The sequence below is a fragment of the Ictidomys tridecemlineatus genome, unplaced genomic scaffold, assembly GCF_052094955.1.
Source record: "Ictidomys tridecemlineatus isolate mIctTri1 unplaced genomic scaffold, mIctTri1.hap1 Scaffold_63, whole genome shotgun sequence".
NCBI lineage: Eukaryota > Metazoa > Chordata > Mammalia > Rodentia > Sciuridae > Ictidomys > Ictidomys tridecemlineatus.
The window spans coordinates 568,663-640,751 of record NW_027524348.1 but is presented as its reverse complement, the minus strand read 5'-3'; the positions used below and the strand labels follow the sequence as shown (position 1 = coordinate 640,751).

General features: G+C 42.0%; 1 long non-coding RNA gene across 1 annotated transcript; it reads left to right on the top strand.

Annotated features, from left to right (window-relative positions):
• The first annotated feature begins 15,951 nt into the window (after positions 1-15,951).
• LOC144374247 (uncharacterized) lies at positions 15,952-48,222 on the top strand. The gene is made up of 2 exons (XR_013433695.1): positions 15,952-16,307; positions 45,313-48,222. It is a non-coding gene; the product is annotated as an uncharacterized LOC144374247 (long non-coding RNA).
• The last annotated feature ends 23,867 nt before the right edge of the window (positions 48,223-72,089 follow it).

The following is a 72,089-nucleotide window of genomic DNA, read 5'->3' as shown; positions in this document are numbered from 1 at the left end:
ATTGGATTTCATGTTGTTAACTACATCATTAAGCATCTTCACAATGTTCCCACTAACTTTTACGGAATCATATGTCTTTCTCCAAAAAATAGAAATGTGACCTTTGTGACGTTATCAAGTGTTTTATCTATGCAAGTCTTTCCTTATCTCTCTTTTGAGTTCTGTCACTCTGTTCCCAGTTGCCATCTTTGAGTTTACAATTCACTGTGTGAAGATTACTCTTGATGCTAAATCCCTGACTTTTTTTTTTTCCAAAATGATACGTATGTGTTGGGCATGATGCCCTATGCCTATAATACATAAATTGTGTTAGTTTTTAGTAGGCTGCTGGTTAAGGGGATGAATCAGGGGGTTTATCCAGGCCTGGGGAGTGCAAGGAAGATGTTCACACACCATGCTGGATGCAGGGACTAGGGCTATAGTAGTAGATTTGCCAGAGTGTCATGTGAGCATGCATCACTAAGGCAGAGGCAGAAGATGGATGTGCATGGAATGGACTTGGTTCCTTTTTTTCTTTTGGTTTAGGGAATCTTATGGTGAAAGAGGAGGAGGAGATCACCAGTGATGTTGAACCAAGAAGGCAAAGAGATGTGAAGGCGTGTGGACCCCCAGACCTGGGGGCTCTGCATTCTTGGTCCCAGGTGGGGGGCACACTGGGTGTGTGTGGCCAGAAGAAGCCTGAACCCTCTTTAATTACAAAAATGTCAACACAATCACACTCTCTTGCTCACACAGACTTGTACACATGCATAGCAAAAAAAAAAAAAAAGAAAACCACACATACACACCCTTCAACGCATACATATGTTCATCTTCAATGCGTGCATAACACATACAAGAAGCATAGGCACACAAAGGTGCCACTCAATCACTACTTTATCCTGGAGAAGAAAACATAATTTCAACTCCCAAATCAATGCCCTTCACCACACACTTCACCACACACATATCCCATCAGCAGCATGCACAGGACACACTGGCTTCTCAGCAGTGCAGGAAACACATACACAGTGTGCTTCTTTCTGAACATAAACATATGTTTTCATCCATGGAGAATCTGAGGTGCTGGTGACCCATGCAGGGCAGCTCTCAGTGACTGGCCAGAGCATGCAGCATCACAGGTTCAGGAGCTGAGGAGGGCTGCGGGGAGAAAGCAGAGGGAAACCAGACCTGAAGCATGACAAGAAATCCATTCATGAACAGCTGTGAAGAGTATTTGTCTATTCATTTTGCTGTAAGTGATGCCTTCATTTGCTTGTTTGTGAATTATCCTTTTGCTCCAGGGGAATCCCAGCTCACCCAAACACGAGTTTGTTATCTTCAAACTTCTTCTCTAGGGACTTGAATAAGGTCTGATATATACCTGTTCCCTTAGTGAGTAACTGCAGAGTCCTTAAGTGCCTACACAGCCTGCCTTGGGCTCTGAGGGATGTGAAGTTCCTGGCTTCTGACATGATGAGCTGCTTAAAACCATTCACGAGCAGGTAGGATCTTCTTCCCCTTCATAAGCAGAAGGTGAGATTGCTGTTCTTTGACCTGGGAAGTGGTTTGAAATAAGAAAGAACCATGCTTCCAAACCAATTTGACTTTAAAGCTGTGAACAAGGCAGAGGTAGGGGGATGAAGAGGGGGACTATAGGAAGAGAGGGACAGAGAGGAGAGATGAAGGGGAGGAGACAGCTTCACAGAGGAATTGAAGAACAAAGACTGGATACCCTCAGGGTCAAGTACCTATGGAATGATACAGCCCAGAGGACAGAGGGAAGTTGGGACAGTGTGTGGCTCACTAATCATGTGGTTTGTGTAAATCCTTTCCTGTTTCTGGGCCTCAGTTGTGCATAAACTCAGGGACTGGTCCAGGGCAGAGTTTTTCAAGGGTCCATTCTGGACACTGTTATAGTTTATGTATGAGGTGTTCCCCCAAAGGACATGTGTGAAGCAATGCAAGAATTGTCAGAGGAAAGTGATTGCATTATGAGTTGTGGACTAATTAATCCACTGATATGGATTAACTGGGCCTTAACTCTGGGCAGCTATGGTGTGGCTGGAGGAAGTGGGTTAATGCGAGTGTGCCTTTGGCAATCATATTTTGTCCCTGGTGCATGGAGGGACATGCATGTCCCTTTTTGCCATGTCCAGAGTGGCTTTCCTCCATCACATCTTTCCACCATGACATTCTGCCTCTCCTAAGTCCTAGAGCAATGGAGTTGGCTAACCATAGACTGAACTTCTGAAAACATGAGACAAAATAACTTTTGCTCCTCTAAGTTGTTCTTGCCCTATATTTTGGTCACAACAACAAAGATTTGACTAAAACAGGAATGTTTCATGGAGTTGTCAAACAGCATTTATTTTATTAACTATCAGAACAAAAGAACTGGCAACAAGGTCATGATCAGGTTAACTAGAGAGGAGGCCTAAGGCTGAGAATGTAGGTGATGTGCCCTGGGAGGAAGCAGAACCACAAACTGTGGGAAGAGGTGGATGCCCATGTGTGAAAAATACTGGCCTAAGTGACCTTCATGGAGCCTTGTGCTCTGTGGCTTTAAAGCACAAAGATCCTAATCATCAGGCTGTGGACAAGTTATCTCAAGGGGGGCCTTTAGGAGTTCTCTGCACCCCTCACCCACCCTGCTTTTGGAAGAGGAAGCAGATGTTACAAGGTCACCTCATGCTGTCCTCCAACTTCTGGAAGCCAAGAAGCATCCTGAGAGGTTGGGAACCATCCTGAAGGCCTTAGACTCTTCATAAGGTAGAATCTGAACCTTTGCCCTGATTGTTCCCTCCTGGGCCACTCTTCCCTGTGCTGTAATTTGGTCATCCTTGTCTTCAGCTCCCCACGCCTTTATCTTTGCTCTCTGCATGCTCCAATGGCACATACCCTTTCGAATCTTGAACTCAGTGTACAGGCTTGTCTCCCAGGCTGGAAGCATATTGTTTACTTGATAACATGCTGAGGGCCCAGTGAATGCTGTGAGAGGAGAGGCAGTGTGGGAAGTTCACTGCTGATTCATAGCAAGGCTCTGGGTTTTCCTGGATAAACAAACAAGCTCCCACAGCCTAGTCTCCTGCCTCTGCCTCCCTAACATGCTATCTGATTCTTGTCAAAGCCACCCAGGACTGTTTCCTTTCTTCAGGGAAAATGTGGTGCCTTCATAGTAGAACCCTAGCTGGTGTTCGCCTATTTTAAAAACAGCAGCGGGAGCTGAGCCTCAGTCAACCAAATCCTGTGCCTAATGTTCCCAGAGATTTCATCAAGGGCTCCAAAAGGGTGTTCTGGCCCATTAGACTCCATGGGGCCAGGAGGGCAGCTTCTTTCCCTCAGGACACCTGCAGATTTACTTATAGTGTTTGCATTCAACAAGTGACTTGGCAAAGACAAAATCTTAGCTGGTTGTTGTTGCACACACCTATAATTCCAGTGGCTCAGGAGGCTGAGGCAGGAGGATAGCAAGTACAAATCCACCCTAGGCAAAGGCAAGGTGCTGAGAAACTCAATGAGAAGCTGTCTCTAAATAAAATATGAAACAGGGCTAGGCATGTGGTTCAATGGTTGAGTTTCCCTGATTTCAGGCCCTACTACAAAAGGAGAAAAAAGGCTTTACTGCCCAGGTACCCAGGAGGTTGCCCTGCTCACAATTCTCCATGGAGACCACAGATGCACATATGTTCCCTTGCATTTCCTAGGCAGAGCATCTGCTCTGAATCCACAATGCAGGACCCAGAGCCTGTGTAATGGTCGCGGGTTGTGGGGAGCACCTCCCATGGAATTCCCTCTACCCATGGGAGAGTGCGGGAGAAAGGGATTTCTGTTCTATCCAGCAAGGGAATCCCTGACAGCCTTGGAGATGAGGCCAAAGATGGGATGGGCAGACGGGACCCTTGGAAGACATAGGCCTGTGGTATCCAATGTGCACAAAACTCTCAGTCCTGTGAGTCAGCGGTTGGGAACCCAGGAAAAAGGTCCATGAGTTCCTGAGAGATGGAAGCAGCTTCTTGTCTTGGAGTATCGGTCCCAATAGCATAATTTCACCCAGCTCTCTGAAGCTCTTTAACTCTGTCCCATGCCAACCTCCATCTCTCTCCCCCTGCTCTTTGGTGTTCTCTTCCCTCCCACCCTCAGTCTCTTTTTCTGTCCCTTTCAGCCTGTCTTCCTTTGCACACTTCTCTCTGTCTCTGTCACTCTCTTTTCATGTGTCTTGTTTCTGTACATTTCTGGGCCCCACATACTGCCACAAACAGGGATCAGTTGTGTTAGGAGCTGGAGCAGAAGCTGCTTGGAATTGTTGAAGTTGGGTAAAGTTGGCTTTGACCTTGGTTGCTCCTGGTTGTCTTTGACCATGATCTTTCCCTGTGAGTCCCTTGCTCCTTTCCACTGGGCCCCTTTTGCAAAACCAAATAGTCTTCCACCTGGGCTCTGACTCTTGTCTCTCTGCACATGGTGGAAGGAGCCTGCAATTTCAGGAAACTTAAGTACATGCTTAGGACCCCTGCATATGGGGAGTGACCTGTTTGACCTTGGGGATGTTTCTACCTCTCTAACCTCATAGCTCCCATCAGAAAACTATATCTACTCACTATGCCCAGATCAAAAGAGTAAAGGAAAATTAATTTGAAAAACATTCTTTGTACATCAAAATAGGAACATAAGCCCAGTCACCTTCAGGGCCAGACCAGGAACATGAATGAGCATGGGATGAGATGGCACACAGGGCAGCAGGCAGGTGGGGACTGTGGCAAACTGGAGAGCACACAGATCTGCTACTCTGCTCCAGCTGATTGCCACCATGCACAGGTATGTGGACTAAACATGGTCAAACTTCAGAATTTCTAAAATTGGATCAAAGATCTGTGTTAAAATTTGTTCATGATGATAGTTTCACTTTGTGGACTGGTATGGCCTGGTTTCCACCAGCCTTCCACTTCTGCCTGTGAAGATATGGCACAATGGCCTCTCTGATCACCCACCTCTCCATGAAAAGGTCACAGGCTGAAGACTCACCTTCACAGAGGATCCCTTTGGGTTAGTAACCTCTTTCACATTGAAAAGATTAACTTCACATTGGGATAGATTTATGTGGTGAAGGACATAATCAGGAGTTGTGGTAGATAGTAACAGGGTGGCAGGTAAATGAGGGGTGCTTTCAGATGGGAAAGGTGATTGGTCTCCACTGGTGAAGTTACTGAGACAAGTCTGCATGTTGAGCTGAGTTAAGGAGGCCTCACTCTCCCATCTCGGAACTGAAGAGTGAGAGCTTGGCATCCATGTTGTGACCGTGAGGATGCAGGCAAGAGATGAAGACAAGAGCAGAATGCTGAAAGACCCTGAATCTACAGTGATATCACACTGATGCCACCCCATCCCTAGGAACTCAGGGCTTCAGGAGTCTTGTTCATAAAGGACAAAAAGATATCTTGTAAATCCTAACACCGTTTGTTGGATGTTCTATAACTGCAGCCAAGCACATCCCAATGTTACAATATTTTCTCTTCAGAATGAGCTTTGATGAAGTCTTGCTCAGGAAGAAATCAACAAAAATGCTATTTATCCACACTTACAGGCTGGTCGTTTTCTAGGCTCTTAGATTTTGAGATGAATTGAACTCAATCCCTGCTTTCACAAAAGCAGCAAACAGGGAGGAAACAACATGCAAAATGGTAAAGGCATGCACATCTGCCATTGTTCATGGTGGCTCCACATGGGAGACATTGTGCTTGAGGATCTGCTGGATTCTGGGTGACCAACAATGATGACACATCCTATGCCTTGATGGATGGGGTGGATCTGGCCATAACCAATCCCAGGTCCATGTTGGTTCTGACTGAAAATAATTAAGAAAATTCTAGAAACCTCTGCATATGGACACTTGAGCCAATCAGGCCAAATTAGATTCCTATGTGTCCCATGCCTTGGTTCCCCTGGCTGGGAACATAATGGCCTCAATGGTGTGTGTGGCAGGAAGGTCACAAACAAATCTTTGCCCTCCCTGTAGCCCTTGAACTCTGAATACTCAGACTTGGGTATCTTCTCATTGTTGAAAGCTTTGCCCAGCCTGATGTGTGTCCCAGTTACAATTATGCATAGTGTGACTTTTGTAAAAACAATCTTTTATAACCAAACATCTTTGTTAAATTTGGGGAAAGTATGTAGACACCAATGGATACACGAAGGAACTTAATTTCTGAAGGAGATAGTGGGTTCTTTTTAGAAAATATTCCAAGGCCTCTGTGGAAGTGAATGTACTTCAATTTATTTATTTATTGTTAGAATTTGGTAAGAATATTGAAGAGGGAAGCAGCCTCCTTCACTAACTTCCAGGTCACAACAGTGCGGCCTGGATATCTACAAGCCCAGCTCTCTAGATTTGCATCCTCTGCATCCCTGAAATTTTATCTCTGGTGATTAACATGTCCTTATGCCCCACCTTTGGCAACTCCCCTTCTACTCTCTGTGTATATGAGTTGGACCATCTTACAGACATCATGTGTGTGGAGTCCCGCAGTGTTTGTTGTGGAACTGGCCCACTTCTTTTGGTCATCTGTGACTCCCTTGTGTTGTCCTGGACTGAAGGTATTATTTCTTTATTTGAAGCTTCATGTGTGATCAGCCATAATCTGTAAACCTATACATCTTTTGATAGACATCTAGAATTGTTTCCACATCTCAACTCCTGTGACTAATGCTAGAATGAAGGTGGAAGTGCTAATACCTTTTTCAAAACTCAATTTCAGTTTTTTTTAAATAAATACACAGAAATGGTGTGGCCAGTTCCTGAGAGTTCTAGTTCAATTTTTTTGAGGAACTGCCATACTAGTTTCCATAGCAGCCACACCATGTTTCACTCCCACCAATAGAGGGGTTCCAATCCCCCTAGTCTCCACTAGCACTTGATGTCTTTTGTGGGTTTTTGATAAGAAAACACAGAGCTGTAGCATGTAGTGTGATGTCTAATTGAGGTTCTGATTTTCATTTCCCTGAGCACCTCATAACAGTCATCTGTCACACACCAAATCAACTGAAACAAGGATGAAGATCACATGGTTATCAAATTCAACACCTTCATAACAAATATACACAATAAACTAGAAAGAGCCAGAAGTTAACTCAACCCCATAAAGGCCATATATGAAAACCTCATAATATAATCCTCAGTGGCGGTGGGAGCAGTTTATGTATGATCAGGAACAAGGCAAGAATGCCCAAGCTCACCACTTCTGTTCAGCAGAGTACTAGAAGCCCTAACCAGAGTAGCTAGGAATGAAAAAGAAAGAAAATACACCCCAATCAGAAAATAAGTAAAAAATGTCTCTATTTGCATATAGTGATCTTATGGATATAAAACCATAACAATTCCATAAAAAAATTTAGTGAGAAATAATATGCCTGCATGCCAAAAGATGAAACAAGATGCTTATCTTATGCCACATGCAAATCACTTTAAAGTGAGTGGAAGGCTTAAATGTGAGATCTATGGCTGTAAACTTCCTAGAAAAAAAAAAAAACAGGAGAAAACAACCCTTCATTGTCTAGTCATTCTCATTAGTCTCAGCAATGATTTCTTTTTTGTTTCTTTTTTGTTTTGTTTTTTGTTACAACATTTATAGCACAGACAACAAAACAAGAATAGATATTGGGCTGGGGATGTGGCTCAAGCGGTAGCACGCTCGCCTGGCATGGGTGCGGCCTGGGTTCGATCCTCAGCACCACATACCAACAAAGATGTTGTGTCCGCCGAGAACTAAAAAATAAATATTAAAAATTATTCTCTCTCCTCTCTCACTCTCTCACTCTCTCTTTAAAAAAAAGAATAGATATTGGACAACATCTTCCCATACTGCAGAAAGGGACAAACAAAGTCAGGGCAGAAAACAACCTGCAGTAGGGAGGAAATGCTTTCACATTGTGGATTTCAAAAATATATAAGAATGTCCTAGGGTTTAATAGCCAAAAAAGTTACCAATCCAATGAAATCATGGCTAAGGACTGGAAGAGACATTTCTGCAAAGGGACCTGTCTTTATTAACCTAAGCAACCTCCCTGGGAAAGGTATGGGTGTGAGCAGAGAAATGGTGTCCAGTGACTTTCCCCAGGAACCCGAGGTCTGATTCCCAGCTGGTTTGGACCTTGGTTACAATGATCAATTTAAGAATTACCACAATGACAATAAATATGTTACTTAAATTGAAATTCTTGGCCAAAAGGTAAGCATGCACTTCAAATTTTGGTATATGTTCTAAAACTTCTCTGACAATTTTGCATTGCAATTATCAGAGCATGAAAATTCCATTTTCCAACCCTGTCAATATCAGATTTTTCTCATTCTCTTTATTCTTTTATTAGGTAGGAACATACACATACTTTATATATTTTTTGGACAGCTATATTAACATGAAATGTCATCTCAAGTTTATAGTATGTCATATTTTATAAATGACCTACATTTGTCTTTTCCCATTTTTAATAGGCTGTTTGTTACTTTTTCTTGAATTATAGGAGCTCAGTGTATGATTAACCTCTGGTGAGTTAGCTGTGCAGACACCCACATGAACATCACCAAAATACTGTTTTCAAGCAACTGTCAACAGTTTTGCCTCATGTATAGAGCTCTTTGCCAGCTTGGAAATTCTGGTTCTTCTTATAAGTTTCCAGAGTGAAATCAAGTATTTCAGATAAGATATTCTGGTGAATATGGTTGATATTGTTGACAAGTCAGAGAAGATAATTTCAATATTTCACAATCATGATTTATTTTTACATGGACAACATTTGGCCCACCCAATTCAGGATTAGGTTCTATAAATCTCTTGAATTAACGAATAGAGTCAATCCATGAAGTCCGACTGACAGGAAATGCAAAAAATCAGGAATATGCATAATCTAGATTCATCTATCTATCTATCTATCTATCTATCTATCTATCTATCTATCTGGGCTATTTGTTTCTTGTTGAGCTCCTGGGGACTGTCCTGGTGGAGGGATTGACTTGCACTTTATCTGAGCCCTGGCAGCCATGCAGGTTGGCAAAGAAGATTTGGGCCAGTCCTGAGCTCCTGTAGGGGATCTCCTGGTGGCGGGATAAATCCAGAGCTATCCTGTGCAATGGGCTCCCATGCATGTCAGCAAGGCAGATCTTGGAGGAGCAAGAGCTCCTGCGGGGTTCTGCAGGTGGTGGGATAACCCTGGGTTTACCCTGAACTCTTGCTCCTGCACAGGTCGTTGAGGAGGACCTGGGCTGTGTATGAGCTCCAGAACATGTCTTCCTGTTGGCAGAGGCGATCCTGGGTGGATGCTAAGCTCCAGGCAGTGTATCCTGTTGGCAGGATGAACTTGGGCCTAACCTGTGCTGAGGCTCCCTTGCAAATCTGCATGGTCAATCTGGGCAGAGACTGAGCTCCTGCTGGGGTCTGCAGGTAGTGTGAAAGACCAGGGCTTACCCTGTGCTCCTGCTCCCGTTCAGGTCATAGAAGCTGATGTGGGCCAGTACTGAGCCCCAGCTGGTGTCTGTCTGTGGCCAGAGGAGATCCTGGGCCATGCCTGAGTTCTGGAGAGAGTTCCAGTGGGCAAAGGCATTCCTGAGCTCCAGCATGGTTGGCTGGTGGGTGCAGGTTGTCCAGACCAAACCTGAGCTCTGGTGGAGGTCTCACAGAGGTTTTATGGACCCGGGCTACCCTGTCCCCTGGCTCTTGGGCATGTTGGCAATGTAGATCTAGGCAAAACCTTAGATCCAGCAGGGGTCAGTTGGTGGAGGAATGGACCCTGTGTTACCCTGGGCACCATCTCCTGTGCAGGTCGGCAAGGCGGACCTGTGTGAGACCTATGGCTACAAATTTCCTAGAAAAAAACAGGAGAAAAAAACCCTTCATTGCCCAGTCATTCTCATTAGTCTTGGCAATGATTTCTTTCTTTTTTCTTTTTTACTTCCTTCCTTCCTTCCTTCCTTCCTTCCATCCTGTCTCTCTCTCTCTCTCTTTCTCTCTCTCTCTCTCTCTCTCTCTCTCTCTCTCTCTCTCTCTCTCTCATTCTTTCTTTCTATCTTTCTTGATACAACATCTATAGCACAGACAACAAAAGCAAGAATAGATAATGGACAACATCTGCCCATACTACAGAAGGGGACAAAAATCAGCGCAGGAGACAACCTGTAGATGTGAGGAAACACTTGAGTCTGAATTTCCAAAATATATAAGAATGTCCTAGAGTTTAATGGGAAAAATGTTACCAATCCAGTGAAACTATGGCCCAAGAGCTGAGAGAGACATCTCTGGAAGGAGGGCTGTTTATGATTGTAAGCAACCCCCAGGAAAGGCATGGGTGTGAGCAATGCAATGGTGCCCAATGACTTTCCCCAGGGACCTGAGGTCTGATCCCTAGCCAATGGGGACCTTGATTACAATGATCAATTTCATGGTAAAATTTAAAAATTTGCCATAATAACTATACATAAGTTATTTGAGTTGGAATTCTTGGGTTAAAGGAAAGTGTGCACTTCAAATTTTGATATATATTTTAAACTTCTCTGCAGAAGGGTTATGACAATTTTTCATTGCAATTATCAGAGCATGACAATTCCATTTTCCAACACTGTCAACATTAGGTTTTCTCATTCTCTTTATTCTTTTTATGTGATATGCACACACACAAATGTACTTTATCTATTCTTTGGATTACTATATTGACATGAAATGCCATCTCAAGTGTATGGTATGTGATATTTTATAAACAGCCTACATTTGTCTTTTCCCATTTTTATTAAGGTGTTTGTTTCTTTTTCTTGAATTTTACGAGCTTCGTATATGATTAACCTCTAGTGAGTTGTTCGGAAACCCAAAGGAACATCATCAAAATACTGTTTTCTACCAACTGGGAACAATTTTGCCTCATGTAGAGAGCCCTTTGCCAGCTTGGGAATTCTGGTTCTATTTCCAAATTTCAGATGTGAAATCAAATTTTTCAGATGGGGTATTCTGGTGAATATGATTGATATTGGTGAAAGTCAGGGAAGAAATCTTCAATATTTTACAATTATGTTTAATTTTTGCATGGATAACATTTGGGTCACCCAAATCAGGCTTAGGTAATATAAGTAAGTCTCTTGCATTGAAGAATAGAGTCAATCCATGATGTCCTACTGAAAGTAAATGTGAATAAAATCAAAAATATGAATGAACTAGTTTTCTTTCTTTTTCCTTCCTTCCTTTATTTATTTATTGTTTTGGCTATTTATTTATTCATCAGCTCCTGGGGGCTTTCCCCTGGTGGGATTGATCCATACCTAATTAGGGTTCTGGCAGCCATGCAGATCCATGAGGAGGATCTGGCCTTACCTGAGCTCCATTTGGAGTCTGCTGATGGGTGCATACAGTCCTGGGCCCTGCCTGAGTTCTGGAAGTGTCTGCCAGTGGACTGAGATAGTCCTGGGATGAGCCTCAAATCTGGTGAGTGTCTGCTGGCCTCAGGCCTACCCTAGGTAAGGACACCCATGTGGTTGCAATAGGCTGATCTGGACAGAGCCTGAGCTCCAGAAGACGTCATCCAGTGGTGGGATGTTCCTAGGCTTACCCTGAGCATGAGCTCAGGAGAGTTTGGCCAGGCAGATCAGATCTAGGCATAAGCTCCTGCAGTGGTTGGCTGGTGGGGGAATGGACCTGTGGCCATTCTGTGTCCAGGCTTCCACTGCAGGTCATCCTCACAGATCTGGGGTGATCCTGAGCTCCCAAAGATGTCTGGCAATGAGTGGAGGAAGTCCTGGGCTGAGCCTAAGAACCACCGATGTCAGGTGGTGGCAGGTAGAACCAGGGCTTTCCCTGGGGCCTGGCTCCTGGGCAGAGCTTGAGGTCCAGGTGAGGTGTGCAGGTGGTGGGATGGAACCAGTCCTACACTTGCCAAGGTTTCCGTGCAGGTTGGAGAGGCAATCCTGAGCCAAGCCTAAGCTCCACCTGCTATCTGGCAGTGGAGAAATGAACTCAGGCCTACTACTGGACTCCTACAGGTGTACTAGGATAATGTGGGCTGAGCCCAAGCTCCAGCAGGAGTCAGCAAATGAGCAGAGGCAGTCCTGGCCCCGGCCTGAGTCTGGTGTGCATCTGACCATAGATAGAGTTGGTATTGGGCTGAGTCTAAGCTCCAGCAGGGATCACACACTGGTGGGATGGCACTGTGTCTATCCATGTGTAGGCTCCCAAGTAGGTGGACTAGGCTGATCGGAGAAGAACCAGAGTCCAGAATGTGTCTGCCTGTGGGGTGAGGCTGTAGAACTTGTGGCCTGAGCTCTACCAGGGGCCTACTTGTGGCAGTTGATCCCAGGCCTAGCTTGGACCAGGCTCCCACACCTGTCAGCACTGCTGATCTGGGTGGGGTTGAACTTGGGTGACTGATTGTCAGTGGGTAGAGTCATTCATGAGCAGAGCCTGAACTTTGGTGCCAGTCTCATGATGACTGGATCGACTTGGGCTACCCTGGGCTCTGGCTTTGTCTCCTGCCAGGACACTGAGTTGGATCTGGTTAGAGCTGGAGCTCTGGTGGGATTCTGCAGGTGGTGGGATGGAACTGGGCCTCCCCTTGCACAGGATCCTGCGCAGGTCAACAAGGCCAATCTTGGGCATGTTTGAGCTCTGCCTGTGGGCAGAGACGGTCCTGTGTCTGGCCTTAGGGCTGCTTGGGGCCTGCTTGTGGCATTGGTCCAAGGCCTAACTTGGGGCAGGTTTGCTTGCCTGTCAGAGAGAGATCTGGACTGGGGCTGAACTTTGGTGACTGTCTGACAGTGGACAGTCATTTCTGGGAGGAGCCTGAGCTCAGGTACCAGTCTGAAGGTGACTTGATGGACTTGGGCTACCCTAGGCTCTGCCTCTGTCTCCTACCATGTTGTCGAGTTGGATCTGGGCAGAGCTGGAGCTCTGGTGGTGGTCTGCAGCTGTCAGGATGGAGCTCAGCCTCCCCTTGCCTGGGCTCTTGTGCAGGTCAGCAAGGAAAATATGGGCTATTTATGAGCAGCAGGGGACTGCATGAGGGTGGTGGTGGTCCTGGGCCAAGCCTGAGCTCCAGCAGGGCTCAGACAGTAGAGGAATGGAACATTCCTAACCTTTCCCTGGCTCTGGTGCAGATGCTCCAGCTAGACCTGGGCTGGGAATGAGCTCTGGAGAGTGTCTTGCCTGTGGGCAGAGTCGGTCCTGGGCCAAGCCTGAGCAGAGGTGAAGGTCTGGTGGTGGCCACATGTTCCCAGTGTTACCCCGTGCCAGGGCTCCTGTGCACATCTGCAAGGGTTAACTGGTTGGATGCTGAGATACAGCAGGGTGTCAGCTGTTGGCAGGAGGGAACAGGATCTACCCTGTCAGGACTTCTCAGTGGATCAGCAAGGTGGATTGGGGCACAGATGAGCTCTGGCAGAGGTGGGCCTTTGGGCAGAGACTGTCTTGTTTCTGGCCTGAGCTCTGCTCACAGCCTGCTTGTGGCAGTTGGGTCCAGGCCTACCTTGGGCCAGGTTCCTGCACCTGTCAGCAAGGCTGATCTGGGTGGCTGCCAAAATGTCTTTTGGTAGGGTAGGCCTTTGGGCAGAGACTGCTAGTCTCATGGTTACTGGATTGCCTTGGGCTACCCTGGGCTAGGACTTCATCTCCTGCCATATCATGGAGTTGGATTTGGGTAGAGCTGGAGGTCTGGTGGGGTTTTGCATGTGGCGAGATGACATTGGGCCTATCTTTGCCTCTGCCTTCAAGCAGGTCAGCGGGGCCAATCTTGGCCGAATTTGAGCTCCACTTGTTGATCAGAGGTGGTCCCGTGTCTGGCCTGAGCTCTTCTTGGGGCCTGCTTATTTTAGCTGGTACCAGGTCTACCTTGGACTAGGCTCCCGTGCCTGTCAGTGAGGCTGATCTTGGTTGGGGCTGAAGTTCTGCAGCTGTCTGTCAGTGGGCAGAGTAGGTCCTGGGCAGAGCCTGAATTCCAATGCAAGCCTCTTGATGACTGGAAGGACAGGGCAACCCTGGACTCGGGTTTTGTCCTTCCAGGTCTTTGAGTTGGATCTGGGCAGAGCTGGAGATCTGGTGGGGTACTGCAGGTGGCGGGTTGCAACAGGGCCTCCCCTTGCCTGGGCTCCTGTGCAAGGGGAGGCTGATCTGGGACTTGTATATACTCTGGCAGGGTTCTGCCTGTGGCAGAGTCAGTCCCAAGCCGAGTCTGAGCTCTGGTGGTGGTGTGGCGTTGGACATATGCTCCCAGGGCTACCCTATTCCTGGGCTTCTGTGCCCATCTACAAGGCTAATCTGGTGGGTGCCTGAGATACAGCAGGTGTCTGCTGGTGGTGGGATGGACCAGGGCCTATTCTGGGCTTCAGCTACCACTCAGGTCGTCGAGGTTGAAATGGGCCAGGATTGGCCACCAGCGAGGGTTTGTTGGTGGGCAGTCTGTCCTGGTCCAAACCTGAGCTCTGGAGGTAGCTGCTGGAGGGTGGAGGCAGTCCTGAGCAGAACCTGAACTTTGGTGCCAGTCTCAAGATGAGTGGATGGACTAGGGCTACCCTGGGCCCCGTCTCCTGCACAGGTCCTCACGATGACTCTGGACTGGATCAGAGCTCCTGCAGTGGTCTGCTGGTGGGCAGAGGCAGTCATGGCCCAAGGCTCAGCTCTGGGGAGGGTCAGCCAGTGTTAGGATGGACCTGGACCTACCCTTTCCTGGGCTCCATGCAGGTTTGTGAGGCTGATCTTGGCAGAGCCTGAGTTCCAACAGGTGTCTGCCAGTGTGGGGACGTGGTCCTGGGCCAGACTTGAGCTCGGTGCAGGTCTCCCAGTTGAGGGATGGACACTGGCCTACCCTGTGTCTGGCCTCCTGCCCAGGTCAGCGGGGGCAGATCTGGACTGTACATGAGCTCTGGTTGGTGTCTGCAGGTGAGTAGAAGCATTCTGGGCTGGGCCTGAGCATCCCACTGCAGCTCCAGTGCATCTGGGAAGGGCCTGAGCTCCGGTGGGTATCTCTGGACCTTTATTTTATTCATTTGTTCATAGAAGGTACTGAGAGTCAAACCCAGTGCCTCACACGTGGGAGACAAAGGTTCTATCACTGAGTCACAACCTCAGCCCTATTTGCTTCTTGTTGACCTTTAATCATACCATCTTTTTGTTCTATATCACTTTTTTCATGCATGAATTTGAATTTTAATAAATAACTATTATTTGGTATCACCAGTAATGCTTCCCAAGCTGGCCCCAAATCAGACCTTGATCCTCAGCAGGGTTACATCCCACACATCCACATCGCCTCTGGCATAGGTGCGAAAGAGACATAACTAAGACATGGTCCATGACTCTCAAGTTTTGGGAAAAATTGCTTTGAAGAGGTAAAGGGTAAGTGACACTTGACAGAGATCTGCAGAATTCAGAGCAGGTATGTTTTTGAATAAGATTTATGTATTGATAGTTTGTTTATTTCCTTTTTGCTGATGTAGATTTATCTGTAATTTTTTTTCGTTTTTCTTTTTGGAACAGGGATCAAACCCATGGCTTTGGGAATGAGAGGCAAGCACTTTGCGGCTTTGCCATTGATCGCTTCCCAGGCCATTCATTCATTGTCAGCGTGGGAATTTGGGGCTGATTCTATGAATGAATCTACTATGAATATTAAAAAGAGACTGACCAATGGCATTAGTATGTGTCCAACCCAATTAGCATAACTTTGGACCAATAGCATTGGTACTTTTTTCAAGTCCTAATTAGCATAAGTTTGGACCAATAGCATTGGTACTTCCTTCAAGTCCTAATTAGCATAAGTTTGGACCAATAGCATTGGACCAAGTGCTATATAAACCCCTTGGAGGTTGTTCTGGGAAGAGAAGCTGTGAGGCCTTCCAGGTTGCTGCCCTCGAGCCTCGCCGGAGCCTCGCCAGAGCCTGAGCCTCGCTTCGCCTCGCCGGAGCCTCGCTTCGCCTCGCCGGAGCCTCGCTTGGCCGGGGCCGGGGCCGGGGCCGAGCCGGGGCCAAGCCGAGCCGAGCCTCGCCTCACCGGGGCCTCGCCTCGCCGGGGCCTCGCCTCGCCGGGGCCTCGCTTTGCCTCGCCTCGCCTCGCCGGAGCCTCGCCTCGCCGGAGTCCCGAGGAAGTTCCAGCCTGCTTTGTTTCCCGGAGATGGTTCCTCGACTTCGTAGAGGCTGCCGAAAGAAGAAATGGTTGAGGATCTGCTGGGGTCTGCTGCAGCCCTGCGTGGAATGGCCCGCCATGAAGAGCTAGGACTCCTCTCTGCTGCCGAGGCCTCCCTGCCCCTCGCGGGCAGCGCCCTACCTGCCAGCAGAAGCCATGGAGCTTCGTCTTCGAACTCCGGTTTCAAAGGTATTGTTATATTTTAGAAAATTAGTCTAATATTGAAATTTGTTAATTTTAATTTCTAATAGTAAAAATTATGAGATTTATAAAGAATATAAAATTATTTCCCACAGTTCTGGAGGTAAGAAGCCAGAAAAAGTCTGTCCCAATAGTTGAGTCATCATTTGGCAGAAAAGTGGGAGAGAGTATACCCACTCTTAAAAGCCCTTTTTTCTTTCCATTCATTTGATGTTGATTTGAGTGTTATTAAAATGTTTAAAGGAACCGAGGAAATGTTTCATTTTATTAATTTTCACTTATTGGTTGTTTAAATTATAAAATCCGTTTTAAAAATTTTGTTTAGTTTGTTAATGGACTGTTTATTTTATTTTGTTTATATGCAGTACTGAGAATTAAACCCGGTTCCTCACACATACTAGGCAAGTGCTCTACCACTGAGCCACAAAAAACTCATTTTGATATAGTCCCTATTTGTATAATTATACTTTACCTTTTTAGAGTTGCATTCTTAGGATGTTCATGGAGGTGGGATTCACTGTCTTTCCTTTGCTTATGTCCTTTCCATTCCCGCCATTCCCCATCGTCTAATCTACTGTACTTCTGTTCCTATCACTGCTCCTGTTGTGAGTTAGCTTCCACATATCAGAAAAAAACCTTTGTCCATTGTTTTTTGTAAACTGGTTTATCTTCATTAGCATGATTGTCTCCAGGTGAATCAATTTATGGGCAGATACTATAGTCATGTATTTTTTTGCAAATCCGTATGTTTTCTTTAATCAACTTTTTAAAAAAGGTGTTCCACTTTGACATATCATACATAAATATAGTATGATTTCTCATGTTTCTGGTTGTACGGGATGTAGCATCATACTAGTCATGTATTTGTATATGTACTTTGAATGATGATTCATTCTACTATCCATTCTACCCAATATACTCCTTCCCCTCTCTTTACTCCTCTATGCAATCTAAAGCAACTGTATACTTTCCTACTCCCCCACCTTCTCATACACTGATTAGCATAAGCATATCAGGGAAAACTTTCAACCTTTTGTTTTTTGGGATGGGCTTATCATTTAGCATGATAAGCTGCATGCATTTACCAGCAAATGTCATAATTTCATTCTTTAAGGCTGAGTTGTATTCCATCATATATATGTGTAAAATTGGGGTTTTTTTGTGTGTATATATATACACACACACAGAAACACACACATAATGTATATCTATACTCATACACACCACATTTTCTTTATTCATTTATCTGTTGAAAGGCACCAAAGTTAGTTCCATAGTTTAGCTGTTATGAGTTGAGCTGCTGTAAACTTAAGGTGGCTGTGTCATTGTAATATGTTGATTTTAAGTCGTTTGTGTATAAAATGAGGAAAGGGATAGCTGTGTCAGATATTAGTTCCATTCCATGTTTTCTGAGGTACCTCCATGCTACTTTCCATAATAGTTGCACCAATTTGCAGTCCCAGAAGCAATGTGTGCATGCACCCTTTTCCCCACATTGTTGCCAACATTTATTGTTACTTGATGATTGCATTCTGGATAATCATGTTTGTGACTGGGGTGAGATGAAATCTTTGAGTAGTTTTGATTTGCTTTCCTCTGATGGCTAAACGTTGAACATTTTTTTTCATGTATTTGTTGCTTCTTCTGTGAAGTGTCTGTTCAGTTCCTTAGCCCGTTTATTGATTTGGTTATTTTTTTTTTGGTGTTAAGTTTTGTGAGTTCTGCATATATCCTAGGGATTAATGCTCTGAGGTGCATGTGGGGAAGATTTTCTCCCATTCTGTAGGCTCTCTTTTCACATTATTGATTGTGTCCTTTGCTGAGAATATACTTTTTAGTTTGAATCTGTCCTGTTTATTAATTATTGAATTTACTTCTTGGAATGTAGGAGTCTCCTTAAGGAAGTCAGGTCTTAGGCTGTCATAGTCAAGATGTGGGCCTACTTTTTCTTCTATTAGGCACAGGTAGTCTGTTCTAGTGCCTAAATTTTGATTCATTTTCAATTGAGTTTTGTCAAGAGTGAGAGAGAGGGCTTTACTTTCTTTTTTGTTTTATGTGGCTTTACAATTTTCCCTGCACCACTTGTTGAATAGACTCTTTAAATTTAATGTATGTTTTTGGTGCCTTTGTCTAGTATGATATAACGGTATTTTGTGAGTTTGTCTCTGTGTCTTCTGTTCTGTACTGTTCATTGGTCTCTGTGTTGTTTTGGTGCCAATGCAATGCTGTTTTTTGTTACCGTGGCTCTGTAGTACAGTTTAAGCTATACTATTATGGTGTGTCTTACTTCACTCTTCTTGCTAAGTATTGCTTTGGCTATTCTGAATCTCTTATTTTTCCACATGAATTTCATGGTTGCTTTTTCTAGTTCTGTGAAGAATTGTCTTTGGGATTTTAATATGAATTCCATTAAAATTTATCCCCAAGCACAAAGTAGTTAAAACTGAAAAAAAATCCCAGTTCACTATGGACCTGACAGCTATCTGGTCACTGGTGTCTGTTGAGCCAGCTACTATCTCCTGCACACTGGGTGGTGGCTAAGCTGAGGTTACTTGTTGCATTTCGGTGTTAATGGTGTCTTAAGAGTTGAGTCTACTCTGCATGTTGGTGCTGACTTCTAGATTCAGGCACACTTTTGCCACCACACAACCTGGGATACTTTTCTGGTTTTTTTAAACTTAATTGTGTCTGAAAATTTCTTTGGGTCCTTTAACCACTTTGCTTGATCAACGTCTGTGTGCTAGGCACTACACTAGGTGTGGAGTACAGAGTGAATAGGCCAAGTCCTTGCCATGGCACTCAATGAAGTTTGTAGGATAATCATAGCATCTATATCTACCTCAATGTTACTGTGAAACTTAGAAGACAGTATGTCTGTTAATAACTGCAGTGCTGAGGACTGTAATATTGTTGAGGAAATTCATAGCCGATTTCATCAGGCACCACCTTATTTTTGTCTGGGAAGTCAGAGCAATATAAAGTTGTTACTTTTTCTGTAATAAAAACAGACATTGTTTTATTAGTTACACATGACAGTACAATTCTCTTGACAATTCGTACATTTGAATCAAATGGGGTATAATTTCTCATTTTTCTGATTGTACAGGTTGCAGACTCACATTGATCATACACTCACCTATATGTACATACAGCAATAATGTCTATTTTATTCTGCTGCTCTTCCTATCTCCCCTTCTCCCCTCCCCTGAAATCTCTCTACCCCATCTAATGTGATATACTTCCTTTTTTTTTCTCCTCGAAACATCATACATGTATTCTGTATAATGATGAGGGTCTCCTTCCATCTTTCGTGCAATTCCCCTTCTCCCTCTTTTTCCCTTCCACCTCTCTTTCCTATTTAGTGGTAACCTTCTTCTCAATGCTCTTCCTCCCTATCCCATTTTGAGTCACATCCCTTATATCAGAGAAGACATTCGGCATTTGTTTTTTAGGGATTGGCTAACTTCACTTAGCATAATCTGCTCTAATGCCAACTATTTCCCTGTAAATGCCATGATATTGTTATTTTTAGTGCTGAGTAATATTCCATTGTGTATAAATGCCACATTTTTTTATCCATTCATCTATTGAAGGGCATCTAGTTTGGTTCCACAGTCTAGCTACTGTGAATTGTGCTGCTATAAACATTGTGGCTGTGTCCCTGTAGTATTCTCTTTTTGGGTCTTTTAAGGGGAATAGCTTGGTCAAATGGTGTTTCCATTCCCAGCTTTCCAAGGAATCTCCATACTGCTTTCCAAATTGGCTGCACCAATTTGCAGTTCCACCAGCAATGCATGAGTGTACCTTTTTTCCCACATCCTCCCCAGCACTTATTGTTGCTTGACTTCATAATGGCTGTTATTCTTATTGAAATGAGATGGTATCTTAGAGTAGTTTTGATTTGCATTTCTCTATTTGCTAGAGATGGTGAGCATTTTTCATGTATTTGTTAATTGATTGTATATCCTCTTCTCAGAAGTATCTTTTCAGGTCCTTGTCCCATTTGTTGATTGGTTAATTTATTTTTTGTTGTTGTTGTTTAAATGTTTGAGTTCTTCCTATACTCTAGAGATTAGAGCTCTATCCAATGTGAGGGGTAAAAATTTGTTTCCAGGATGTAGGCTCCCTATTCTCCTCACATATTATTTCTCTTGCTGAGAAAAAAACTTTTTAGGTTGAATTCATCCCATTTTTTGATTCTTTTGCTTTAGGTGTCTTATTAAGGAATTTGGGGCCTGCCCCCACGTGAGAAAAACAGACATTTAACACAGTTTATATCTGAAACCTGTGAACTTCAGGGATCCCTGTGGGTTGCCTGTCTCCAGGTCAGACACACAGTTCTGTGCTTACTCAGTACAGGTTTGGAGACCCTTGAAGCCTCTCCTATAACCATGAGAGCCAGTGCTTCATAGTCAGTGGCAAATTCTGAGTCTCCAGCTCACATAGATGACATATCCCTATGGTGCTGACTTCCCCCCAATCAGTTCATCTCCTGCCTTCACATACTCACTGGCTGCCATTTAGCTGGAAGGCCCTGTTCCATGATGGGAATGTTCTAGACTTTGCCTTAATTGTTCAGAGCTCCTGGAGAGGGGCCTGGCCTTTCCTAATCCCCAGAACACTCTCTGAGTCCTCCTCACATGGTCCTGTTATTACTGACTGTGAGTGTGCTTTTTGCAGATGGTGGTGTACTGCAAGCTCATACCACATTCATTTTGTGTCCTCTTCCTTATGGCACTTAGCAAGGTGCTGAGAGTTGGTCTGAAAAATGACCCAAAACTTCATGACCATATGGTTAGGAAAACCTAGGGGTTGGAGGCAATGATAGTCTGGAGAGAAACCAATTCCTCCTAAGGAAACACATGCACAATCAAACTTCATTTTAGTAAAACAACATCCTGCACACTAAAACCAAGTAATTCTGGATGGATTTCGGAGAGTTAAAAAAATGAAGGGAAAAACAGAAGTAGAACATAAAATTGAATAGTTTTTAAATTTCTGCTTGGGATCCAGTTCTCACTGTCAATCACACTGTGTTCTAGCTGGGGATCATGAATATATCACATGAAGTGAGAGATGTAGAAACACATATTCAGTTATTTGTCTTGTTGTGACACAGCACATTTCCTTAGTCTTTTATGAGGGAAAAATTACACGTTTCCTTTAAATATTGCTCCTAATGAATGCTGTGCTAGGGCTGTTCTGCCTCAGCCAATAAAGACCTGGGCTTTGTTCAGAGGGATCCAGATTTTTCGAAAACGGCTAAGCAGCAGAGAGAGAGAGACATATCAAATCAGTTGTCAGAACAGGACTCCACCATGACTGTAAATATTGAGCAATCACTTCTGATTCTGTGTTCTTAGTATCTGTGCTGCCTCTGCATCTGGTGGTCTCTGATAAGCTGGCTTTTGACATTGGCCTGCATGAGGACACCACAGGTGAAGACTTGGGGATGGTGGAGAGCCTGGCTGGGGTTGGGTTGGACCATTGTGTGAGATGCCATGGAAGATGCATTAGACCAATGCCCTGGTGGGTAGAATCAGGAAAAAGTGCTTTCTTCTTGACATATTGATGGAGGAAGGAAGTTTGAATTTTTCCTAATGGCAATCCCCAGGTAATTAGTTGGATATTCAAACTAGGTTTCAAACTCTACTCTTTCATGAGTTTGGAGGGTAAAACTAGTACTTACTATTCAGCTTACTGGGTGTTAACTATCATAGTGTGCACTGGTTAGTTTATAAAATATCACTGCATATCTCTCATTTTAATCAGACTTTAAGTATACACATGTAAAGTCCTCAATGTCAACATACAAACAAAAAATAGAGAATGAGAACCTCCTTCATTTCTCTGACCATAGGCCATTGTGCTGAATTGAATATCTGTTAAGGAGATACGCATTTCCATATTTTTGAAACAAATATAGGTATATATTAACATACTTATACTTTAGGAAAGTCAAAATAAGAGAACTCTTCTCAGTTCTCTGAGGAATTTAGACTTAATTGATAAACCTCTATGCAGTGTGGATCTTTGTTTTTTTTACAAAGAGTATGCATGGCTTTTGTAATTGAAAAGCCATGAGACCAAGTAGAAAAAAATAATTGAAGTAGCCCAATTTTGTTCCTTTCAGGAGAGGATTCAGTCCATCCTCTCACTCCTTCCAGAAATGCTTTCTGCTGGGTTGTGAGTGTAGCTCTATGGTGAAGCCCTTGCCCAGTGCAAAAGGCCCTGGGGTTCAGTCCCTGGTGCTGAAGAATTAAGTAAAGCTGAACAGTAGCAAACATGGCTGCAATTCTAGCTCTGTGGCAGAGCACTTGCCTAGCTCCTTTAAATACTGGGTTCAAATCTCAGAACCACATTTAAATATTTAATAAATAAAATTAAGGCTCATTGACAAATAAATAAATAAATGAAAACCAATAGCAAACATTTTGTGGAATGCTATTGCACAGTAAAGTGGTGAGTATTGATAACATTTAGATATGGTATATTTCAACAAGGTGGAAGAAAAGAGCCCAGATGTTTTCACCATATAAAAAGGGGAAATGTTTAAGGAGGTAGGTGTCTTTAACCTGATAAAAACATTGTACCTTATTTGGTGTATCAAATCATCACAAGGTCCTCTCTAAATACATAGAATTTTTACATTTTATATATCAGTTAGCGACAAATTTAAAATATTTTCCATATTCTCTGAAGTTTTGTAAACAAAACATGATTAAAACATTATTTATGAATAAATAACTTCTGAGAATCCTAGGCACTCTCGTTTTTATTTCATTTTCCATAGGCTCAGTAATACTTCTGTGTTTTCTCTAGGCTTTTGGTATTCTCATCTAATATATTGGCACACTGTTAAATGAAATTAAAGTCAAGGTTGCTCTTCAGCAGACATATAAGACAGGTTCTGGAAATTGTGTTCCTATGATAAGATGTTAGGATGACACAGTCAGTCCCTCTCCCTGCATCAGATCCCTTGTGATACTCTGAAGCCCCATAGATCTACTTTTTCTGAATTACTGGATTATTTATTGTATTTATTATTTGTTTTCTGCTTCTCTTCTTCATCAGAATGGCACCCACAAGGCAGGTGACTATTTTTTTTGTTTATTGATGTATCATAAGCTGCTATGAAACAGTGGTTGGCAAATAAATAGTGGTTACACTATAAATGGTTGTGTGAGTGAATGCAAAAACTAACTACAACTCTAAAATGTGGATCTGGTGAATAAAGATAAGGAATTCTGCCAGGTGACCTGCAAGTAAGAGAGATTGTGTAAGGAAAGCATCATGAAGCACAGGCTACATATTGATACTAAGGATGCTTCAGAAATATTATTGGATTAGTCTTCATTGACTCATGCAAAATTAACTTTAATTGAGTGCATACATTATGTTACTTGGAGCTGGGAAAACCAAGACAACTGCTGCTGAAGACAGGAGATTTTCTACTTCAGGGGCAAGTCTTTTGGGATAAAGGTCAAGGCAAGGTGTAGATCCCTATCTGAGCTACTCTTTTCCTTGGCTCTGAATGTAGATTTAAATGCAGAAGTACATGGAAAAGTTAATCCCCTTTTCTTAACAAATAAGATAACTGGGAATCAGCAGTTTCTTAAAACAGAAACGATTTCGCTTTCCCTCTTTTCCCAAAGCAGCAGATTTCTGGTCTCACCAATCAACTAACCATGTGAGTTGGGGGAGGAGGCATCTGCATTTGTCACTGGGATCAGTTCCCTCAATCCCAGGGCAGGTGGCTACAGACTCCCCAGTCCCCACCCTGTAACAACTGAAGCTGCAGACAGCCTTCCTTCCAAGAGCACCTTCCCAGTGTGTGGTCTGGTGACACAGGGGAACCAGGACTCTTCTGGGGTCTAGACTGACAGTTTCCCTGGACCAAGTAAATGCTGCCTGCTGGGCACTGGCCAGGCATCCTCAGCTAATGGGATAACAGAAACAAAGTTAGAGTCCCCTGTCAGGGACAAGAATGAAGGCCAGGGGAACTGGGACTGTTATTGCTGCAAAGCAGATTTCTCTGACATCTCCCTGCATTTTGCTGTTTTTCCCCAGTGGTGACCAATAACATTCTAGGCTGAAAGAGTTTTGTATTGTCTAGTTGTGCAACAAAGGAAGGAGAAACAGAGGCCTGACCTTGTGTCTCCTATTTATTTCTTCAAAAAAATTCTCTTGTTCTGCATGGGATAGAATCCAGGGCCTCACACATGCCAGGCAAGTACTGTGCCCCTGAGCTCCACCCCGGTGCCATCTCTTTATTTATGCTCCATTCAGTAGTCAGCAGCTGTGCTGGTTCTTACTTCCAGTGCATTCAGAACCTGGCCTCCACTCCATGCCTCCATTGCTCTGGCCTCCCTGGTCAAGCTGTGGCCTCTCCTGATGGCTGTGATGACCCCAGTGGGCTCCTGGCTTCTCCACCTCTAGATTTCTATCTGTAGGAAAAGACCAGTGGAGGTTATACTTCCAATATTTTCCTTTTTAAATGAAGCACTGCCACTACTAAAGTTTGAATCTGGAATGATCCCTACAGGCCCAGGTGAGAAAGCTTTGATCACAGCCACAGGTGCTATTGGGAGGAAGTGGGATCTTTAAGGGGGAGGCTAGTGGGGAGCTTCCTGTTAAGGGCCTCCTTTCAGGGGACTGAGGAACCCCGGTCTCTTAATTTCCCACTCTCTGCTTCCCAGCCACCATTAAGTGAGTCACTTGCCACCATGCACTGCCAGGGTGATATGTGGTTTCACCCCAGGTCCAAGAACAACAGGGCAACCAACCATGGAGTGAAGGCTGCAAAAGTCAGCCAGAATATACCTTTGTCTTTCTAAGCTGATTACCTCATATATTTGTCACAGTAATGGAAGGCAATGCAAGTACAAAGCAGGGGAGGGGACCACAGAGGAAAAGGTGTAACTTAGTGAAAAATTATGTGGAACACCCTAGAACCAAGTCGAGAACGGCACCTTGTCAGCATCCCACATGGCTGCATCCTAGCCCTAGTCCCTCCTCCCTCCAGAAATAACCAGCCCCAGGGCACACAAGCTCAAGGGCTAAGACAGACACCCCATGCAGCACTGGGTATGTCTTTGTGCAGTTCTTGGTTTACAGGTTCCCCACCCTGTGTGTCTTTTCCTTGGTCTCTTTGTTATAGTGACAGGCCCTGGGACCCATGGAGGTCCTCACATCTGGATTTTGCTAATTCATATTTAGAATATTGTACACACCTTCCTTTCTCTTTCTTCCATCTCTCTTGCAAAATGTCAGCTGGATGTAGAGACCTGTTCAGAGTAATCTGTGATGCTGAAAAAAGTTCTGAATTTTAAAGTAGATATTGGGACCTGAGGCAAATAACATTAGAAACAAGATCATGATGCTAATGTCCACCAATTGAAGCTCACCAGGCTGTCACCTGTGGTGAGAGTAAGTTTACCTAGATTTCTGGTGGCTCAACAGCCACACAGAAGCATTTCAGAAAGAAACATGGAGAAGTGACCCTTAGAAGATTCTGTCTTCTATTCAATGACTCCAAGATGTGAGTCAGGACAGGGTCAAGAAGTGAGGCAGCTTGGTGATTGAGCATCTTAACTACTTTTGTCTCAGGGGTGGGAAGATTACTGGAGAGTCATAGTCCATGTTGGTAAAGAGGTTACTCCCTAAATGGCCATTTCCCCTTGTTCTGGGCAAACCTGGGGTAGGTAATGCCTGGTAAGAAAAAGGTTGGCTCAGTAATTTCTGTTGCTTCAGAGTCAGTCTCCACATAGTTTTGGATATGACCACCACACTCCACCATGGAAAATTCATCACTCCCAGCCCTTCTCTTGGAGCACAGACCTACCAACCTCCTGAAGCTAACCCTCAAAAGATGACACACAGGCAAATATCAAAATGCATTTTGCTTTTGGTGACTGACGTGTTTCATTTTTGTGGTAGGAAAATGGGCAGCTGCCTCAATTTTGAAAGGTAATTTTTTAAATTATAGGAAAAGATTCCTTCAAAACATTCAAATCTATTTAACTCAACACAATCTTGCCAAGTTCATACTACACTTAAAGCATTCAATAGGCTCTGGGGTGGGGGAAGAGTCCATTCATAATCTCTTTGAGGACTAAAACAAATACAAGTGAAAATAACACATGTGAGAATCTGACAATGGATAGTTAAAATGATTCTATACAGGAAGACTGTACCCACGTGCCCCACTCCCCTTTCTGCTGTTTTGTCCTCTTCTGCAGTGAAAGCCTAGTACTGCCTTATACTTCTTACCAGAACAGTGAGGAGACTTGCAGACAAAGCAGGAAATGATGAGGAAGAATGCTTCTGGGAGGATTTTTGAGAAATACTTTGGAAAATCTGCCTCCTTCCATCCTGTTTTATGGAAAAGCTAAAGACAGGAGAATAAAAAGCAAAGCCAAAACACCAGAGTCATCTTCCCAGGAGGCCAGGTTGTATTCTTCCACATGAACTGTCTGAAGTGGTATTAGTTATAGTGACCAGTTATTACCTATGTAGACAGGGTCACCAACCAGTGTGCAACCTGAACTTTTGGGAGAACTGTTCCTAATTTTCCTCATTGAAATTATCTGAAAAGGGATTTGCAAGTTCAAAGCCAGCCTCAGTAACAGTGAGGCACTAAGCAGCTCAATGAGACCCTGTCTCTAAATAAAATACAAATTAGTCCTGGAGATGTGTCTCAGTGTTTGACTGTCTCTGGTACCCACCCTGCCAAAATAAAAATAAAAATATGGTTCAAAATAAATGTATCAAATAGTTAAAAAAATGAAGACATGCATATGAAGGATATTGCTGATCTTTTCTTCATTTTATGATTAAGAACTCTTCTGGTGAAAGGACTTCAGATAGCCTGTCAGGCTGTGCAGATCTTGAAATGGATTTAGTTTTGTACCCATGACTATCTTGTTGCACACAGTGTAATCAGATATATCTGTTAACCTTTGGCGGGCACCATCATCTTCAACTGAAAACACATATTTACCACCCCGTCTGAACACTGATGAGTGAGGTCAGATAGGTTCTGCCTCTGGACAAGTTCATGTCAGCTGAGGTCTGCGTGGTGAGCTGAAAATGTCCCACCAAAATTCATGTCCACCCCTAATCTCAGCTTGTGACCTTATTTGGAAATAGGGCCTTTGGAGACATAGTTAATATCAGGTTGTACTTGTCCTTGTAAGAAGAGAAGAACCACACAGCGAGGTGAACAGGAGGAAGGGAGAAGTGAAGAGAGAAGCAGAGGCTTGTGGGATGGAGTGGAAAGCCAAGGAGGTCAGGGATTGCTGAAGGCTTCCATAAACTAGGAAAAGGGATGGGATCCTCCCAAAGGTCCTTCAGAGGCAAGATGACCCCACCAACATCTTGATTCTGGAGTTCTAGACTCCAGAACTCTAAGGGAATACATTTCTGTTGCTTTCAGCCATGGATTTTGTGATGCTTCATACTGGCATCCCCAGGGAAGGAACACATCACCCCAGGAAGAAATGGAGAGACACCTATAAAACAAAGTAGTCACCTGTGGACACAGCACAGGTAGAAAAATGAATAAATAACTCAGAGAAGAGACACGGCCTGTCCCAAAATAGTGCCCCCACATGGGAACAAACAACCCAGACAGTGACCTGTGTTTCTGTACACAGGCCATTACCTTCCATGGCTCAGATACAAGACAAAGCAGTATGTGTGAGCAGGACTGAGTTCTTCAAGCCCAGATATGTTCACCTCAGCTGGAGAAGGTTCCATCCAACCACTTGACTGACCATTCAATAAAGGTCTCCCCACACTATATCTAACTTCTGCATGTTTTGCTCTCACTGAAGAGCTGCCCTGCTCTTATTTTCTGGAATTCAAGCCAGCTTCTCAAGGTGGCTTGGATTTATCTAACAGCCAGAAGTTATTATACGTCCTTACACAGGTAGCATGACATGATATAAGTGTCATTTCTGCAAGTAACTCCAGCAGCTGTGTACAGAATGAATGCTTTCTGTGAAGCATAGCTGCATTTCCCACTGAAAATATCACAAATCAATACCCTAAAGATCCCTGTTGTGGCCATTATCATAATTTCAGAGTGAGCTGCAGGTAAAGCCTTGCTAACATCCTTTTTTCTTGATCTAAGAGGCAGCTCAATAAGAAATTCGGATCTACGTTATTGTATAGCTGCACTGTATTTAGTCATGGGTACTTTTGACTTTGTCTCCAGCCCGAGCATGTGCACAAGGCTGGGTTTTCTAGCTTTCCCAGCTCGTTTCCTGGTGCCCATGAGTTGTTTATTTATTTTTATTATTCTATTCCCACTTCAGCATCTTGTCCTAAAGGATAACAATATATAACCCTAATTTTTTCCACAAAGCTGCTCATTCTAGAAACAGGATCATTCTTTGCCCCTTCATGGTCTTTTTCTTGAGTCTGGTAGACCCTTAATTAACAAAGAATATTTTGCATTAAACTTTCATTGTTTCTTAGTTGGTGCAGAATATTTGGAATAAAAGAGTAGAAAGTCTCCAGTCTTCTGTCTTCATGGGCCTCCTTTCAGGGTTAATGACTTCCTCATGTGGGCTTAGTGCTGTCCTCAGGATTTACACTGGGCCTTTGATGGATCCCTGCAGGGCAAAGGCTGATCAGCAAGTCTGGTTCCCTACGTCCCTCGGGTTCTGTGTTTCTCTCAATCAGCCTTTGCACCTGTGAGGTGGAGAAGAAAGATGTGGGGTCTTAGAACATGACTGCTGATGGAGGATGGGGATTTCACAGGAAGCAGAGGTGCCTTGGGGTGAGCTGGGGCTCCTACACTGGGTTCCTGCCTGGCATGATGAGCCCAGGATGTGTTTATTTGATGAACTCATCACCATCTCATACAAAGCTGCTCATTCCGGAAACAGGAAGCTCCTTTACGTAGGGATCCTTATTCCTCCATTCTTATCTAGAGTTCTTGTTCTGAACTGACTGGAATCTCTGGAAATACCAATTTAAAAGTTTTCCTGCATTAGAAGAGCCAAAGGGAGGACAGCCCTGCCTGGGTTGCATGCCTAGTCTGCCTATTCTTGCCTGGGAAAGCTTTAAGCAAAGAAGCAACATTTAGTAATAATGTGTGCAAACGAGTTGACAGCCCTCAACACTGGGCTGTCAGGACAATGTGTTTCTCTGTGTCATAAATTCATTTTTCAGTTTTTCAGTCTGCTAAGTGAAAGGAAAGATGTGCCAGGAGTTCAGATTAACCCCACATCCTGCATTATTGTTCCATAGAGGTACAGACACATCATTATTCCCCATTAACAGGCTCTAAACCAGCAAGGAAGATGTGCTATGGATGCACTGATGGGAGTTAAAAAATCCCTACAGCTAATTACTTTTCTCTTAAGGTAACTTGTTACCAGAAAGTAGCTATGTTTGCACAAAGATTTTTATGTGAGAATGGCCATATCCAGGAACAGGCAAGCTGATTAATCATCCTCCATAATTCTTCATAATAGTCCTATCTGGACTTTCATGTCCAGAGCATTGTTCTTCCTGTGGCTGCATTTAGCCTGACCTTAATTGAGACCTGCAATGTAATTGCTAATTGCAGGCTAATTTATATAAACAAGGATTCTGCCAAATGAGTGTTGTCACCAGGTTGGAATTTAATGCTCTTGTACCTCTCTTTTGTGCACAGATTTGGGTCAGACAGTGGGAGCAAACGAAGCTTACTGCAAAACATAATTATTTCAAATAAGAACAAAAAGCATGTCCCTTTAAGGCCTACCAGGAGGCGTGGTGTGTGGCCTGTCACATTGAGTGTTCACGCTTTCTGAAGGAGACTGACTTAGTCCTTTGTTAGAATCTGACTGGGCCTGGAAGTTGACTTCCAAAAATTAGAGCCCCTACCTTCTAGCTTTAGCCCTTTTATTCACCAGAAACTCTCAAGAGGGAACTCTGACCACTCAGGAATGAGGTACAGTTAATCATACTAACATGCAATTATTGTTAATTACTCTGACATTTTCTACTATTATATCCACCAACACTTCACAAAATGAAAAAAATAATTGTCTTGCATGTATGTGCTTTTAAAGCAACCAAACAATATGAAAGGAATCAAATAAGCCTGCCTTCCTTCCCTTACTTTCTTAACCCAGATGTAAATCAGTTAACTGTTTATGTGTACATTCCAGAAAATGTATGTGTTTGTGGTTTGGGGCGTTTTGTTTTGGAGTTTTTGTTTGTTTGTTTTTGGTAAATCCAATATGCATCAATTTAACTATATAGATACTCTCCCAACACTAGGTAAAGGCAGATTATCCTATACACTGCATGAATTTTGGACAGGGTCTTTATTTCCATCTCGATTTCCCATTGTTTACCCCAAGGAGCATCAGTAATTCTTCTGTAGCTGGGAATGAATGGGCTCTCCTCCTTTCCTTCTCCAGATGAGTGTGTCATCATAGTAGGAACTTTGAAGTGCTGGCAAACATAGACACAGATGTCCCTCCATACTTAGTTCTTGGGAATCATTTGTAGATTCACAAGCAAGCTTGAACTTTAATTTATTAGCCCATATAATGAATGAAAACAACTTCAGTGTGTTGTTTGCAAACAATTATTAGAATAAAGGTTTAGAATATTGTGAGACTCACGCCAACCTTCACGTTCTCAAGCCTCACTAATAACATCAGGATGCAGGTAGTCCCAAGGTGCAAAGAGGCAGTGAGAGGCTTGCACTGCCATTGATCCTCCCGGGTTCTCCTTCTGTGTCAGGACTTCACTGACTGGGTTAAACATGTGACCTTGAAGAATGGAGGGCATTCCACCACTGGTACAGTGGAGCCTGTGTCAGAGGGGAACCACCCCACCAAATCTCAGCAACCTGCAAATATGTTGCCTTGCCTGACAAAAGCAATTTTGAAGATGTAAGTAAGAATAAGGGAACTTGAGATGGGATACTGTCACAAAAATTCGGCATGAGCCCAATCTAAGCATGTGCATGAGACCCCAGAAGCAGAGAACTTCCTCTGGTTGGAGTCAGAGAAACCTCAAGAATTAAAGCTTGGGCATACCATGGGTGGCTTTGAAGGTGGAGGAAGCCAGACACAAGCCAAGGAATATAGGCAGCCCATAGAAATTGGGAAAGTCCTCAGCTGACACCCAGAAAAGAATTGGGGATTTCAGTCCTATGACCTCCAAGAACTGAATTTTCTCAATGTTGAATACTCAAGGAAATGCATTATCCCCTAGAGGTAGGAAAGTATCTGTCCTATTGATACCTTGACCTTAGCCCTGGAGACAGACCTATGATGGGCTTCTTTTAGTCAGCTCTTTGCTACTGTGACTAAAATCACAACCACAACAATTGTAGAGAAGGAAGAGTTTATTTTGGGGCTCACAGTTTCAGAGGTCTCAGTCCATTGATAGCCAGCTCTGTTCCTTGGGGCTCTAGGTGAGGCAGAACATCATGGTGGAAGAGTATAGTGGAGGGAAGCAGCTCACATGACTATCAGGAAGCAGAGAGAGAGACTCCACTTGCTGGGTACAAAACATATACCCCCAAAGGCACGCTCCCAGTGCCCACCTACTCCCGCCATACCCTGCCTGCCTTCAGTTACCACTCAGTCAATCCCATAGGGAATGAATGCACTGATTGTGTTAAGGTTCTCATAACCCAATCATTTCTCCTCTGAACTTTCTTGCATTGTCTCACACATGAGTTTTTGGGGGACACCTCACATCTAAACCATAACGTAATCTGATGAATTTGTGTTGTTTTAAGCTGCAAGATTAGAAGTAATTTGATTATTGTGGCAATAGATGGTTCTTTTGGTTATTAAATAGCTTCCGTTTCATATCTGGATAGACAGCTAACTTTGGTGGTATGTTTCATAGGTTGTCGTGGATATTGGGACCATTTCCAATAAAGCATTTCCATATGTAGATAAGGACTTCCTTGCTAGCAAACATCATCATTGTGTTTGCTAAGGGTCTGTCTTTAACATGCCTGACTTATCATCACCACCTGCTTCCCTTTTCAAAAGCATTCTTTCTCCTGTGCCAAAGTCAGAGGAGGAAGGGGATTGAGGGAAGAGGCATCCTAGACCCACTGTTCACTTATCTTTTCCTGATTTATTTCTCAGTGTTTATCTACAACTATGTGGAAATAGTAAACCAAGGCCTGGAGAGCTACCCTGTTAAGTTTATCAGGATTAATCTTATTCTTGCACATGGAAAGACATCAAGCAAGGAAATACAAGGCAAGTACTGAACATCTTGGGGCCTGTATGCTATTTATAGTCTTTTCCAAATCATAACTTCCTTTAGACCATGATGCAACTGCTTGGCTAAGCTGGAATGAAGAAAAAAAAAGAGTTGTGTATTTTCTATACCAAAGTTGATAAAGTTTCTGACTTTAGAGCAACATTTCATCAATAAAATTGAGACAATGCCTATTAGTCAGTAAGCAGAAATGGAACAATAGATGGATTAATCCCTCACAGCTTCTCTGTCCTTCATCCCTCCTGACTAATCTAGGGTAAGTTTAGTATTCCTGAGGTTTGATTATAGATACAGTCTTGGCAGTTGGACAGCTATTATCAAGCTCCACACCAGGTACTGAGCTAGATGCTGATGACCTGGTGAAAAAGAAAGGCCTGTTCTCCATTCTTATGCATCTGCAGGGAGGAGCAGTGGTGAGGTAGGGTTGTGATAGGGAGCCTTGAGTGAGCAGATGAGTCTTGGTGAGGACTTTGAGTTTGACTGAGTGAAATGGAATATCATGGGGAGGACTCAAGCGCCAGTGAACATTTTCGATAATCACTATACTGGCTGTGTGGTGCCTCCTGGGGAGGCAGGGGATTGAGGGAAGAGGCCAGAGGCAAAGGACAGCAGATTGTGATGCAAGCACAAGGCAGTGGCCTGGGGGATTCTGAAAGGGCTTTGGAGTTGGAGCCACTGGATTTACTGACTAACTGGATGCGAGTGTGTGGGAAAGGGAGGAGTCGAGGGTGTGCCAAACCTAGGCCTACTGAGTGAAGTAGAGTTTAGGTACATGACGACCTAACCATTAAGGAAACCCTAAGTCAGCCTCCAGTTGGCACTGCCCCACTTTATCCCCATTTCACTTTCACCTGCCTTCCCCCCATTAATTTTTTAAATTTACTCCTTTTGGGCATCACTTGATCACTAGTTGTGAATATAATTTGCACTGGTTAATTTTACTCTTCTTGATCTTTCCCTGTTCATCACCACTTTAACTCAAAGTCTCCAATGCAAGGGAAACTCAGAATTTAAAAGAAAACTAACAAAAAGACTGGCTGGCTTCGTGCTGAGTGCTCTAACAAAATATGTTAGTCTGGGTTATCTATAAGCAAGAGTAACTTTTGCTCAGTTCTAGAGATGGAGAAGTCTAAGGTCAAGGTGCTGGCAGACTCAGTGTCTGAGTGCTCACACCTTGATTCAAAAATGGGGCCTTTAGCTGGATGCAGTGACAATGCCTGTAATCCCAGTGGCTCAGAAGGCTGAGGCAGGAGGATCATAACTTCAAAGTCAGCCTCAGCAACAGCAAGGAACTAAGCAACTCAGTGAGACCCTGTCTCTAAATAAAATACAAAATAGTGCTGGGGATATGGCTCAGTGGTCAAGTGCCCCTGAGTTTAATCCCTGATAAATGACCCCTCCCCTGAAAAATGGGGCTTTTATGTACCCTCACATAATAGAAGGGGCAAACAAACTCCTTTAGCCTCTTTTACAAGGGCACTGATCAACTGCATTAATGAGGGCTCCCTCAACCTGATCACCTCTCTAAAGCTCTCATCTCTTAATACCATGACCTTGGGGCTTAATTTTTAACACATGTATTTTGGGAGACAGAGCATTCAGAACTTAGCATTAGCCAATGCTGAACCCCCCCACAATACATATCAGATGGAAGATGGGTTACAGTTGTGGCTTAATCTTGCCACACAGTAAGTGACCAGTGCAGATGGGGAGTGTTAACCATGGCCACACTGTTTTTGAGATGTGTCCATGTGCAGAACCATTGTTCTAAGACTGCTGCAATTCTAAATTTCTTCCATTGTAGTAACCTAGCACTATATATTTTATATTTAGCATTCTATATAAATATTCCATGATAAATATTTGTAATTAAAACTGAAATAGTGCAGTGTGTTTCTTGGAGAATTTTAACAAATTACTGGATTATGTGAAATCATTTGATCATTAGGTCTACTATTCTAATAGCTAGTATGTTTGCATGATAAATAAGAATCCTCTCTCTGCATTCCTTCTTATGTAAAAATTAAATCTACTCTGTCTCCTCATAAATTGTTTTGTTTTTAACTGTTTTGTTCAACACATCTCTAAAACCTTTCCATGTACATATAACAGATTGGTCAAAGGGGGAATAAAATGAGCATTAGAAAAAAATCCTGGTTCCTAGCTTTTGCTTTCCAGATTCTTCCTATGGAGCATGAGTAGCTTGGTGGTTTCCTATGAAGTCATTCTGTGTAGTTTGTGCTGAAATTCTCAGATTGTTGTCATTTACTTAGAGCAGTAGACCTGAAGGATGAATGTGGCCTGGGCAGAGGGTGGAGGGCAAAAGTCCTCCCTTTTGTTTTTCCGTTGTCTTCAGGATGGCCTCCAAGCTGCTTAAGGATACAGCTTTTCAATAAAATCTTAACACTTTCTCAAAACAAAAAAGAGTGGCTGGTGGGATAACAGATTAAAAGCCCTTCGACTGCAGCATGTATTTCTTGCTGAGAAGACAGGGAGTGCAACACGACTCTTCATGCCCACCTTGTGATCTGTTTTTAATGGTGGTCTGTGGCTCCTCAGTGTCTTTGCAGTTTGACGTTTTTATGCAACTTTATAATTCTTGGGTTTTTGAAGCATTGCTCCCTGTACTTCTAGAGCAGTAAAAGGAAATTGTACACCCAGTGGTGCCATTACCCTTTACTAGTTCTGAGTACAAGCCATCTGGTGGCAGTGAACCAGGAAGAGTCACTCTGGGGTGTAACCTAGGGTTGGGGGAGGAGCTTGTTTAGATTACCATCCTGCAACAGGAGGCTTCACAATGTCTGCATCCATCTTGTTATATGGAGCATCTAAAATGCCCTCATATGAAGTCACAAAGTTTATATAAAATTTTTGGAATACTTTAGCAGAAATGTTAAAACCAAGAAAACAGATACACAAATATTTGGTAGTTTGTTGTTGTTCTTACATGAATGCAATAATTGTCCATTGCTGCTGTGATAAATGACTACAATATTAATGCCTTAGAACAATGCAAGTTCATTACCTCAGAGTTCTGCACACCAGATGTCCATGGGGGCTTGGCTGGATTCTGTGCTGAAATCAAGATGTTGGTCATGAAGTTCTGTTTGGGAAAACCCTACTTTCAGTCTCATTCAGGTTATTGGCCAAATTGAGTGCCATACAGTTGTAGAGTCAGGGCCCCATTTCCTTGGGGGCTGTTGGAGGGAGTTGTTCTAGGTTCCAGAGGCCACCATGTTCCCTGGTAATGACCCCCTTCCTTCATCTGCAAAGTCTGAGTGATGTCCTTCCTTTCATTGCTCCTCCTCCTCAGTCTGAATATTCTGCTGTCCACTTTTTCTTATAAAGGTTGAGTGATTACATTAAGACTAGTGGGATAATCCAAGATTATTTCCCTATTTTAAGATTAATTCCATCTGTAAATATACTTCTCAGCAGTTCCTAGGTTCATATTTGATTCCACCAAGTGACCAGAATTTTGGAGGGACAGCTTTAGAGTTCTCCCCACCACAATGAAGAACAAAAGTGCAGACAAACCATGTAGGTGTTATAGCAGCCTTGATTTTTAGATGAAGGAACTCTGCACTGTGGAGTTTCTTTTCCAACATTATTCCTAAGTAGCAACATGGTCCATGAAGTTGAAAGTCCTTATTAGTGCTCCTCTTTACAGAAGCCAGCTCCAGCTTGCTTTTAATAAGGCTTTCAGAAATTTCTTTCCAAAATTTAAACATATATCTCAATAACCAAGATTAAATATATATTCTTCTCCCTTTTGGGTTAAAAAAGACCAAATAATCTTATTTTTACCGAGGTTTTTGTGTATTTTTCTCTTGCATAAAGTAGAAATTTAATCTTATCATTTTTCTTATTTTCTTCCATCACCTACCATCTCCACACTAGATATTTTTTCTTCTCAAAGAGTGGACCACAGACGTTAGCCATGGTTTTTTAACTAAACTAATCTAACTAATCATTTTTAACTAATAACTGGCCCAAACTGCCATTTGTTTCTAGTGTCATATTCACCTAGCTAGAACCATACCATCAGCTCTAGCCAAGCTATTTAAGTCAGCATTTTCTAGCATTGCATGTTCTGTAGATCAAGTAAAAGACCACCAAGTGAGTTTTCAGAACTTCTGAGTTTATGAGGTAGCAAGTCACAGAGATGGGTAATTTTCTTAGCGATTAAAGGAAAACTGGTTTTATTTTTAATCACTTTCTCTCAATTTTGACACAGGACTTAAAGCTGTTTTGATCCAAGGACTGCTTTTATTAGCATTTTAAGCAGTGTTTTCCCCTAGGGAATAGATGTAGGAAGATTGACTTAGTTGGGACGAGGAACTTATAAAACACAGGAGTTTGCTTCTCACCACTCTGAGATCAGAGTGGCAGTGTAATTATATTCTTATGAGAGTTCTTCACCAGGTTGCAGACAGTTGACTTCCCCTGGGATCTCTCTCTCTCTCTCTCTCTCTCTCTCTCTCTCTCTCTCTCTCTCTCTCTCTCTTGTAATTTTTTTCTTTTGGTACTGAGGATTGAACCCAGGGACGCTTTGTCACTAAGCTACATCCCAAGCCATTTTTATTTTTCATTTTGAGACAGGGTCTTGATAAGTTGCTGAGGCTGGTCTCAAAATTGCAGTCCTCCTGCCTCAGCCTCCTGAGTCACTGGAATGATAGGCATGCACCTGAGATTTCTTTCTTAAGGGCACTAAGATCATTCATGAAGGCCTCACTTTTTTCTTAATTGATTTGTTTTTTCCTTTGGTTCTTTCTAGTTATACTTAACAAGAAGATTGCTTTTGACATAATTATAAAAGCATGGAATATAATTTGCTCTAATTCCATCCCCAGTACTTCCACTTTCCCTCCTTCTATCTTTTCTCCTATTCCCTTCCCTCTACTGACTTTCTGCTGTTTACTTATAGTTTTCTTTTATTAGTATGAAGGCCCCACTCTTATAACCTAATCAACTCTCAAAGGCTCCTCCTTCTCCTAATACCATAACTTTGAGAGGATTGCAACATGAGAATTTGTTACAGAGGACAGGAACATTCAGTCCATCACAAAGACCAAATCTGCAGAGAGAGATGGACACCTGCAGCCACTGTCCAGGAGCCCCTGAGCAGCTGGGACCTTCTCTTCCCCATTCCCTATCATGTGTAGCTGCTGCCAATTCTTTCACCACATTGGGCTGGGCAAGGTACTAAACAGTTTAGGGAGCTGCTGAGGGCAGCAGTTCAACCTTGAGTTCCCAGGCTACAGTGATCCTTGGGAGGTTTGGGCATGGAAGAAGAGAAGGAGGCACAGACCACTGGCACATTTTGCCTCTGAATATACCTTCAGTCCTCTGATGGTGGTTGTTGGTGTTTCATAAGCTATCAGTGAGTGATCAGAGCAGTCATAAAAACAAGAAGAGGCCTCAAGGAAAGCTTACCAGCTAGATAAGTGAGCTTTAAAAATCATGTGTATTCTCAGCTTTAATCAGTCTTTGAAGTACGCATTGTTAAATTTTCCTACAAGTAAATAAATTGAAAGATGACATGATTGCATATTGGGAATTAGGTTAGGAATCAACATGAAAGTTAGGAAGTTTGTTTTAATACTTGCTATTAATAATCAAGAACATAATGCCAAATGTTAAATGTCTTCAAACCCACAATCTGACATTTAAAAGGAAGGTAGCCAATTACCGATAATCCCTTGTTAATTGTGTTCTTCCACTTCTTAGAAAATGGAGAACTTGAAATGGAAAGAATTGGATCACATTGTTATTTCTCATTATTTGCTGAGGATACAATGCTTGTTTTCCTGGAAACCACCTGCTTGGTGAAGTGAATATTGCATTCTATTTTGCAATATTTCTTAGCATATTTATATATTATGTACCCAGTGAATGAATGAATGAATGAATGAATGAATATATATATATATATATATATATATATATATATATATATATATATATATATATATATATATATACGTAGGTGTGTGTGTGTGTGTGTGTGTAATCTGGATTAGCAGAGAAGAAAGAAAACTTGCTTTATCCATTTTTAAGTTTTATTTGCTTCTGGCCCAGGACATTTTCTTTTTGCTATTGTTGCATTTGTGACTGGGCCATGTCAGGTAAAACATTGAGGAACTTGCGGCAGTGGCAGTGGTGAGTGGTCTTGACAGGAAGATGGTATGTTGGATCTAAGGATGAGGGTGAGGGTCTTCCAATGTGAGACAGGATTCTGAGATTCTGAGCCCACCACAAATATGGAAGAATAGAACTTTGTGGGCATTATTGGAGAACAGGGTAGGTGGGCATTCACCCAGGAGTTGAGCTACATGGTACCATTTCCAGCTTCAGAACTGGTCACAAAACTAAACAAAGCCTAATGAGTACAGCTTGCACCCCAAGTGAGGAAACAACAGTGATGGCCAGCGTGTGCGTGTTTGTGGAGCACAAAGGACCACATGCACAATTAGGTTTGCAGCTAATGGTTTTAGCCACAGAACATTTGCTCTTTTATCCCCCCTCTGATATTCTTGTAATTTAGCCCAGTGGGAATCTTCTAGCAGATGTTTCATAGAGCAGTTCATTCTGTGGTGACCATCAATTTTAATTGGAATCATGTAGCTAAACCCTAGGTAGCACTTGACAGGGAGAGGGTGTCTTTTAAGTCAGGTATCTCTGGTTCCGCTCTGGGCTTCTGTGGAACAATGTTACTTCATGCATGGCTGACTCCAGAAGGCATGGACCCAGGCAGTTTTTAAGAGGGCAGTGTTTAATAGTCAATGAAGGAGAAGCTCACCCGTCTCTTTCTGATGGTTTACATTTATGAGGGGACTTGGGGAGTGTGGTACGAATACAGCAACTACAGCTCCGAGTGCAGAATGGCAGTGGGGTTCGCCACCAGGCCCAGTCAGTAGCTGGGCTTTGGACACTGAAGCATTCTGTGCCTGAAGCTCAACAGTAATTACCAAGACATCATAATGCTTATTTATAAAGAAATTTAATCCAAACAGCAAGACTGTGCTAATCTTTTTTTTTTTTTTTAATTAGGGAACTTTTTTCCCTGGAAATTGTTCTGACTTGACTGTGATGAGGTGCCAGCTCTGTACCCAAATGTGGAGAGAGAGGTCAAGAGCTGCTCAGGGACGTTCAGCTTCCCAGTGAAAGTCTGCAGAGGTGCAGCTGATCCTAAAATGGTTAATAGCACCTGGCACTTGTGGTGGGCATTACACAGTGTTCTGGTCATTCACTGAAAATAATGAGGCTGCTCTGCTGACGCCACTGGAGCAGGGCTAGTGTTCTGCCATTTCTCTCCCCCAGCATGGCATGCTCATTTCTGTGCAGACACAGTTGCAGGCTGCACTTCCTGTTCATAGAAGTTGTGGACTCAGGTTTTCAGGGGCCTCTTCTGGCAGAAATAATATATATCAAGCAAACAGAAGGGCATTCTGGGACATGCTGATGCCCCAAATTTGGTGGCATTCTTTGGGGTAATGAGATCAATGATAAGGCAAAAAATAAAGTGGTGTACTTTGGCCTCAAGCTGAACATTTCCACATCATATCAGTGTGTCTTATGCAGAGAGCCTCCTTCACATGCTCTGGGATACATCTAGGTGTAGCCTGGCACCATTGAAGGCAGATGACTTATGCCACTACCTACCCCCTCACACATATGCCCCAGGAAGAATTTTGATTCTTACCTGGTGGCATTTGGGTACAACTCTTTGACCATCTAGAAGTACCTTCTTAACTTGCACTCATCTCGTAGTGCCTGTGGGTCAGGAGTCCAGACACTAACCTGCTTTTCCAGTTGATATCAAGGTGTTTATAAGGATGAATTCCCTGCCAATGGTTCCAGAGAAGAATCTTCTTCTGATGGCTGGTTACTTCTAGTGTTGGCAGAATCCAATTCCTTGTAGCCACAGGATCTAGGTCTCTGTTTCCTTGCTGCCCACTCTACTGGCCTTACCTCCAATCTGCTTCTCTCCCTTCCTTGCATGAAGCCTTCTCTATGTCAGAACCAGAATATAGAATCAAATTCTCATACTTGGGGTCACTGTGACTCCAGCCAAAAAAGCAGAGAATGCTTTCTGCCTTTAAGGTTCATGTGATTAGAGCGCAAGGACACAACCTCGGACAATCTCCCGTTTAAGGTCCAAAACTTTAATTCCATCTGTGGAGTCCCTTTTTCCATGTAAAGCCATCTAGTCAAAGATTCCAAAGATTAAGGCATAGACATCTTTGAGAGGCCAGTTTTTGACCACCTCTCTGGCCCTCAAAGATACATTCATTCCCACATATTTTTATCTCATCCCAAGCTCTCTAAATATTTATCCAATTACAGCATTTGATTCAAAGTCCTAAATCTCTTCACCTCCAAACTCCAAATCTGATTCATCTAAATCAGGTGTGGATGAGCAATCCACTAAGTATAGCTCCCAGGAAACAATCCCCATCTATGTGAGACCTGTAAAAATGAAGGAACAGGTTATCTATTTCCAACACGGGGTGGATGGGACAACAGTTAGAGACATTTGAGGTCAAAAAGGCAGGAAGTAGAAAGAAAAGTGGAGTCATGCCCCAAAGCAGCCTGGAAATCCAGCCCAGCAAACTCTACTAGGCTTCAAGGTCAAGGAATTACCTTTTGTCATTCTCAGCTCTGCCCTCTGCATAAGATGTCAGAGAAAGATGGCCTTGGAAATGCCATTTGATTGACTTGGATTCACCAAGCTGGTCAGGGATACTTGCTTCTGCCTGCCTTTGCGTATTGTTATAATAGCATCATAGACCTTCACTTGCCTATTGCTGTGGAGCCCTGTGGGGCAGCAGAGCCTCCGGTGATCCTTTACCAGCACTCACAGCTGCCTACCTATGCCTTCTAGTACCTAGAGATGTTAAGAGGGACCCAGCACAGGTAATGGGCCATGGTGAAGGGCACTGACAAGATTACTCCAGTGAACCAGGAGCTAGCCATGATGTTATGTCACAGTGACTGGCTCAGGATACCAATAAAATGGAGGTGGTAAAAAGGGCCTGGGAAAAATGGAGAGGTCTTGTACCAGAACTGGCATTAGATGCAGAATTCTACCTCTTCTTGTCAGGTCCACTCCTCTGTCAAAGGCTTTAGTGGTCTGCTGACCCCACCTCTGAGCAGATGTGCTGATTGGTGTGCACACACCATTTAGCTGGACTGCTCCTGAGCCCATGTCTGTGATTTTATCCCACTCTTCCCATCTACCTTTAAAAATAATTTGCACTGATTTCACATGTGATGCTTCCTTGCTGGAAACACATTCAATGCCTTCTGTGTCCTTATTTCTTAATCACAACTCACAATTTTCTGCTATAAATATTAAGGAAAATTACCAATGTCCAATTTTATAGAATTACAATTTAAGGAAAAATTCTATTGAATGAGGCGAATGATAACCCTTCCATCCATTTCAGCCTGTGTTCATTTTCTATTGAACATTGAAGAGTCAAGTTCAAAGGTGATTGGTTCCCAAATCCTTCATATTGCTGGTTGCTGCTTGCAAAATATTTAGTCACATTACACACACACACACACACACACACATCTGTTTACCTGGCTAATCTGTGACCATCTAAAGGTCAAAGACTAGGTATTATATTGTCTTTTTATCACAAGATAGCATTGAGTATAGAAAAAGCATGTATCTACTTTTTTTTTAACTTGAATGGATTTATTTCTGTAAATTCTTTCTTCCTAGAACAGGTCCACAGCATCCATCTGACAAAATCCGTAAGTATGAACTTTAGATCAATATTGTTAAGTATAGGAAAAAAAGTTAGACATAACCTGAGTGTCCATGTAGGTGCAAAAAGTCTAAAAAATGTGAATCATGATCTGTTTATAAATGGGACACCAGAAGTCATTTGATGACTAAGTGAGATCTGTAGGTACCATCATAAAAAGAGACAATGATACATTTTCTAAGGATAAATGCAAATTTCCTGAGGAAACAGGATGGTTAAAAAAAATCATACCTGCCCAGGTCATTTATTAGGAGTAGAAAATAATCTTGGATGATAAACACCAGTGGTCACAGTGATTTCCTTGGGGATCTCAAGGACTGTGCTCTCATAGCTCTGCAAGAGAGCTCACAGTATACATTCAGCTGAGTGGCCAGACCAGGGAAGGTGCACCTGCTGCAAGTGGCACAAGTGTCCGTTGCTGCTGGATGCCTTGTGCCTCTGATCCACCATCATTCTCTGTACTATTTAAATCAGATGGAATACACAGTACTCTCACAGACTATGCTGTGGAGCTTACACCACACGTTCAACTTAATAGGCCTCCCGTTTTCCATAAAAAGTGCTTCTGATGCAGATGGCCAGCATGTGGGAGATCAAGCCAGAGAGAAAACCAAAAGATGGGATTTGAGGGATCAAATGTATCTGTTCCCTTCCTACTTCCTTATAGTTTTAAACCTCCATCATGCATTTTTTATTGGAATTACTCAGGCTGTGACCTTATTTCTGCACTGGTTCCTTACTGTGGATGGAAAGTACATCATTCTTCTTCAGGTACCTGGTAATGTACAGCAAAAAGCTGAGTGCCGTAGTTGAAAAAGTGGTAGATCTTGTGTTTAGGAGGAAAAGGTGAAAAAGGAAAACCTCATTGCCTGCAAAGCAAAGCCCAAAGTTTCACCTAATGTGATTTTTACCAATTCTATAATAGTTGAATAAAAGTAGAAACTTAGGTCCAAAGGCTTTTATGAAACCATTACCCATAAAAGAGACAAGCACACACTTGTGTCCATTTGATAATATATGTTGTCTCTTGTCACTTGCAGACAATAGGCATATGGGTGGGTGGGTGTGTGTGTCTTGGTCCTTTTACCTTGTCTAGTGACACTATATTAATCTTTCTTGTGTCTCAACATCATGTACATTTTAATTAAAAATGTTTTAAATTTGGGAGCAGACTGGACTAGAATCAAATAGACACTAGAATATGCTGGAATTAATGTTGAAAGCATCTAATGTTAATGAAGTGTTCGCTCCTGTTATTTTCTGCACATTTTTTGATTACCAGTGAAATTAGTGCTAATCATGATTAAGTCTATTTGTGGGTCAGGAGGCTGCCACCCCATCATGACGATATTCAAAAGAAAGACATCTCATCAGGAGGTGTATTCAGGGTACTTCAGACTGGGGTATACATGAGCTGAGGTACTTTCAGGTCTGAATTCCTCAGTTTCTACATTTGGAAAAACCACCCTCCCAAACCCAGGGTCACTCATTGCCGTGGAGGTCTGATAGGGAATTTTGACAAACTTATTCTAATATGTTCAAAGCTCAACCTGGAGAAAATCATTTCAAGGTCTAAACTTGACTTTTATAAGGGCCATCCTTCCAGTTTAAAATAATACTACTGTGCCTCCTGCCACATTTCCCATAGCAGAAAGTGAGTTCCTCCTCCCTCCCCACCCCCCACTAGAGACATTGCCAGAAACATGTTGATCAACAAAAGGTGCAATTTATAAAATTTTGCATTAAAACTCTGTCAATATTTGATTAGTTGTATTACCTAAGAAACTGAAATTTTTGTTCATATTGTAAGATCAGCAAATGCCAAAAATCCTAATTTAAATTAAATACCATTTTCTAGGGATACACTAAAATGCTGATAAATCCTTTTTAATATCTCTTTTGAAACTTTTTAGATATCAAAGAAAGCATTATATTCACTAGCATTTCAGCATTAGGCATATTTCATTTTCTTTTTATCCTAAAAAAAAAAAAACATTAAAAACACAAACAAACAAAATCTAGTCTATCCATATTCTCCATTAAGGCTGAAGCTGTTGGCTTCTCCTTTCCTCATATTTCATTTCAGTGTCTCCATAAGTAGCTTCGGGACCTCAAACTCTTTAAGTCTCAGCTTCCTCACCTGCCAAGTAGAATAGGTGCAACTGCAAAAGATATTTTGAAAACAAAATGAGGAAGTGCCTGTAATCTGTATAACTCTCATTTCTAGTGGTAGACGGGTATTTCTTTGTGCATATAAGCCATAATTTTAAAATTATGTGTAATTAATTTTTAATTACACACTCTCCCATTATTCATTATGTTTAATTCAAAGCGAATTTAACTATCAGGATTGCTGTAAGATCCAGATTTGCCTATAGCTCATGTCAGTGCATCTAATAAACCATAGCAATTTTCTCTCTTTCATCCATTCTGTCATTTTTTTGTTAGATGCAATATGGTACCACAAATCAAGCAAATATGTTTTTACAAATTATGTAAGAATTGACCACAGTTATGCATGAGTTATGCATAAATTATTATAATTTTGCATTAGTGCAGGCTTTCCATTGTTGATAACTTTCGATGCAACAGCTGATATATGTAAATATAATGTGTACTACCTTGATCTTTAGCCTTCTTCCATCCATCCAAAACTGCCCCATCTCTGCTTGTTCTTTCCTGTGTAGGTTGTGTCAGAGTAGTTCTCAGAGAGCTAATCTTGGGTGGCTACCAGTTGCAAACACTTTTATACATGTCCCAATCCCCCACAAACTCCATCCTAAGCTCTCTGTGGCAGGAATGGCTCTCCTGATCCCTGAACAGTTGACCTTCCCTGTCGCCAGTATTCACTGGATTCTATAACACCTGATTTTGTTTTGTTTGTGATGTTTGAGGATGGAAATATGAGGAAGTTGTTAAAGACATTTACTCTCTCATTTTTCTTCCACCAGTGGGATGGAGTAGGACCTCTTCAAGACTATGCAGAACCACCCAAAGGGATCCAGATGCTGTGGCACCCCTCCATAGTCAAACCCTACCTCACACTGCTCTCTGAGTGCTCAAACCCAGACACGCTGGAAGGGGCGGCAGATGCCCTGCAGAACTTGGCCACAGGGAGCTGGAAGGCATGGCTAGTTCATTACAATACAAAAGAATCTGGAGTTGCAGCAAGTCTTGAGAAAATAATGCAAGTGTAGTTCCAAGAGGTGCAATTCGAACAAAGAGGTTTAGGAGAAAAAAAAACAATTATATTGAGTTGTTGGGCTTAAAAAGTTGAAAAAAACTTAAAAAAAGAAATTCTCTTAAGGTTTCAGAGTTCTTTGAAGACCACTGGTGAATAATATGATCATTGAAAAGGCTGTGAAATTCTTGCAATTCTATGGAGAGAGCTGAGCTGCTTGACTTTCAGGGACAATTGTGACATGTGTACGTTTTCAAAGCACCATCATTGGCTGTTAAGGGAGCTAATCTGCAAACACCCGTATAGGTATTCTAGATTTTGTACTGGATCCCAGCCCCCAAAAAGACCCCTTGCATTTTTAAATCATGAGCTTACAGAGGAGAACAGATTGGTAATTCCGTTTGGCAAAAATATTTTTTTAAATGTATGATTTTGACGAGATTAAGAGGTTCCTTTCTCCAAGTCCTTATAAACTGACACTATTCCTGCTTGATTTTCACAGAAAATTCTCAAGACCCAATTTTTGGTAGGAAAAGATTCACCAGGGGGAAAAAATTCTTGACTGTGGTCGTCATAGTTACAAGCACCAATTTGCCTTGTTGCATTAAAATACAAAAATGTGTGACCACTCTTAGAGAAATGAAGATAGAATGTATGGGGAAACGCCAAGAGAAAAAACATCAAAAAAAGTTTTGATTTTGCCATCATGTTCCATCCATTTAATATCAAATTCAGGATTTGGGATGTTCATAAATCACTCTTTTCTTTGACATTCATTCTCTTCAGAGTGATGTTAACATTGACACATAGCTTCAGAATTTTCAGAAGCTCAGAGGCATAGATGTCACTTGTCTTGGCCTCAGATTATCATGTGACTGCACATTTCCTTGTGCTCATATGGTCCAATGTCAGCCTTTTTGCCACACCTCTCTCTCTCTCTCTTTTCCTTGTTTCCATTACCCTAGCCCCAGCTCTTCCTTCCAGCTGTGACATCACAGCTCATGGGCCTGGTCCCTGAGTGTGCCTGGGGAGCTGCTTGCTGCTGTGTGGACAGGCTCACCCTTCCTTGAGAGCCTGAAAAGTGAACATGATTGTTCCTTTCCCTCCCTGCCTGTTAAACATCCTTAGTGTTTCTACCTACAGAATTCAGGTCAGGCCAGGCTGGAAGATGTCTCCTACTTTCAAACAGAGATAGGTGCAGACAACTTTCAAAAGCAGAGTCCCACCAGTCAGAAGGCCAGAGTGTGGCCTTATAGGACTAGGAAGGTCATTAATGTAAATCACTTCTTTGAATTGGCTCTCACATCTCATGTCCCTGTAAGCTTAACATGGTTCAGTAAGTTTTTATTCAAACCACAGTTCAAACCCAGGACCTGCTTTTTCAGAGGGTGGTGATCTTGGGCAGATTACACCTCTCGTGGGTCTCACGTGTGTCATCTTCAAATAGAGAAGACCATACCTGCCAAGCACTTTAACATGCAGATGCATCACCACCTGGATACAGAGATGGGAATGAGATGGCATGGCCCAAGGATTGTCACATTTGTGGCCAAGAGACCCCACCAGCACTCCTACCTCATGGCACTATATCAACAGGCATGGAAAGGAAGGGGACTGTGAGCTGAGACTAATCTGAGGTACAAAGACCTGGATATCCAGATGGTGACAAATCTAATGTGATATCTAAGCTCTGTATTTAAGCAACTATCTTGTTCCCTGAAAAAGATATAGTTCCTTATTATGATAATTAAAAAAATATGAAATATCTTTGGGCACTTGAAGATTTTGAATATAAGACTTTGACTTTTAAACTCAGATTCTTTATGTTCAAAATGTTAAGAGGATCTGGCAGGAATATGTAAAAGACCCAAATCAAACTTCTAGAGTTAAAAATAACATGTCTTAAACTACGGCATTTTGTTGCATTTAAATGGAATACAACAGTTACTAATATGGCATTATGTAAAAATGTGGGTATGTAACCAATGTGATTCTGTAATGTGTATTTGGGGTAAAAATGTGAGTTCATAACCCACTTGAATCTAATGTATGAAATATGATATGTCAAGAGCATTGTAATGTTTTGAACAACCAATAAAAAAAGACAAAAAAAATGTGTGAACTTGAAGACAATAAGGGAGATTATCCAAAAGAAGAATGCAGAGTGCATCTTGAGAATCGTGTAATCTTGAGAAATGCAGTGAACCCTCCCACAAGGGAAGGAAGAGAAGAAAAGAATATATTTAAGGAAATAATGGTTGAAATTCTTCCACATTTTAAGAAAACCAAAATTTACAGATTCAAGTAGCTCAAGGAACCCAAAAAACAAGAAACATGAAGAAACTGTACCAAAGTACATTATAATTCAGTTGCTCAGAACTGGTAATAAAAGGAAAATCTTAGAATCAGCAAGAGAAAAAAAATGTGTTGAATACCAAGAGCCACATTGCATCTGACAGCGAAGGTCAAGAGCAGTGTCATGGATCATTTATCCCTTCATACCACAAGTCCTTGCTAAGCTGCTAAGACTGACTCTAGAAGAGAATCTGGTCTGTGAGCCCCTGAAGGGCCAACACTAACTTCCACTTGTCTCTGTACCCCACTGCTTGGCTGAGCAAAGATGTCCCAATTTTAGATTATATAATGCCAATTATGAAAGATGTGTAACAGTTATTCTCAACATTTAACCCAAGCAGTACCTGTCCACATGTCTTTCTTTTAGATGATATCTATTCATAAATATCTATCAGTCAGAATTTAGTAACATATTAAGGACCAAGCCATCCTCAGATGGTCACATTTAAGACCAATTACTTGGTTTTTTGATTCAGATACAAATACACTTTTTATTCAGAATAAAGTTGGTAGAGTTGTTTTTGCAGAATCTGGGCTCAGCTGTGCTGGCAAGCTGCAGGTTTAGAAGTGTGGCCCTGCTCTGCAGTTCCTGCAATGTGGAGCTATCTGTGCAAGTCCATACTTGTATCTCAGGGGCAACCAGGCCAGCATGAGAACTGCTGACAGGTGTGGGTAGTTAGGTGTTAGGGGTAAGAAAATGGCAGATTTGAAAAATGTTCTCTATTTCTATATTCTCCAATTATCTCCTACTTTGGATTATATAATACCAATTATGAAAGATGTGTGACAATCATTCTCTGTGTATTCTGGAAAGAGCATCTTGCTATTTCCAGAATATAAGCCTATGTATTCGTGTAGCACAGTTGCCCCAGTGTGACTACTGACCACACACATCCAGGGGACATTTATTTGGTAAATTTTTATAGAGTAAATACTATTAAGAAGGCGAAACTGAATTCAAGGACATAGAAGTTGTTATGTATTTAACAACTATACCACTGGAATTCCCAGTCTGCACTATAGACATGAACTAGAAAATTCAGATACACAGTAAAAAGTCAGGGTGGATACCCTGATGGCAAAGAGAGAAAAAAGAAGAGTTAGGAAAAGTAAACATGCAGATGCAAGAAAGAAACACTCCCAGAGGTTGTTCTAATAACTGGTAGTCAAAGTGCTGACTTCTGTCATCAAGAACATGTTAAATTGCCACTAATAAATTTTAGAAGACAGAAAAAAATTTGGAATGCCAGTCTTATTCTAAGCTCTGCCCCCAGAATAATTCTAGACAAATGAGTTAGTCCTCAAGCAGGGTGAGTTGCTACTAAGGAACATTCTGTGCAGTTGTAAATAAATATATACTTATGTAGGCTCATTTTTATTAAAATACAAATACACAGGTACATATATAATTCAATCACACTATCAACATCTATTACATAATTTATTAATTTACAATGTGGGAAGGGAGGTGGACAATTCTTGGACAAGATTGGGAAAAATTTAATTGAATCAAACACTAACAAATTACTTCAAGAAAATTGAGAATTAAGTGTTCAGAAACCAAGCAGGGAAACCCTTACTTTCAAAAGTCTATTTCAAAAGACAGTTCTTGAATAATTAAAATATTGACAGGATACACAATAGAATTGACTTTCACACAGATAGTATTACTGTCTGAAATCTAGAGTCTACGATTGTGTTTTTATAGCAATTGTCAAAATTTTGTGGTATTTCTTTAGTGTCCTTAAAATTTTATGGCCCAACAAAAACAGAAATGTGAAGGTAAAACACCAGAATATTGCATGAAGACAGCTTTTTATAGACCTCATTGTCTGAAACAATAACTTTCCTTTATGGAAAGAGCATGCACACTTTTTTTTTCTGTAACAAATTGACTAGCAAACTAGATCTTCATAATGGCCCTAAACACTTTTTAAAGTTTAAAACACTCATTACTTGGTTTATGAGCATCAGAAAAAGATAATGGCATTATGCAGAAGCAAACTGATACATGTTTTTCATAGAAGACATGGACATCAATTACCTTTTTCTCATTTACATTACAATGGTTTTGTTTGTGGCAGAATATTAAAACAATTGGATATAGTAGCCTGAAAATTTCCAAAATGTGAATGAATGCTTTTGAAGTGTCATTCCAATGTGTAGTGAGTTGACGTCTTAATATTGTGGCCTCACAAACCAAGATTTTCTTGTCATGTGTAGATTTTTATTATCATTTTAAATCAGATTGCAGCTATAACATCTAGCACAGCTTCTTTTGCAATTGAGACCTATCTACCTTCACCTTCTTCCTTCCATATTTTGAACACACTACCACCACCACATCTCTAAAAAAGAAAATTCGGTGCCTATTTTTTTTTTTATTTTGCAAACCAAAGGTTTTTTTATTTTTTATTTTGCAATTAGTACTTTGACGTACTTTTTGAAGAAGACGTTTCTTAACTTTGATGTACATTGGACTCACATCTCCTGGGACACCAAGATACACTAGCTCTTATCTTAAGGCCTACTCAGGAATTCAAAAATATCTCAGTTTATAATTACTGATTTAGAGTCTGTAAAAACCATTGTAGATAGAAAAAGCCTGCTCATTTTCTGAAAAATTGTCTTCTTCCAATTTTGAATTGTTTTTAATGGTGAAAGCTTAAAACATGTATTTTTCTCTGAGACATTTCATTTCTTTTATCAGTAAAAAGATAAAAAAGTTTTCTCCAGGAATATTCTGATCCAAATTTCCTCCTTATCTTACTGCATGTAATGATAATTAATTCTAATTGAGTAGCCAATTTCAGCCAGAATTACCACTATTGGTATTAATACCTACAGTTAGAACAAAGTTTAAATTGCTGTGTATATATAATAGGAAGAAATTCCAACTACTCCCTTGTTTTAGTATAAGTTTTACAACACACCCTTGGATGAAGATATCACAAGCCTCTTCAGTTTAAGGAGGATTCTAACTTTATATTTCCACTTAATGAAGCCCCTTATGTTGAAAGACCAATTTAATTAAGAGTACAGGCTTAATGAGCTCATCGAAAACATTAAATGTGAGTAGCCACCAACGGCAACCTCAGGCTGGGAAGGCTGTGGGGAATGCTTCAGCCCCCCCCCCATGGGTGAAGATATGAGGCGTCCAAGTTGCTGTCCAGCCCAGGAGTCATACAGGTGACCAGCATGGTTAGCCTTCCGGGCTAGTGCCTTCTCTTCAGCTCCAGTCTTAGCTCGTTTCTGCAACCAGAACCCCTCATTTTTCACTCCACACCCAGATATTTCTCCTCACACTTTTTTTTCATGACTTCTTTGAGTGTTTCTGCTTAAATGTGGTTGAGTATTGAAAGAATGCCCTTCATGTCCCAGTAAATGAGCAAAGGAGAAGAAAATAGCTGGGCCATGTCACAGGCCTGTAATCCCAGCAGCTCAGAAGGCTGAGGTGGAAGGATGAGGGGTTCAATGACAGCCTCAGCAATTTAGCAAGGCCATATCTCCAAATAAAACCTAAAATGGGCTGGAGATATGTCAGTGGTTAAGATGTGTCAGTGGAAAGGAAGAAAGGAGGGAGGGATAGAGGGAGGGAGGGAGGGAGAAAGGAAAGATATATGCATATTTATACTTCGAGATACAACCCTGCCTCCAACCATTCCCCTAAAGTGCTGTGATATTAGCATTACGTTTCCATGAGCTACTTTCCATGAATTAAATCTTCCTATCAATTCTGAAAAACAGTTGTCCCCAACATGTACAGGGAACTGGTTCTAAGACCTCTCTGCTCAAAAACCAAAAACCATGGATGCTCAAGTCCTTTGTATAAAGCAGCATAGTATTTTCATATAACCCATGCACATCCTCTTCTACACTTCAGACCCTCCTTAGATTACTTCTAATACCTAATATGCTATGTAAATAGTTGTTCTACTCTATTGCACTGCAAGTAATGACAAGAAAAAGAAAGCCTTGCATATTCAGTACAGATGCAATTTTTAAAGATATTTTTTAAATTAGTTACTGAATTCATAGATTTGGAACCTGAGAATGTGGCCGACTATTCTCCTCCTCCTCCCCCTCCTCTCCCTCCTTTCCTCCTGTTCCTCCTCCTCCCCCCTTCCCCTCTCCCTCTCTCCTTTTTGCTTCTACCTTGTGCCTTATGCCTGGATGAGTTTGAACTGTGCTCTTGGTTTATGGAGGCAAGGCAGTATGTGTTTTGAGTTGCTTTTGAGTCTTTAAGACAGGATGTTTTAGAAGCATCTCCATCTAGTATCTAGTTCCCTTCCCATCTCCTAACACAGGTGTGGCATGCAGATACCTCTGGGCTTTGGTGAAGAGGTTGCCTCAGATGTAATATAGGAGAGAAGATAATTGGTGTCCTTGAAGGTCAAATATTTGGCCTTGCTTTTTTATACTGAACTAAGAAATAACAATGAGGACACCCAAGAAGTGATCCCACTGTGCAGTGAGCCTGATATTACCCATCATTATGTGTCACCTTCTGGGAAAGCTCACTTACCCCCCCCCAAAAAAATAATGCTGAAATCAGGTTCCTTCCTATTGATTCCTGCTATTGGCCTAGGCTAGAGGAGAAGAAGTAGAAGATGAAAGAGAAATTTGCTGATGAGGATTGGCAAGGATGTTTGTGGAATGAAGAAGTATCATTTCTAAAGACTCTTCAGAGGGAAAATTGAGAAATTACTCAGCTACTTTCCATTAGGTAAGGGACTAGAATTAGTTAAAAACATTTGAATCACAGATTAGGAGCTTCTCTGGGATCCACATTTCAAACTTCAAGCATGTAACAGTGTTACTATGGATTGGATAGTAACAATCTCTGAGTAATAATGGATACTGAATATTCAGTAATTAAGTAAAATTTGCAGCAAAGCCCATCTTAAACAGATAAGTGACCTCATGTGTCACTTATTAAACATGATTTCCTCCATAGTAATTAAGCACAAATTGGAAGAGACAGAGTGAGTCGGGCTTAGTCTTCTTCCCACTTTGGTTTAAGGCAGTGCAGAGCTTCTCAGTTTCCAAGCTGGCATCAAAGACCACCCCATCACCTCCAGTATGGCATCCAGGCAGGAATAGGACACAGTGGAGGATTTGGAGGTGTTAGAGTGGGAGAGACATTTGGCAGACAAGAGTCAGTAATAGCCACAATTGCAGTGCAGATCTTCCAAACAAAAGTTGAATAAAGAAACTATAAAACTCAATAATACAATCAATAACTTAGACTTAACTGACATATGTAGAATATTTCAACCTGTATCAAGTGGATACACTTTCTTCTCAGCAGCACATGGATCCTTCTGTAAAATAAACCATATAATATGACATAAAGCAACTCTTAGCAAAATACCAAAAAGTAGAGATACTACCCTGCATTTTATCAGATCATAATTTAATGAAATTGGAATTCAATGACAGAATAAAAATAAAAATTACTCCAACACCTGGAGACAATATACTACTGAATGAACAATGGGTTGCAGAAGACATCAAGGAGGAGATTAAAAAATTCTTAAAGGTAAATGAGAACATAGACACAACATATGGAAATCTCTGGGACACTATGAAGGCAGTACTACGAGGAAAGTTCATTGCATGCAGTTCATTCCTTAAAAGAAAAAAAAATTCAACAAATAAATGAGTTCACATTACAAAACTCAAAGCCCTAGAAAATGAAAAACAAATCAACAGCAAAAACAAAAGAAGACAAGAAATAATTAAAATTAGAGCTGAAATCAATGAAATTGAAACAGAAGAAACAATTTTTAAAATTGACAAAACAAAAATGTTGATTCTTTGAAAAAAATAAATAAATTTGACAGACCCTTAGCTACTCTGGGAAACCAAGCAGCCAACTCAGGGACCTGCCCAAAAGGAACACAGAAAACACAAATCACTCTTTAGACCACATCCATCTAAGTAGGAAGAGTGTGATTGAAACTCATCCAGATTTTGCCATTTCCTAGGTTCATTACTTTCCTTTAAGAATTATGCTGAATTTTCTGGAATGAATGCTGCATTTCTGTTTGGCTTTGGTAAGACAGAGTGGGGTGGTTTTTAGATTATGGAGCTGACAGAGCTGGGGAGACCTAGGCTTGGGGAAGGGATCAGACAGCCATAGGTCAGCTCTGGCTGTGTCAGCAAGGAGAAGAGAGGACCACTTCCAGAACTGACTTAGGGAATCCAAGAGGAAGAAGGCTGGGGTAAGGAAGGGGATGGGATGTGGGTGTAACTGCCTGGAGGGAGGCACATCTCTGGTGACCTCTGCCTCTTCTTCCCCCTCCACCTGCCTCTCAGACTCACTTCCCACCCGCAGCTGCTAAGAACCAGTCTCTGTTTTGTTCTGGAGTCCCCAGGTCCAGGGCTTTCCTATCTACATATTTTACCTTGTCTCTGCTCAGATATCCAGTGACTAGATTCTCCTCTCTGCTTGTTTCTTTATAAATTCAAAGGCACATGAGATTCCTTGTTTTAAACACAGTAAAAAGTGGGATCAACTAAGTACCTAAGAATAGCCCCATAACAGGGCTGAAAGGAGATGGGATCTTAACTTAGAGAAAGGAAGGGGAATGGGATGGAAAAGAACAGACCCTTCTATAAATGTCTTGGGGAGGACACATATCTGTTCATCCCAAGCCCTGCCCCACCAAGTGGCCTGAAGTTCTAAAGTCATTTTTTCTTTCTGTCACTGGCCTCTCCTAGGTCTGGTGCCTGTTCCTGATATTCTCCTTGAAAGGTTTTGTGGTCTTGTCCAGGATCCCCAATGATGGCCAAGGGTAGCCTGACCATCTAGGCTGCAAGCGGTCTGTATCTGTTTATTGACAGCATGAACAATTATAAATCATTGACAGAATGATTAAAGGCTGGAAGCCACAGTTTATATTTTGCTTGCTAACTTTCTAAGACTGTTGTATAGCTATTTGCTACTCCTTTACTACATCACATTTAAAAATGTTTAAGTGTACCACAAATATAATTCCTGTGATGTTTTCTAAAATAAAACTGACATATATCCTTTTAAAATATGTCTAAGAAATCTGAATATTACGGTGGTTTTATATCCACTGGCATCCTCTTTAATAATATGTGAGTAAATGCTTCATTAATGTTAGAAATTCAACATTGTTTATTTTGCTCCTTGAACATAGTATTCTCCCACATTCCTCCAAATTTTACCCTGATTAATGTCTCTTATGCTTTAAGGTCTCTGATTTATCATTGTCTCTTGAGGCAAAATATATGCAAGTTAAATTTTAATTTTTAATACTTCTAGTGGTAACAGATTTTCAATTAAAACTTTTATGAATTAAGTTATTACTGTAGGTGTTAGCAGAATTAAATTGACCAAAAATCATATGTATCACAAATATTATTAAAATTTCTAAGAGTAGAATTTCACTGGAAATACATTTTTTAGATCAAAGAGCTTCACCCCTCAATTTATGTATCCAAAGGAACATTACTTAGTGTTTGAAAAAAAAAAACAGGGTTCAGTATCATTCTGTTCTTATTTTTGTTTTGCTTTGTTTTTACAGACTTGAATACTGAGAAACTTATTGACAAACCTAAGCAAAGGCCTTTCCTTATAGCAATGCCATTTGATTCTTTGAACTTCGTATATGTGTGATTTCAAAAATCTCATTGGGGTCCATCATCAGAAGTGATTTTTAATTCTCTATTAATGGACAACCTGATTTCGCCCCCTTTCAAACTTGTTGAAGGTAATGAATTAGAAACTCACCTTCTGGGAAAAGTGATGGATCGTCCATCATCAGAGCCATTTTCTTTTCCTTGTGACTAAGTCACAGCCATGTGCAGTACCTGGGTTTTGTCTCACAGAACATGTGCCCTTTCAGAGCAGGGAGGGATCTGACCCGGCTCTGTGAAATGGAAAAAGGTACATTGTGAGAGGGCAGGCCTCATGTTCTCAAGCAGGTTTGTCTTGTTGTAACAGTGTGCAGGGAAGTCAAGGATCTAGAGAGGCTTCTCTGAACCCCCACACCAAACATTCCCTTGTCAAGCCCCAGGGCACACAGGCTCCTTCTGGAGACCAGTACCTCAGGATAGCCTGACCTTGACAGCACTATAGCCATGACCTTGAGGATTTTTCTGCACAGAATCAAAAGTTAATGCTTCAAAAATGTGCTTCTCGCCTGAATGAGCTTTGGTTTTCACAAGCTGTTTCTGCATATGCCAGTGCTGAGCTGCAGATCTCCAGAGGGAGCTTACCACAAAGAACTGCAGCCATCTGCATGGTGGGAAGCACCAGGTGAGATTTAAGGGTCGCATTTGAAGCTAATTAAGACTACAGGATGAATTTTATGCTAGATAATAATTTATTATCTACATATAGAGGATCATTATTGGGACCATAAGTGCAGTATTTAAAACTTCCTAGGGATCAATTAAATATAAAGAAGTCCTGCTTTCAGACTACAAGTGCCACAATTCAGTTCTTATACCATGAAAGTTTAAAGTGATTATTTAATTTAGTTACTGAGATTCTGTATTAAAATAATTGGGTATTTCAAGGGTTTACCATCATTTTCTCCTTTTCTATCGACTTCCAACCTGTGAAATTAATTTGCATCCTCATTTATTCATTCAATTTACTCATTCATTCAGTATTTATTGAGTGCCTACTGTGTTCCAAACACAATAGAGCATCAGCATCAAAGTTTCTTCTGCTTTATGGAGACTGTGGTCTGATGGTGAAAACAGACACCGAGCAAGCAAACAATATTTACTTTCTGCTTTAGATATGAATAAAATATGATAGGGGATTACAGAGTAACAAGATGAGGGAAATTTTGAATGTAGCAGTCAGGAAAGAATTCTGTAAGGAGGTATGTCATGAGTGATGGACAGGAGCTTTCGGAAAGGCATCAAAGATAACTTTCTGGGTACAAGGAGCAGCAAGAGTGAAAACCGGGTGTAACAGAGAGCTCAGTGTGTGGTGAAAACAGGGACAGAGTCAATGTTATTACAGCCAGTAAGTGAGTGGGAAGGCTGAAGATGCTGAGGATGGGTGAGGGGTGCCTGTAAGCCTGAGGGTAGGGGACGGATTTGGATTTTCCTTCAAGGGTTTTAGCTGGAAAGAGCATGATTGGATTTACATTACAGTCCTGTCTGCTAGTCCTTTGCACACTAGACTTCAGGGAAGGTGGGAGACCTAAGAGGGGTGGATTCCAGAAGTCTGGAAGGAGAGTGTACCATCCTGGACCAGGGCTGCAGTTGGGGTATCGGGAAAAGAATTTCAAATGTGGAACCAGCTGGATTTGCGGATGGATTGGGAATAAACTGCTATAAATAAAAAGAGAACAGAGGCAGGGAGGGACTGGTAGGAACTAGAGTTTGATTGGGGAATGAAGGTGTAGAAAGTGTGTTAGGAAAAAGCAGAGGCCAAATAGGAATCAGGAAATATTAGTTTGGAGCTCAAGACTGAGATACCCTTCTGTGGGTTATCAGTGAAATTAAAGGGGAAAAAGATAGTTAAAGTCATAGTCCAATTATGTTCATTTTCTGAGTACACAAACAGATATAAGTAAGCCTAATCATCTTTAAATAAAAAGCCTAGCTGCTGATATACAAGCCTTTTGTGGCTCATTAACCAAAGACAGGTTTCTTACATAATTTTCTTCTTCATTTTTACTTGTGAATAAAGAAAACAAAAGATAATGTTGTTTCTTTCTGGATAATCTGAGACCACATATGTTCTCGTAATTTTACATGACCCACAGGTTGTATTGTGAAGTGTTTTGATGGTCTTCCTACTTGCCTAAGTATGGCACTTAAACCTGTGCCTGCAGAATAACTAAACTGTCATGGCTGTTAGCCATACCCAGAAAAAAGTATGGCCAGGTTGGAGAGGGTCAGTCATTTAAAACTGATGAGAAGTCTGCATTTTCATATCCTGGTCTAGATTTCCTTGGGTATTATTTGTTTTATTTTCTTAGTGTTATTATTTTGGTAGTCACATGTTACTACTGAAATTCCCATCTGGCAAGTAATATTTGTGTGTGTGTAGTCATCCGTCAATCTATTGCTGCAGGGACTTGATGGATCCCTGTGAACAGGACAGCATACCTAGTCATTCGGCTCTGTTCAGTTTTCTGTGTGGCAGAAATTATTATAGGGACCCGTATATGAAGTGCTGAGTTATTTATCTGTGGAATTAACATGGAAATAGATAGAACTGCTTCTTTGCTCATACACTTCATACATGCAGCAGAGCAGTAGCCTCCATTCCACACCTGCCATACAAATGCTCGGGTTTTGAATTCATCTCCCAATTTTCAGCTGTGTGCAGGTCTTGTCAGGAGACTCTGTCAAACATTTAGAAGTGAGAACAGCCAGTGGTGAGGCAAATGCTTCTAGGACACATAAATCTAATTGATAGAGGACCATTGGAGACACCTTATAGCCAAGTTCACCTTACTTTCCAGGGGGGGGGAGTATTTTATTTCCTCTTTTTTTTCAACCCTATTTAAGGCTCAATAGATTACTATGAGATAGGAGTGGGTGAGTTCAGTAATATTTGTCCTTTAAATTGGACACTTTTACCCCCATTATTGGATTTTATTTGGCTATGGGTGAGTGATTTTCTTCCCCTAATATCCATATATCTTTTTGTGCCACAAGAGTTTTTCAAGCAACATGATTTTTGTCCCAAGGTATTTTTAGAGATATATGTGATTCCTTCAGAATGGAAAACCATTGTTGCTCTGTCTTCAAATTCCCAACATCTTTTCTGTTTGTTCACTCAGAGATGAGAACCAGTTCTGTGGTATTGATGATCTATCTATGCCTATACCATTCAACAAATTAATATACCAATAGACCCCCCCTTCAAACTTCCTGTTTCCTCTTGTTTCCTAGTTACTATGCCCGTGAGGCTGTTTTAAGAGCCCAGAATGTCAGTTTTATGGCAGTCATCATATTCTTAGAAATGTGTGCTGGAGGAGGAGTGTTGGCAAATGGACGTGGTTTTCCATAGTGCAGACCAAGGGCAGCCATAGTTATAGACAAACAGATATCCCAGAGGTATGGCTCCAGCAGGTTCCACACACTGGGATTCAGTGAAAACTACTCCACCAGGAATCAGCTTCAGAAATATATAGAAAAACACCTGCCCTGACCTGACTCAGGCCTCCTGAATCTTTCTATCTGGCAAGGGCCCCGAGCATCTGTCTGTAGAAGTCTCCCAGATAACTCTGGTATATGGTCTGAGCTGGGGACCAGGTTCCTGCCTTGTAAAGTGTTAGCCCTCTCCAGGCCCCTCCTCTTATGGGGTACTGCCATTGGCACTACTTTCTTAGCTCTAAATTTTCACTTGAAAAGGTTTTTAGATCCTTAAAAAAATAAAGCTCAAATCAAGTGTCATCAAGACTGTGCAATGAGCCTGTGGATTTAAAATACATAAGCAATTTAGAGCAGCAACTACATCATTGTTTTTAAATAAGTTAGATGAGTAGTGTCAAGTTCCATTACACAGGAAATGCAGGGAGAAAAATTTCCCAGATTCATTTAAATTTATTCTGCATCTCATTTTTCAGCATTTCTTGGGTAGTAATCTAAGTTTATTCAGTCTTGAGCATTAACTGAGTGATTACTATATTCAAGACATGATGCTAGGTGCTGATTCAATGCCAGGCATTTATTTTGATTCTCAATTTGAAAGGAATTCATGAATAGTATTGAAGTGCATGGTTTTACTCTCAGAAGTGAAAGCCATTGTTTGAACGTCTAGTTTGATTCAAGTATGTACTCAGCAAAGTCTGGATGATGGAAGACACCCACACCCCACCTCTGTGATTCAGGGCCCCAGCATGTTGCAGTTATACCAAGGACCAACTGGAACCCTCTATTCATGAGCAAGTGTGTCTGAGATCCCACACTAGGCTGTGACCATAGGAGCTGACTTCTTTGCAGACAGGAAGCCAGCCAAAACCTGGGTTGGTGTTGCAGGTGGACCTACCTGTCCTCAACACACCAGGCAGTGCCAGGTCCTTGCAGGGTGTCTGCCTGTGGGTTCCTGCTGTGGTTCCAGTGCATACATAGCAATCTCAGGTGGAGGCTTGTCACTGTCTATCTCTGACTCCTCCCCACTTGTGTCTTCTGTCCCTAAAGCCAAGGACCACTTAGCACAGTACTGCTAGGCACTGCCTCTCTTTAGGGTAGCTCACTGATAGCTCCCTTGAACAGCTTGTGCCTTGGAATGCCATCTCTTGACTCCAGACTGGTGGGAGTAGAACTTTCCTATACCAACTCAGGTCCATAGACAGATTAACAGGAGAAAATTCAAGTTTAGTCACATATACACAAGAAAGCTCAGTCTGGAGTAACTAAACAGTGGGGGAAATGGTTTACACACCAGCTTAATTGGGATGAGGCATAGATAGGATTTCTAAGGAGACTAAAGAAGATGTGAGAGAAACTAAACAGAGGTCCAGAAGCTTCTGATAAAGGTTTTTTATGCAGTTTCTCACCCCAGTGCTAAGGGCCAGTCTCCTTTTGGACGGGAAGTTCCCCAGCGTGGGTTATAGCACCTTTATTCTCAGAGAGCTCTTCCTGAGACCCAAAAGGGAGGCTCAGAAAGGCTTCTTCTAGGTTTCCTCTTCATGCCATTCTGGTTGGTCCATTCGAGATCCCAGAGGCTGTGTCTAGGTCGTCTTGCCTCTAGTTCCTATGTTCTTAACCCTGACTTCTCAGACCTTTTCACTTTTCCATTTCTCAGTCCAGTCTGTGGTGTAAAGAAATGAACTAGGTCTTGCAGACTCCAAGGTGGAAATCAGCACCTTCAGCATGGCTCAGCTGTGACCAAGGCTTGCTCTGAGAAGTCCCTCCAAGGCTCCCCATGTAAGGCCGAACATTAGAAGCACACATTAGGAGTAACAAAGCAGAATTGCTCAATTGCCATGAGAGGGTGGAAATGTAATGGCTCCACACAAATACAAGCATAGAACAATCTAGGGCCACCTAGTGTGGGACCATAGCTCTTGGGACAATATTAGTATAGTGTAAAAAATTATATCATGCTCCCGAAAAGCTGCTGAACCATCTAGAGAGTGTTAAACTTACTCTATCCTAAGTCTTCAACTTTCGTAGAAAAAAGAGTCTAGAATGTCCACCAGGGGTAGGCAATAAACATGCCTAATCTTCAAGGAGAAACTGGGGTGTGTGGAGATGGGAGGTAAGTGTTAGAACTAGCTGTATGGTGGGGGTGGGATAGTGGTCCTGAGGGTCCAGATCCCAGCAGGGGTTTGCAGGGATGATGGGGGTCAGTGAGGGGGCACTCCCACTCCTTTTATTTCTTTTATTTCTGGGCAATGGGCATTGCACGTTCTCTAGCTTGAGTCACTTGGGCAAGTGAGTGATTCATTTTCTCTGTGCCTTTGTTGAAGATGCAGAGTAGTACCATTAACCCCCAAGGCCTGTGGTAAGAGGTAGATGAAGACATAGAGTTCTTAGGCCAGTGCTTGGGAGGTGGCACCTTGGATGCCATCCAGCCCTGATGCCTGTCTGCAACAGCCCCAGCACCAGCAGCTGTCATCCCTGGCTTGCCCAGGTGGTTTTCTGGACTTCTCTAGGTGCAGGGGCCTGCGAGGCAAAGGCTCCTTCGCACCTGTGCTCTGTGAGCAAGAGATTAAACTGTTTGCTGTATTTAGTTATCTTTAGCCTGTTCTGATGAAGGTTTTTTCCCAAAGCATGTTTTTATTTTCATTTTATTGTAGGCACAAATCTTTCTTATGCAGCTGCTTAATGTTTGCCCAAAATAAACTTACTACTGGGCTGGGGATGTGGCTCAAGTGGTAGCATGCTCACCTGGCATGCGTGCAGCCCGGGTTCAATCCTCAGCACCGCATACAAACAAAGATGTTGTGTTCGCCAAAAACTAAAAAATAAATATTAAAATTCTCTCTCTCTCTCTCTCTCTCTCTCTCTCTCTCTCTCTCTCTCTCTCTCTATCAAAAGAAAGAAAGAAAGAAAGAAAGAAAGAAAGAAAGAAAGAAAGAAAGAACTTACTCCTCCTGCCCAGATTTTGTATTTGGGCATCACATCTCTGTTCTTCCAAGTAGCCCAGGGATGCACGGTGGGTCTCTGAAGCCAAGTGTGGGCGGGAAGTGGAGAGCACTCTGCAGTGACAGGACCTGAGATCTCAAGCACCTTCAACTGTGTTATCCTACACATCTGCAAAGTTGGATAAAAAGAGAGATGGCTTGTTATGCCTTAACAAAATTTGAGTTTTAACTACCCAAATAAGCCTGCTTTAAACAAATTCAAACACATAAACACAAAGGAGATCAAGCATATCTTGTGACCCAGAATACACATGCCCTCCGTAGGGTTGGAGACAGTGGTAACTTCTATTTGAAATTCCATGAACAACACTCTTCTATCCAGATGTGGCCACCAGAAGAGCAGTCTCTGGGAGTCTCCAGTGAGCCAGGCAGAGCCTCAGATAAAAGCCTATTCCCAGGCAGATCCTTGGAGAAAGGATTCTTGAGGAGGACATGAGTGCATTATCTGATTAAGTTGAGTTCCTTTCCTTGGTATCGAATTGCTTTGGCCTTATACCAAAGAGCTCAGCCTTTTCCTACAGAGGTTGAAATTTGTCTGTTTGACTCATGAATGATTTAAGCCTTTTTTTATTTCCTCTGAAACTTCTCTGGTAAGCTTGCCTCCATTTATAAACACATCAAAGCCTAGTAGGAAAAATAATAGAAGAGAAAAGCACCTTTAGATTAAGCTTTGAATAAGACTGAATTGGTTAGTCATCTGAGATTAGTGTGGTTTGTGAGAGAGTGTATACCAAGCCATGGCTGTAACCCTTTGTCTATTCTAATTCTTCTTTGAAACTTAAATTATTGACATTAGGTCATATCTGTAAAGGACTCTGATTAACTCTAAGATTGAACTAGCTACTGCCAAATTTGAGTTTTGTGCATTCTAATAGAGACAAAGAAATCAACTTATAATCAAGCATTATAAGAATAGGCCAGAACTAATGTCTTGATAATGAAAATATCCAAAGTTTACATGATGCTATACAATAATTTTACAGTGTAATGAACAAAGGGCCAGCACAAAGTCTAGCTGCCTCACATGCTCACATCTGCTTGAATTCTAGTGGAAAAAAGTCCTCAGTGGTACCCAAGACTTGCTTCCTAAATATCATCAGCACAACTCGTTGCTAAAACAAAGCTGAACTTATTCCATGCCATGTTGAGGGAAACACCACTTAAGGGAGCAGGAGCCATACCTCGTTATGGTTGGGGGAGGTCTCATGGGGAGTCTGAAGCCTGGTTTACAAAGCAGGGCTTTCATCATGGTGCTTGCCCAGTTGAGGATTGGTGGAAGCAGGTGTCCAGAGTCTCCAGGTGTATGCACGTATGTTGATAGTTTCCATTGAAAGGTTGGTGGGTCTTTTCACAAGTTTCCGTATTGAATTATCAAGTTCTCTGCCTGGTCAACAACCTCATGAAAGAGATAATGATGCTAATCATGATAATTAAGTGATATTCATGAAGCAGATGTGCATGTAAATTCATTGTCCAAGCTGTGCATATAGGGCAGCATGTATGTGGAGCTATAGGGTTCTTCACTCGAAAATTCTCTGTGTCATGAAGGACAGGAAGCTGGGAAGGAAATAAAATCACAGTAACACAAAGCTATCAATCATCTGAAATTAATTTTCACTGAACTTTAACAATCATTTGTACCCCAGTGTCCCAGTGTCTTCACCTCTGGACTCCCACTTAATTATTCTCTCCCAACATGATGTGAGAGGAGAGGAGATCTCTAAGACAGGGGGTCATTCAGCTGGAGCCTGAGCTCTGTCCCATTTGGAAGCACACTAGGTGTTCACAGATGCTGGGATTGTGGTACACACTGTAAGTGCCTGTGGATGGCCACCGAGGCAAACACAATGCTTACTCAATGAACAGATCTAGGTCACCAGGAAACCACAACAATTAAGGATTTCTGAATCACACTATTTTATGCTTAAGCCCAGTTGATTTGGACACAGGTCTGATCATATCACTCATACTTAACTTTTGAATAAATCCAAAGCCAACAAAATGTTAGTGTGGCAATATGTAAGTGTTGTATTGAGTTGATAAGCAGTGGATATTCGTGATTTAAGTTCATAAAGAACAAGCATCATAGATTCTCTTACTACCAAAAAAAAATCTAATGCTGAAAAAGTAGGGGAAAATGACCCCACACTTATTTAGAAAAAATCCTTTGCAATTTTGATTTCCCAATTATTAGAACATTGCCATATATTATACTGTCACAGGAGAGTGGGGTGCTGAAACTCCCAACCTCAGGTCTCATGTTCTGAAAAAAGAAAATTTAAAGTCAGACACCAAAAGTCATGCAAGAGAATTTTATTTTAAGTCAAAATAAAATGGAAATGGAGTGAGAAAGGGGTGAATGCAGAGTAAGGATGAACAGAGAACACTCTCAAGGGATAGCAGGGCCATCTCTGTGGAGGGAAGGACAAAGGAAACAGTGCTGTCTCCAAATTTATTTCTGTTTGATGTTTGCCTTGAGAACTGGGGCCCATTGTCTGCAGTCTCATCAATTAGGTGTTCAGCCTCCTCCTTCTCTCTGGGTGGTGAGTTTTCAAACCTAGTTGGCCCTCTTTGGAACTGTCATGGTGGCCATCATACTCAGGGAGGTTCATCTACAAGTAAGTCCTATGTAAATGTGGGCACTGAAGTCAGTGCCTGGTAGCAGGTTACCTTCCTGTACCTGCACCACTGAAAAAGCCTTCTTCTGAGATCAAAGGAGACCAGCAAGGAAACTGGAAGCCATAATTCCTAGTTATATCTTGACCTTTATTGGTTAGTCAAGAATTAGTCCCATTAGTCCTTCCTTCATGATGTATTCCCCCATTTAGCGCCTTTTACTTTTATTTCTTTATTCTCAAGGTCTGTGCACTGGTGTTTTTATTCTACAAGTTATTTGGTCATCTGCCTTGGCAGTAACTCAAAGAAAACTTTAACTTCCAGTAAGACTTTGAGCCTGCCATTCCACTGCTCATGACTACTTACTATCTAACAATGCAAACTTTTCAATTAGTACCTAAGGTCTGTATTTTTCTGTTCTCCTCTAAGAAGTGTAGATATGATCAAGAAAAGTTCAAATACATGAGATTGAAAGGTGGCTTACAGTGTGAAGTTCTTGTCAATGGAAACTAAGGTTCTTGTTAGTTCATTACAAATTCCTAACAAGATTAGGAAAATTAACCAGGGAGCAATGTCCTGTCTCCATTTTTCACATGCTTCTTGCCCTGGTCAAATTCCCCATAGCTAATAGCCTGTCTGCCATCCCAAATTCTCAGCAATTTCAAATAGCCCTGGTATTTCTCTGCATGTTCTATTTTCCATGGGTGGCCATTGGCAGACTGGCCATGGACAGATGTGCCCCATCCTGAAGATGGCAATATTTTGAAAATTAAGATCCTCTTTGAGTTGCTTGAGAAGGAAAGCCACCAGTTGAGCAGAGCAGTTGACTTAAGAGTGTCCATATTCTCCTGCTTATAGGGTGAATGCTGTGGAAATAAACACCAGCCAAAGGAGACCAGCAAAGGTGAGCTATTCTGGTCTTATTGTAGCAAGGGAGTCAGCACCTATCATTTGGGTTCTGCCAGACTCTAAGGCAGAAGAATAGTAATTATTATAGGGCCAAAAAAGGGAATTTTCAGGTGTAACCTGTTGGAGCCTGATGATGGAAAGAAGCTGGAGGCAGACACACCCCAAGGAGGTGTGTAAATAGGAGAATGTATCTGCCTTTCCCTGGTCAGTCCTACATAGGAATCAGGGAAAAATTAAGGAAGCTGTCAGTTATTAATTGAATCTTGGCCATTTTGAGCCAATTATTAAGAGTTCTGAGTTGTCACTAAAAATAACATTCCATCCATGCAAGAGTGGCCTTCAGCAGGCTGGTTCCTAGGTTGTTGCTTGGTTAGGTGGCTGCAGGTTGTGAGTCAAAGTTCTATTTTTCTGCAAAGTCTGGCTGTTGTCTATTTTTATATTCAGTCTTTTGGTGGATATATGTGTGAGCATTATAATGGAGCAGAGCTCTGATTCTAAAATACATTTAGTTTCATATTAGTTTTAAATTAGATTGTAATAAACATAAGCATAGCCAGGTAAATCAGGAATAAATTATGTTCTACAAATTTTTCCTTCTCTGGTATTACATGGAGTGTCCCAGTTTGTGGGACTAAGGCATGAATCACAAAGGAAAGCATTGGGGAGATTTTGTAAGTAGCAGAATTAACTGTGGGAAATGTCTGGCTGAACTTGGCATGTCCTGGTGTCTTCCTGACATGGTGGGTACTTCTGAGTATGTTTTTTTGCATGAATGTGTTCATGATCTCCTAGTCCCCAGTTTATGGAGCAGGAGACCTGGGAAGAGATGGAGCATGGCTTCAAAGAGTAAGGAAAGACATCATGGGTTGGTAAGGAATGAAAGAAGAAGAAAGAGCATCCAATTGAAATTCCATAGTCTAAAAAATACATACAGAATCCTAGAGTCTATATCATTTTTAAAAGCAACCTGTTAATACCATATTTAAGAAGTGGAACTGACCCTAACTTGCTGGACCCTCACTGAACACTTGTGCCCTGCTGGGAGCCTGGCACAGGAAATGATCTGTGATACCTTAATAGTAGTCTGCAACTATGTGAGGGAAACAGAATGTGCTCTGAGACAATGGGACTGCTTGAGCCTTTCAGATTTCCTACTCAAATGAAATGGCTACTAAAAGACACAAATGGTTACTTGTACATAACGGGTGAGGAACCCAGTTATTTATGGAAGACATACCATGCATGCAAGGAGGGACATGGTTGGGTGTGTAAAAAATGGATAGGATTCTAGATCTCGGGGCCTTATAGATAGGTATAGGAATGTAGATATAATGCAGGGGAGGCAGTGGATATGGTTCAGGAGTGGACAACTCTAGACTCCTCCAGTCCCCATGAGAAGGATGCAATTTTCTTGCCCCTGGGGAGTTATCACAACACACTTGATGAGTCTCACATTTCCATTCCCAGGCTCAGAGTCAGCATACCGTCTTTGCTGGTGCATGTTTAGACATTTATTTTTTTCTGCATGTGTTCCCACCATTGCACTCTGCAGATGAGCGGGAGGGGAATTTGATAAGCAGTTTGTATTTTGTCAGTTACACCAAGTCATATCTGTCGTCTGCCCTTCTAAACCATGCAGAAGCCTCCAAAAGCCCATGAGGCATGAAGTGTCCAGGGCTTATAAAGTTATTGAGGCAATGTGAGAAGTGGAGAGTAGACATCAGGAGACTTTAGCACAGAGGATCCTCCCTTTAGCTTCCTGAAACATCCACCCATGACTTTCAGAACATGACTTGCTTCCCGCATTCCCTGCAGATACCTGGATTCGCCTGTGAATCTCTGAAGCATCACTCTCAACAGGGGACAGATCTGTCCCCCAGAAGATATTTAATATTGTCTGGGAACATTTTTTGTTGGCCCAGCTATTGAAGATGGGAGGGTTGCTACTGCCACCTAGTGGGTGGAGTCCAGGGAGGCTGCTAACCATCCTACAGTGCACAGCACAGCAGCCCCTAGGAGGGGAGGGTGATCCAGCCCCAGATGGCAGTAGTGCCAAGGTTGAAGACCCTGCTCCAGATCTCCCAGGAAGCCTTGGAGACCTGGAAAATTCCATCTCTTCCCAACAGCAGTATCCGTTTCTGTCTTTTAAAGTAGACATAATTATGTCCACTTACATCTGAAAATCACAAGTAGGAAATCCACTAAAATCCAGAGTGCAATCCAGCCAGATTACATTAGCTGGAAACAGCACTGGTGAGACTCCCTGCAAGTTGTAACTCAAGTCACAGATATTGCACCTGTCATCACCTGTCACACAGTACCATGAGAGCAGTGTGGGCTAGGATGTTCCTGCAGCTCAGGTGTGCATGTTGTACATGCATTTAGCAGATTTCACCATGACAGAATATTCCAGAAACATTTCTGTGCAGACTCTCTCAGACTGCACATACTCTTCCAGTTTCCCAGGCAACTAAATGTATTAGCACAAATATATGCATACATGATTTTTATGGGAAAAATAAAACAACATAATATTAAATTTAGGTTCAACAAATATTCATTATCACTTAAATCTGAGGCAGCTGCCATCACTTTGGGAATAGCTTATGTTTCAAATTTGGAAGCTCCCCTAGAAGGCCTGAGTGGTGTTGGCTGTGGTCTGGTCTGGGTGGGGTTCTGGTTGGTTGCTTGCTTGCTTCATGGCTAAGTAGATGCAGAGACTAGTTGGTGTCCTGTTTGGGGCAGTGCTTGGAGACCTTGTGTGGTCAGTTCCAGTGCCAGGGCTTGGATGATACCTGTATCCATTACCTCAGATCATGAAGCTGAAGGATCCCTTGAACTAGGCTAGAGATGCTGGGATCTGGAGTGGAGGAGGGGCTGCTGAAGCAGCCTTGCAATGCAGAGCATTCAGGAAAAATCTTCCTAAATGGTAGGATGTGGATGGAATTAAATTGACTCTCAGGATGAGATTCTCCTGTGTTTAGAGTGGGCCCTAAATACAGTGACTGATATGCTTCTATGAGGAATGAGAAAGAGTTTAGACATACAGGCCTCCCAACAGAGGCAGGATCCAAAATACCAAGACTGTGGAATAAAAAAAAGTTCATGAAGTGAAAGATGTAAAGCCAAGAGTCTAAGTCACTCTTCTGCCAAGGTACTCTCTCAACATGAGATGTACAGGGTAAGTTAGGATCAAGAAAGGAAGGAAGGAAGGAAGGGAGGGAGGGAGGGAGGGAGGGAGGGAAGAAAAGAAAAGTAAAAGCTAAAAATCTAAAACATAGCTATTGGAATCTTTATAGTATTAAGGAAATGAATGTTGAGACTGGATGAAGAGGAGGATCCTGGAAAATATTAGTTTTCACTTGGGACCTCTGCAGGATGGTAAGGGTAAGTTGAAGCAGAGCAGACCCCATGGAGAGTGGAAATGAGGCTGTACAAACAGTCCCCGACAAACAATTGTTTGACTTACAATTTTTCCCACTTTACAATAGTGCAGAGGTGCCATGCATCTAGTAGAAACTGCATTATTTTGAATTTTGATGTTTTCACAGGGCGTGGTGCTCTTGGGATTCTGGGCATCAGGAGCACATGATGGCGAGGGGCCAAACTGATGCTCTGTGTTGTGTTCCTAGGACATGATGTTTGGTAGGTGGGGTGTGTTAAATGCAGTCCCACTTACCATGGATTTACTGGGACCTGGGCCCATCACGAGTCGAGAAGCATCTATATTCATTCAAATCCCCACATGAATAGCAGTGGTCTGCTCCTAACCCAGCTCCACATCAGGAGCTAAAGAGAGCCCTCTCGGGAGGGAAATAACAGGATCCAGAGTCTTTGTAACTTTCCATGGATACAAATGTATGTGAATTCACAACACTCAATAAAAATGTAGCAGCATAGCAAGACAGGGATATATCAAGAGTCTGGAAAAAGAGAAGAAAAGACAATGGAAACATACCTCCAAAAATAGGTGAATCCACCAGGAAGATAAAACAAATGGTCTGCTCCTGGTAAAACAAGTCTTCAAAAGATTGTTATGTTGGAGAAGCAGGTGTTTCTTGATGATAAAGTGGACTCTAGACAACAAATCTGGGCCCTGCAGAACCACAGCATACATAGGCTAAGGAGGTAAGGAGGGAGACAGCTTAGGGACACTATGGATTGTGAGAAATGAGTGTCCTTCCCTTCATGCTAATTCCCTTACATTATTCTCAGATCTTAAGCAAGGTGTTTTGAGCAACACTACCTTAATAAGTTTATGCTTTGGGCATTAAAGGAAGAGTTGTGTCAGAATTCCTACATGAGGTGTCCTGAGGGGTTTACCTGTGTGGAAAGGATCACCAAGATGGCATATGGAAAATGGTGGAAGACATCATAAACAGGCACATGTGGTAGATTCCTTGGTAAGGGACTAGACTTCTGTAGTCAGGTCACATGGAGTCCTGGGTTCTGATATTTGATTATGGCCTCTGAGAGGCTGAAAGCTTGGAACACTTGGGCTTCTCTTAGTCTGAACATCATGTTTACTTTTTTGGGAAGAATTTTCCAACTATTAAGTAAAAAGATTGCCCCAAAGGAGATATGATCCCACTATGACCGAGCAGGAGTTGATGGCTACAGATCCTGAGGAAGGACTTCCTACTTCAGAGGGAGATTTCCCAGGCAAGCCTGTTCTATTCACATGCTGGACATTAGTAGAGTTCTAATCTTTTAAACTAAAACTGAGAAAATCATTCTATAGATGTAAAAAGTAGGTTAACTGTGTGGCTTGAGGAGAACTTCTTGAAAGAGTCACTCTCCACCTACTGTGACCTGGAGAGTCTTGCAGTCCAGGGCTGCTCTTCAATGGCACTTGGGACAAAAACAAAAGGCAAGAGCAGAGGACCCAGGGGCAGCTGATATTCTCTAGAGACTCAAGCCGTGCATTCTTGCTGCCATCAGAGAGAAGCCTGCAAAAGGATACATACATTCCAGTTTGGGTCAATAACGGATCCTGCACTTGGAAGAAAGGTGAGATTGGTAAGGTCAGAAGAGCAGCCTTATTGCCCCCATGTAAGAGGCTCCATTTGAATACATTTTGATTTCACAGGTGGTAATACTATTTTAAAGTGTGTCTTTAAATCACCGTCTTCAGTGGCCTAACCTATTCTTTTGAGAAAAATCAATACACAAAAAGCAAGTCAACAACTAATTGAGTTAATATTAATGGAAAGAAAATTTATCTACCAACAACCACATTATTGAAAAGAATGGCCCTGAATTTCTAAAATGTCTCCTCAGGAGAGTAGAAACTCTTTTGATTTTAGCTTTTTCTTTCATACTGAGAGTAATTGCTCCTCGTGATTTTGCCACTACCAGCTGGATCCACAGAGACCTTCACTTTAACCTGGCATTACAATGGAGAACTGTTAAGTTTTGTGAAATAAATTGCCGACCTGCATTGAATTACTCGTAGAAGGGTTGATATAGCTACAGAGAACTGTCAAATTGAGGATGTATTCCAAAAGGGAATTTTATCAAAACTTTATTTTAGGTTTAAAAATTAGATTTTTTTATTGCTGCTGGACTAGAGTAAACTGCAAGAATGTTACATATTGTTTAGATAACTGAGTGACATTTCATACCATGTATATATAGAGATGCTCTATAAGTGTGAGAAAGTATATGCTTTAATAGACTACTGTAATTATAAGATTTTTTAATTAAATATTTTTTGTAAATATTATGTGTGTGTGTGTGTTTTTTTTTTTAATCTGTGGGAATACTTGTTTTGGAAAATGATTTTTCAGCTCAATTGCATAGCTCTTGATATCTTGAATGTCTTTTCTGTTTGGCTTGGCTTTTAATTGTTTTTGTTTTGCCCAGTATGGAAGACTCTGAAGTAGCAGTTTTTTGTGTCACTGAGCCTCGCTGTCCAGGTGAGCGCGCATTTCCTGTCTCCAGTGGCAGATCACCAGAGACGCAGTTCCCCAGGGACTTCTGGTGCCAGGCACCGAGGTGTTCTTTGCCTACAGCATTTCTAAGTGTAAACTCCCAAGGAAGTGAACACTTCTCTCCGCCATCCAGTTAGCCAGCGGACCTGCACGTCGCTTTAGAACCCGGCTGCCCTCTTAAGGGACACTATTCAGCTCTGCTCCCTGGCGTCCCCGGGCCTCTCCCCGTGACCTGTGGGCTCGCCCTGTCCTCTCTGAAGCCTGAAACCTGTAAAGAGGGGCATGAGCAGGTCCGCACTCCGGGCTTCCCAGAGGCCAGCGCTTCCACCTGGGCACCTCGCCAGGCGAGGGTTGCAGGTGTTGTCTGACCTGGCGGTTTGTTTGGGTTGTTGATGGAGCATGTCTTGAGTTTGTCTGTGGCGCCAGCAAGTCTGCAGCGGGAAGGTTCACACAAAGGAAAAACTCCTGACTTTTCTTAATTTGTAGACTTTCATTATATAGGAACAATCAAAGAGTAAGAATCATTTGAAACCCTGGAAAGAAAGTAAATACCCCACACAGTGGACATTGCTTCTAAGTTGTTATAAAATCCTCACATCTCAAACATTTATGGTAAAGCTGGAAAGAAA